The sequence below is a fragment of the Atractosteus spatula genome, chromosome 14 (assembly GCF_055471065.1).
Source record: "Atractosteus spatula isolate fAtrSpa1 chromosome 14, fAtrSpa1.hap1, whole genome shotgun sequence".
NCBI lineage: Eukaryota > Metazoa > Chordata > Actinopteri > Semionotiformes > Lepisosteidae > Atractosteus > Atractosteus spatula.
The window spans coordinates 24862303-24934391 of NC_142719.1; the positions used below are offsets into that span (position 1 = coordinate 24862303).

At 36.9% G+C, this 72089-nt stretch overlaps 1 protein-coding gene across 1 annotated transcript; it reads left to right on the forward strand.

The window, feature by feature from the left end:
- Positions 1-247: 247 nt before the first annotated feature.
- cnot6a (CCR4-NOT transcription complex, subunit 6a) lies at positions 248-32832 on the forward strand. The gene is made up of 12 exons (XM_088932002.1): positions 248-360; positions 14956-15077; positions 16004-16190; positions 21101-21186; positions 21471-21575; positions 21659-21727; positions 22514-22671; positions 23127-23281; positions 24698-24852; positions 25253-25486; positions 27121-27323; positions 27889-32832. Exons 2-12 carry the CDS (start codon positions 14966-14968, stop codon positions 28099-28101), a joined length of 1677 nt encoding a protein of 558 aa, XP_088788128.1. The 5' UTR covers positions 248-360; positions 14956-14965; the 3' UTR covers positions 28102-32832.
- Positions 32833-72089: the final 39257 nt, after the last annotated feature.

Below are 72089 nucleotides of genomic sequence, written 5' to 3' on the forward strand. Positions count from 1 at the left end.
TTAATTATGTTACGACAAAGAGTGCACAATATGGAGTGTGCATTCAACAAATACTGAAATATTGTTTTTGCTTTCGGTTTTTAACGTCCCACAACTCCAGCCTTCCAGATCTCAGAACTTACAGAAGACCGTGTTGTTGTACCCTCGCAAACGACCAACAGCGAGGCGGAGGAGGCGGTTCCAAAATGGTACTGTCCATCTTCTCCTCAGCCAATGGCTGGAAGTACGGTTATCACACACCAAAAATCTCACGGCCGCCATGATGCTTGTTTGCTTTCCGTGAGGCAGCTGCAGATACAGTGAGAGAGAAACAAAGAGAAAACAACACACTGGTCTTTACACATTGGTATGCGTTTTCAGGTAAAAAATATCACTTTTCTCCGATGTATAAATACATATAGTAACATTTAATGTGTTTTTTAGACAGAGGTGCAAGGAAAACGTAACAATGAATAGATTTGTGCTGTCCAGGTGGCTAGTGTTGTTAGCGAGGCTTTATTATCGTGGAATACTCGTGTTCTAGGAGAGCAGGCAAGTGTTCTGATAACAAAATCCGAAACAAAGGCGGTGGATTCGATCAGTATTAGGCTTTCTTGTATACGTTTTTGTTACATGTTACATGTTTACGTCCTCAGTTCGTCGAGGTTGATGGTACCCCTTTTCTTACTAAAGTAGTTTAAACTTTTGTTTACTTTTGCTTCATTTAACCGTCTTGTAAGCATTTTTCACACCTTTAGAAATAGCAAACACCAGGAGTTTCTCTGAAGGCACTGCATTAGCGTTTTGGTTCGGAAATTGGAAGTTGAAGGGCTGTTTTGCTTTTAAAGTTCACATGCAGGCTGTGTGTGGTGTTTGTTGTGGCTTGTAGTTCATCGCGGTGAGTTTGATTTCTTTTCAACTACATTTTTTTCACCTGTTTCTCTACAACACAGCAAGTTCAGATAACAAATTTAACACCGACCGTGTATCGAGAATCGCGAATATAGTGCAGACAACGCACGGTTTAGTCGTTTCCCCTATTGAGGCCTATCTCGGATTGAAGCCATTTAGATCTAAGCCGAGAAAAAGAAAGTCTTGTGATTGACAGCGCAGTGGCCCAATAATACTAAAGAAATTGTGCCTTGCTGGCTATAAACAAACATATGTTATTTAGAGATATAATTCACGAAAGGAGACCGTGAAGCTTTAATTATTTTTTGTAGCTTCAATTATTTTTTGTGTAAAATTGCCTTTTCTAAAACAACATCCACCCCACTTGTTTTGAGTACTATTATTTTTTATTATTCTTATTTATGTAACATAATTGGCAAAGAGTAGCATTGTTAAATCTGTACTAGATCCAGATAAACAGCAAGGATATGGTGATATCTGAGGAGGAAGTGTGTTTGAAAATAGTCAGTTCAAGTACAGATAACGCTCTGCACACGATCCAGTATGATATGGTATTTTAGAGTAAAAGTACATACTTTCCTAGCTTTTCAGTACCAGCACTTAAGCTCTGGTTTGGATTTTAGAAAATATAATAGGCAGTGGTCAGCATTTGATAATTCACTTAAACATTATTGTAAAGTGAGGATAATTGTCCAAATAAGTGGACAGAAGTTACTGACTGTGCTGATTTATTGGTCATGGTTGAGCTATAATCTTCATGTAATGTATAGTCATTGACAGTTTATGTAATTAGGCCCAGGTGGTAATTTAATTTGGTAGGGCAAGTTGTAATGTTTTGTCTGATGCAAGGGATCTCATACTATGCATAGTAATAACAAAAAGGGAATGAGAAGAAATTCAGCAGCAGAGCCCAGGAACAAGTCAAAGTATTTATTCACTGTTTATCCTGAGACTGGGATAATGAGAGAGAATGGAGTAAGCTTTTCACTAAGAATAGTAATTGTGATAGATGAGATTGGATGTGTTCACTAATATGTGTCTGTTCTGTACACATAAATTATTTCAGTGATATTTTTCACAATTTATGGCTCACAATTGTACCTGTTTATACATCTGGGCATTTTACTGAACAGTGAATGAATCAGTGAATCTCATCTGGAATATGAACCCATCACCCTCCCATTGAGCCCAAAACCCTAATCATACCACACACTGCTGCCCAACTAACTGCCTAGCTGTTACATAATTCCTGTCATAGAATAGATTCCTGTCTAGAAAGAGGAGAGGTAGCATGAAATAAATTCTTACTCAGTTGTCTATAGAAATAATTTCTTGCAGTTTTATGTTCTGTTCAAATATGACAAACCAATAATTTCAATCAGTTGAAGAAAATGGAACGTATGTTTGAGATGTTTGATGCAGATTTTTGGAATTTGTATCTTTATCGTTCTTGTATTTATTTTTAGGGTCATAATTTCTGAACCTCTAACTTGTAAGAGTTATGGCAGCCTCCCTTATTATGCAGACATCCTCGTAAGGAGAATGTTTTTTAAAGGTCTTCATCATCAAAAACTGTAAATGTACTCAACAGATCTGTGAAGCCTTATGTTTATTTAAAAAAAGCTTCTTTTCTGATAAAAGGATCAGTTTAGTTTGTCTTCCAGAATTTGGAGTCTGTATTGTATGCTATGAAGGGTCAAGTATGCTAACATGCTTGTTTTTCAAATATTACTGTTGATAGAAGTGCATATAAAATGTAGCTTTAGTTATTTCAGAAAATGTTAGTTGATATTTAACAAATTTGATAGGTGGCACACTGAGGCTATTTTACATTTTATTATTTTTAATGGTTTTAACTGATGGTCTATGAAATCTTCAATAGGTAAAATGTTGTGGCTTAGCCTGTATTTTCTGTATTGATAACCCTTAACAATATAAACTTTTTGACAGATGGTTTTGAGACTCTTCACCACCATGGCATTTTGGTAAGAAACACCAAGTCTGAGAGCAGATTTAGTAAAAGGAAGTGTAGGGAGTGTAATAAACTTGCCTAAAGGTAATGGGTTTATTGATGAGGTCGATTGTGGCCAGATAAAGGTGTGAAATAGCCTGCTGCACTAAATGCAAGCAGTGGAAGTATCCTTTATCACTGGTGGCCACCTAAGTTAATTGAATGCTGACTTTATTTACTATGTTAAAGCATGCATTTGGGGGAAAAAACATGTGGAGTAATTGTTCATTTCAGATTAGAACAGAGAGAAGCATTTTGGCCATTAACCATCTTATGATTATTCCATTTAGATTAAAAAAACTGTTGTGATGTAGCATGTTGTTTCTTTTTTTTCCCAGGCTTAGTCAATGTATTGCTGAATGGTTGAGGCTTGAAAAATTGACAAAGGTGATTTTATTTCTTATACATACAGATCTTGGATTCAGTGACAGCTTTAGTATTATGCTTCACAAGTTTGTCGAGTAGATAACGTTTTCTTAATTTATCATTCACTGCTTTGAATAGGCTTTGTGTTCGTAGTGATCCTTGATTTGTCCACAGATAAAAGCTCCTCTCCCCTTGACATCCCAGTAATGCATTTTTGTCTTATGTTCATCATGAGTAGAAGAAGCAAGGTGCTCTTTTCTCCTGCATGTTAGTTGAAAATAATTAGAGGTGTAAATGAGGGTAAGCTGTTATTAATTTGTTTTCCTTTACATAGAATGAAAAAAGAAAAGGTGAAACTCTCCTGGAGACTGAGCACTATATCAAACACTGTTCACTAGCAGTCTAACTTTGCACTGTTCTTTTCAATTTTTGTCTGATGGTGAGAAGGAGCAGATAAAGACTCTGGATGCCGACTTAAAGAACACACCTGCAATAGTGAAGCTTATTTATACTTTGTAGGGTGCTGTCGTCACTTGGCCTAGCCTAGCATGCCCAAGAGAAATGATGTGGTGCTTGAAAAGAAAATGTAGAGGTAACATATTCCTGTTTAATGGCTTAGAAAAGGGCTTTCGGGCCTAATTTTTTGTTTTGCACGTCGCAGAAATAAGTGATGTGTGCTTGTGCAGAAGTTTGTATTTTCCTGGTAATGCTCTTTAACATGTTATTAGCACCTAGGCTTAATTTTAAATGTAGAGCTACCTGTTCAATTTCTTTAACTGCTAAACTGTTTTTTCTTTTAATGTTTTCAATTATTATTAAGTAATAAGAAGGTTCAAATATCCAGCAGCTGGATATTCAAGTATCATATGAATTTGAATTATTTTATTAAATAGGCCCTTTAGAGTTCATACTTAAGATGTGTTAGAAGTTTGCCAAATCCAGTTATGCCAGAATTTCCTTTAAGGCCCATCTCTGCACACATTAATTTATCTTAAGTGCTCGTTATCACACAGGTTGGCTTTGTTGTGCATCTATCTGCCGACAGCTTTTGATTTCAAATTGTCAGGTTATTATTGGCCAGTTAGAATTTGAATGTTAACTAAATTAATTCAATTTATAACTTTTAAAAACCAATATTGTTGTATACAATGTAATCTTAACTGAACTGGAACTACCGACTGATCTAAAGAAGGAGGTGCAAAATGTACTTTAGAACAAAAAAAAAGACAATACTTATTGTTGAAATTATTCTGGTTACTCGAAATTTAGCACTGCCTAACACTGTAATGTAAGAGCTGACAATGATAATAGTTGTTTCAGAAATTGTCTTCACTGAAACCTTTTAAAAACACTTGGGTCTGTCACACAACTAAAACATCTACATCCTTACGTACTGTACCAAAGGATGTAAGTTGTCTTTAAGTCCTTTCCTCTAACTTTTCTCTTTCTGTCATAAGAGTCATGTCAAAGCTCTCAAGAAAGTAACCATTTTCAGGAAAGCCAATTCTGAGATGTTTTTAACAAAGATTGAGAATTCTGTGGGTGCCCATTTCTAATGTGATTATTTATATTACATTTAGCAAAGAACTGATATAATAAAGAAAAATCTGTATTGTGCTGAACAGAGCAGGTTGTGTTCAGTGCTGAAACAGGAAGTTTATCAGACACATTTCCTGTGCCCTTCTGGTAAACATGTATTAAGAATGAAATGTTTTGCCTCCAGAATATCAGTTTTTCTTCTCATTCCTCAGAGGATTTATAATTTTAAAATTTTGCCCTTTAAACTTCTATAACTGCACTAGTGCATTAGTGCAGATGAGAGCTAAGTAACGAACAAAGGCTTCTGTCTGCAATGTAATCGGCTCTCAAAACCTCTGCAAAAGAAAACATCTCCTGCATGCCAAGAACGAAGAATCACATAGATACTTAGCCAATGTATTTTCTTGACATGGATGTCAAAGGGAATTATTTTAATAATACGGTTATCTCCATTTCTCCCTTTGGAACTTCTCTTCAGTTTTTGTCACAAATGTAGTCTTAAGTGAAATGGTTTTGATTTATCTGAGTAATTGTGTTGAAAGAAAATTATATTTACCTAATTTGGTCAAATTAGAAAACCAGAAATTAGAATTAGTAAAAAAAACCACAATGCACATCAAATTCAGAATTCCGTTCTATATCCTTAAATCTGAAGCTTTGTGTAGTTTACAATACCTAAAATCTGCAGAGGCTTGCTTTCTAAGTGTCTCAATCAGTAAAGGCAGAAGGCTGGCAGAACTGCCTGTTTTGGTACTTGTTCAAGGGGAAAGAGTAACCAGAGGGCTTTATTTTTACTGGAATAGGCAGGTTTCTGTCTGGTTTCCGTCTCATTTTGCAGTACCTGTATAAAAGAGATATAAAATCCCATAGTGTCTCAGGCCATTGGTGAACTTCTCATTGGCAGTCTCCTAGGACTTTCCTGCATCTATTAACTATCTTCATTCCATTTGGCTGCTGCGTTCAAAATTGAATTGCTTATTTTCATAACAGTACATCTTGAAATCTGTTATTCTCAGTCTCTAGTTTAGAAGGGATTGAGTTTTATTCACATTTTGCAGATGCAGTGCTTTTTTGTTCATTTATTGCGGTGAAAGGGTTAAGATTAGCTTATCAAAATGGCTGCTTCATCTCACTGCATTCCTCTGTTCTCTGGACTGAGCCACCTTTCAATAATTCATACATGTCTGCAAGTGCTAACTGACAGCCTGACCTCAAAGGAAACAATGTTATTATAACCATCACTTCAATAGTTACATATATGTTCATCCATTCCAAATACTAACATTTGTCTGTTGCACTAAAGACTAAATTAAACCAAGTTCAAATAGGGCTTTCATGATAGTCTCAAAGGGCTTATCTTTGGAAATAAGTTTTAATTGTTTTAGGCAGTTAATAACAGGGGAAACATGGTTGTCACTTTCTTTTTTGAGATAAAAAGGAATTTACCCCCTTTGTTCTGTATTTTGCTTTAAAGGTTAAGTAGTAACTAATATTCTTTTAGAAAGGGGTGGAAAAACTTCAATTCCAGTGCTTTTAACAAGTACAGAAAACTCCAGAGACTTTGAATGAAACTTCTAAGATTATTTGAACCTTTGAAACTTCAGTGTGCATTTTTCTTTATACTTAAAATTGAACATCCGTTCTTATTTTTGCTCCTCGAATAAGCTTACATTATTATACTCTATGCCCAGGAAAAACAAAACTTATGAAGCACAAGGGTTAGCATTGGTGCCTCGCAGTGCTGGGGACCCAAGTTCAATTCTGTATCTAGGGTGCTGTCGGCGTGGAATTTGGTGTCCCATCCAAGTAATACCCTGCCTTGCACACTTTTCTTGCTGGGATAGCTTCCAGCTCCCTGCCGACCCTGAATTGGAAGAAATGGTTGGACAATGGATGGATGAATTTTGGGTTTGGTACTGTGTAGTTGCTACGCTTAGTTTGTAGATGAAAGCACTTCTTTGCTTCTTCATCTCACTCCTTACTTGAACACTTCCCTTGGCTAACTATTAAATTCAGATATGACATCCAGTGTCATGGCCTGCAAGCTAGAAGTTTCCAGAAGATAACAGCTTAAGAGGGATGTTCTCTGCTACGGTAGGTTCTATAGGAAAACTAGCATTTTCTTTCAAAAGTCTGTTTGTCACTTTTTTGGGTTTCTGTGAATGCTGTGTTGATATGTAGTTGCATTATTTAAATTTAATTTTGTGGAAAACGTTTCTGCAATAAAGGATTTATTTATTTATCTGCTCTGAGAGTATATGTACTTACATTTTAATTTTGAAAACCATACTTGTTTTTCTAACAGTGTAGTGATTTTGTTAGGTGATTTTCTACTGTTACGTTTTATAAGTATTTGTCCCTCTGAAAGCTTGCTCTTTATACCCAAAATGAAAGTACTCCCATTACACCTGCTGATCTAGCATGTGTTGCTTTTTTTTGGATAATTGGAAGGTTTCAGTTCTACTAAATTTGGGTAAAAGATAGGGTTAGGGTATTTGTTTTGCAAAATTAATAATCAGCATGCGATAGATACTCTAGTAACATCCCAAAGCTGTTTTACAAAGATATCAAAACTAGAAAAATGTCATTTTAATTACTTAATCTAAATTAGCACAAAACTAACTATGCTAGCATTTTTAGAGCTTATTTGGGTATTTGTCAGTGGTGATGTTTAAAGCTTTTCCACACAACAGTTCCACAAATAGTTTCCACCTGTGACTTTCTAAAATAATTTTAAAATAATGTTTCAGTCTGAAAGAATATTCTTTCGCTCTTACAAAACATCTCAGCTGTGGTGGTTTCATCTGTTCCTTGAGAGTGCTATTCAAGCATAAAAATGAAACTGGAAGTGGCATTTGTTTCTAAGTGGCAAGTTATAGACTTGGTTTCCCTTTGTTTTTAAAGTTGAGAGAGAGCTCTATGAATTTATGAAGGGAATTTTGTTTCCTTCAGAATGTTTGCAAAGTGCACCAGGTATTGATTTTATAGCTTTGTCTGCTATACTGCCCTTCAGTCATGGTCTGATCAGCGTGATGCACTAAATAACATCTGGGCAGTAAAATGACATGATATTTTCTTTGAAAAAATAGGTCTAGTGTAGATGCACTTATCAGGAAGGAGCGTTCCTTGGTGACTAGAATTGTTTGTCTGTTAAGAAAAGCTGCCTAGGATTAGATAGATGTCTAGTGTTGTGAGTGGAGCATGTGTTATCTCACTGGTGGGGCTTTTATTCCAGCCCTTTGCTGAGTGTGGATTCACAGTTCTCTTGCCTCTCCCGCCATGCAAAATGCTGCTCATTGCACAGTGGGGTGAGTGTGCTCCAGTAAAGAAGCGCAGCAGCTCTGTGCGCATGGCTGCCGTGTTGGAAGATGGTTAGAAAACTTAAGGCCCACCCTAAACAAATGGCTGGCAAGTGCAGACTAACAGCTGTTTTCCCGCTGCTCTGCTTGAGTCGAGTGGCTTTGTCTCGGGAAAGGGATCACTTTTCTCACATAGCCTTGTGTGTTTTCTCTGCTGTGTCATTTTGATTAAGATACATTGCAGTTGGAACATCAATTTATTAAACTTTGAAACTGTCAACTTAACATAGCTTGTATGGATGGTGTATTTTTAATAAAATGTGGACGTGCTGTATATTTAACCATACTTTTTCAGGCCTCCTCTGATGGAGCTTATCATTAAAACTAGTCTATAATGTAGTTAGAGTAAATCAAGGAAGGCAGTAGTTTGTGTTCAATATTATTCTAATAAAGGATTTTATTTTTTATGTCTTTAAAGGAAAAAGATCAGCTCCACTCTTACAGCAATGTTTGATGAGAGTTTTTGGAACCTTTAATTCACTTACATTGCTTTATAATGATGTGTCTGTGTGCTGTGAGGAAAAAGTCTTCATAAATGCTAAATGTCGATAGTAGCGTAGCAGAGCTTTTTTTCTGCTTCTTCATGTGCCCCAACACGATCATTGTGCATGAAGAAAATTCTCAGCACACTTTTAAATGTTAATATGTTGGCAGTTCAGACACAAACAAAGGCACCCTCATGCTACATTTTCTTCCAAGGGAGGCAGTTGTGGTTTGAAGTTTAATTGGCTGCAGAAAAAAAATGAAAACCAGTGGAATCTGTCATGAGAGCCACCAGTAGATACCAGGACTTATTGTATTGCACTTTCCCTCAAAGCCAGTGTAAATGTGGAAGACTGTGTCACCGGGGGCAGAACATTCACGACAAGGTCAAGGTCAAGACTGCCATACTCTGAATGCATTTTTTCCTGAATGTGAAAATAAGCAAGTGATTACAAATAATAGGCTTGTTCCTTTTTGACATTTTTGTTGTTGCACACAAAATGCTTTTTGAGCTTTATAGTTTTATTGAAGCAACCTTTGACTCCTGCCTGTAGTCACCTATGGAGGATTGTACAGGATGGAGAACAAATTGGGTTTGTGGTTTGTTGTAGTCTCGTGCAGCAGAGTAGATTGTTTACTGTTGTTGTTCCTGTCTGTGATACTTTGAAGCAGATGGAATGCTTAGTAGCATTTTAGGGAGCTCATAATGGAAAATATCAGATTTTGCTTTCTGATAAAATAAAAATTCAGTAGTTGTTGCACTTCCTATTTACATGTTGCTCTGATTAAGAGAAAAAGCAACAGCTAGTAGTTCTATACTGACAGTGTATGAGGTCTTTCAATGATGGCCAAATTCTTGTGAGGGATAGATGGAGCACGTGTGTGAGTTTGCAGACAGCTGAATTTAGATGATTGAGATTTCTTCCAGTGGCACCTTAAACGTCAGTAACTCTCAGAGGAGAACAGATTCTCTTTGGAAGACAGCTGAGAAATAACTTGTCTTCTAATCCACTGTTTCCAGCTGTGGAAATGTAGTGTAATAACTGGTGTCTGCCATAGCATTCAGAGGCATGGCAGTCAGATGCAAGGCCTTGGTTGCACACGTTGCTGGAAGAAATGGAAACAATCCTTGATGGCTAACAAAGTTATTCCAAGTGTTTTTATGGCCTTAATTAGACACACCTGAACTACAGTGAAACAAACTGTGGGTTAAAAGATCATATATCTGCCCTTGTGCAGCCTACAATGGAGTGGTGTTTCAGGCAGTTTCCACCCTGTAGAACAGGCTCAAACCAGATTCTTACTGAGTCTAGAACTAAAAATACACGCAGTGCTGTGTACACAGAGGCCTGGGAACGGAAGAGGCTGTTTTATATTTGGTTAGCTAGCCATTCCTTCTCTTTCAGAGAGGTGTTAACTTGTTGGCACACCACAGCTCTGCTGGCATTAAAGACACCACCTGGGACACTGACCAGGAATGAGAGTCATTTATAACCAGCGTGTGTTAAACCAGAGTACCTGTCGTGTATTTTAGCCAGTCTTCTTGCTTCCTGTAAAAAGTTGTGTGTGCTGCACTGGTATATGGGATATGACAGCAGTGACTATCCCTGCTGAGACTTTGAACAGAGTGCAGCCTCAGACAGACCATGGAAATAGGAGAGTGAGTATTGTGATGCTGGCCTGAAGGCTCATTGAGAATGGAAATGTGGAGCTGTCTATTTTTTTTACACAGGCTAGCTTACGTGTCCAAGTTAATCTGTTTTTCCTGGATGATGGTGGTCATTTGGCTTAAGGCTTTCATTCAATAAAAACAAGTACATACACCCCCTTAGAAAAGGATCAGTTAAAATGCTGAAGCCTGAAACTGGTGGAATAATAAACCTATAGCAAAAGCCTTAACATTAGAGAAACAATGTGGCAGATGTAGAATTAAAAAGAACATTGCTTGTAACATTGTTGGGTATGTTTAATAAATGTTTTGTTTTAATATCAAGTAATTTGTAACACTGGTAGGAATCCGAAGCTGATGAGCGTGCCCACCTGGAATGGAAAGTAGAACAATTGGTTGGTGTTACTAGTAGGCTTTATGGGCTGTAATTATTAGTATTCCTTTTACATAAGAGCCCACACTGTAATAAACAGCTGGGGCTGCAAGCACAGCGTTCTCAGCTTATGAAGTTCCTTTATTTTCAGTTTAATAAAATCAGCCTATGTAGATGAAGTGTTGCTGTATAAACAATTACCACATCCTCAGAATACAATGTATACTGTACTCTTAAGGAAGATGGCCTCTTTTGCCTAAAATAAATTTGTTTATTGCCTTGAATGGAATGTATGCTGAAATCTGAATTTGATGCACTCAATTCCATTCATACACCCTCACCTGTATTCACTCTTTTGATTTCAAAATGAGGAAACATGAAAGAGTAAGTTTGTATTCCCAGTAAAATGAAACCCTCCATGGTGTGTGTTCTGTAAATCAAAGATCATGTGCAAAGGTACTAATTTACTATAGGCTGGTTCTCATTATTTAATTACTGCTGCATGATGTTTTATTTCAAGAAATTGAAAGATGTATATTCATGCCTCATTCATACCCTGTTCAATTTGTTAAATTTGTTTGAATGGTTAGTTATGTAGCTTCAGTCATGTCATACATTAAATGAAAACCCTGTTAGTAGGGTTGGGTACTGCGGTATGCCGTGAACTATTTTGCGTGTTTATATATGGAGACTCTCTCATAGTTTCATTTAATGATTAGTAAAGCATATTGAGGTGTATACAAAATAAAGTAACAGAGATGGGTTTTTTTAAATTGGAACCAAAGAACTAAAAATAACACTGAACAGTGTAACAGAACAGTTTAACAACATGCAGATTTTTGTCAATCATTAAATGATTAAATCAGGTGCTTGTAAGTTTAACATTTTTTCCTTACAATAAGTAAAGTTGGCATTCACACCCTTGTGAAACATGTTTAGCATGTTTGATTGCCCTTGGCTATTTCATCTAAAACTTCAAAGAATCCTCAATACTTGCTTAAAACATTGCTGAGACAAGACATTCTATATTGTCTTAAACTTAAGACAATCTTACAATAAATAAAAGCATGTCTAATGGTAGTAATGGAATTAAAAACATGATCAAGACTAGAATTCCTTCCCGACTAGAGTTAGTTAAATCAGAAAAACTAGAAAAAACAGCACGTTCAATGGGTCATTGGAAAATAAGTATGTAACATACTGGTGAACAACCCTCAATAAAACAACAACTGTACTCCATGGATTTGTAAAGGAGTGTTTGATGATCATTTTCTCCGATGATGTGCGGGAAATACCTTTAGTGTTACTTTTTTACTCACCCTTTTAAAGTTAACATTATTTTTATTGCAGTCATTTTGTTCTTTGAATCAACTTTGATTTTATGAATGTAAGCAGTAGAAAATCTTTGTAAAAATCGAAAAAACAAAACTGCTGCCAGAAATTACTGAGCATACCAGTACGGTCTAAAATGTACCACGGTATGTACTGCGTGACTAAAGAACCAGTTTACCAGTATACCGGTTTTACCATGCACCTCTACATGTTAGTGTGCTATTTTAAATATTTTTCCAAATGTTTTTATTTCCAAAACTCCCTGTGAAGTGATCTTAAAAGGTGATGCATTTTTATCATTCAAGCTAGGAACTTATTTTTCACCTGAGAGCCATTTTTTGTTCTTTTTGAAGACTCAAATATTTTCTTATATTTTAGGCCTAACATTTTCGCTATACCTTTTATAATCATTTTTCTATGTAATAATAGCATTTTTCAAAGAAATGCAGAAATCTATTGTCTTGCATCACTGAACAGTAATTATAAGAGCTGGGATGATGTCCAGTGCATGTTTATGCTTCTGGACTGCACCTCTCATGAAAACATTCTATGTAAATATATGCATTATATGCAGTTTTATTCTCATTTGTTGAGTTGGTCACTTTTTAGGATTTTCCCTTGAGGTGTTCTGCACAAATATTTTTATTTGATTTTATTGTGTAAATCTGTTAATTTTATTTTATGTTATTTAAAAATGCTGAAATAAACCACTCTGAGGTGGTTTTCTTTGTAATAGCATTTAATAATAAAAATGCAAATATTGACGTTAACGGAAGTAGACACTTAGAAAGACGATGGGAAAACTTTTGTAAATGGTGTCCTGAAATAGTTATGTATAATTGGGATGCTAATATTTATTTGAATGTAAAGACTCTGTCTTTTATCAGAAATAGCAGGCATTTGTCTATCTACTTGAAGGCTGTGAGAGAAAAAGTAGTATGTTAATGCTTGCTTTAATGCATGTACTCAAGTGCCAGAGAGAACATCAATATATCAAAATAATCAGAAGGACCTGAGTCACTTGTGTCAGGCACTTAACTTTTCTTTCGGCCTTGCATATTTTTGGGTCACTTAATATTTGGAATCCATTTGTTTAAAGTTTTTTTTTTTAAAGGGAGGTGTGGCAGTCAGAAGTGATTGAGAGCCCCAGTGAATGAACGTTTTAGAGTATAAATTTTTTTTTGAAGTGGAAGGTTATTTTTAAAGCTTCTGTTGCGTGGCAATCAGCTTTTGGTAGAATCGAAGAGATTGCAGTAGTTGATTGGCTTATTGCCTTCCTGCACAGTGCATCACAACTGTCTGGAAAGTGTTCTTGAAAGTCATTAGGGTCTCCTTAGTTACAAGAAGTAGAGAGCAGTGGAAATTGCAGCCCTGGTGCTTTCCTGCATTCATTTAATATTTTTCACAGGTTCAGGTTTGTCACTGAAGACCAATATCTGAAAATTGCACAGGTCTGCAGCTGTCTTTTTTTTTTCCATGTGAAGCTTAACTTTGAAACATAATTGCATTAGCAGTTACAATAGTTTCAAAGGTGCTTGCAACACTTAATATAGCCTAACATTAAAGAGTATTTTTAAAATTTAAACCTTATGTCACAATTGACATGATGCTAAGAGCATGTTTTATTATTTTGAATTAAATATAATATTTTGAATTGCTTATAAATAATATTTAGTATTTATCAAATTGCTTTCCCTTCTGATTACTTTCAGGTCTTTCAAATGAAATCTTGGTACATTGTGAATGTTTTAATTGCTTATATTAACTAATGTGTTTTATAATGTGATCTAGAGTGTGTATATTGCTTGTTTAATGTGTATTTCATGATGTGGTTTGTACACTTTTGTACACTTTAGTTTTATTCACAACCCTTTAAGAATTAAGGATTGTTTAAATCGAGCTACCTGTTTTGCTGGCAATGTGGTCACACATCAATCAAGTGAGTAGTTGTAAAGTATATATATAAACAGAGGTTTGAGGTGTGGTCCAGCAGTCTTGGAAGTGCAAATTTCTCTTTACTCATTCTTACTATACAACCTAAATTCTCTGCCTTGAAGTCCCCCCAATCAGTTATAGAGCTAAGACCTTCTTGATATTCATGCTCCAAACATGATTTGTCCGATACTCCTTAGTTGAAACACTGTAAACCTAGCCTTTACTGGTTATACTGTCAATCCTGGTGGGCAAGTAAACCTTTTGAAAACCATCAACATGAAAAGATTTTCTTTAGATGTGGTCGGTCAGTATTTCAAACAACTGGTCAAGAAAGGTGTTTTGCCTCTCTTTTGTTTTTGTGCACCAGTAATTTCACTTTGCCCACTTTGAAATTTAGGTAAACCTTCCATTGTAGTACTCAGCAGCCCAAGCCCTTTTTTAAAATGAACAAAAGGCATCATAGGATAATGTGAAATGAGATGGGAGCCAGGAGTAATAAATTATGAATCAGCATGAATGTTTGAGTTATTAACCATGTTAAGGCAATAAGAGTTGTCATTGACCATTTCTGTTTCTTTTAGCTTTTAAATTTTATAAACACTCATAAGTAACTCTGTGAAACATGAGGTAAATATTTTTTTGCAGTTCCATAGTTGATTTTCCCAAGTTTTGGAGCAGTTCAGTGCAGAAGAATATCCACTATATCCATCTATTTCTAAATCGTCTCATCCAAAACAAGGTCACAGGGGAGCCGGAGTTTATCCTGGCAAGCATTTGGCTCAAGGTGGGGGTACAACCTGGATGGGACACCAGTCCTTTGCCGCATGCAGTTTTCCCAGAAACCAATTAACCTGCCAGTATGTTTTTAAATTGTGGGAGGAAACCACCATACTGCCCTCTACACTATATCATGATGTTAAAACACCTGAATAATTTTCTCTTATAAAAAGGGGCAGTAAGTGTGTGTGGAAGGGCCCTGACTTGCCTTTTTCTGCAGTATTACAGGAATGCCCAAGGAAAAATATGACCCGCCAGATCCCAGGCGGATGTACACAATAATGTCGAGTGAGGACGTAGCCAACGGGAAGAAGTCGTACTGGGCTGAGCTAGAAATCAGCGGTAAGTGACATAACTGTACCAGACACTGAGATCAGTGGGAAAAAAATAAATCATCTTGCATAAATACTGAATCTCTCCAGGTGTTCTCAGTGAAAACTGTAGGATCTTTTTACAATTTTTTCCCAAGACTATTCTCATCTTGATTTCAGATTGTATCAGATTTGGTTCAGGGTCCAAGACTGCATTCATTTTTCCTTAGAAATCTTGCCTTTTTAAAAGGAAAATTTGTATTAAAAAAACAGACTTACAAGATCTCAAAGTTTCACTTGAAAAATGTCCTGTAAATATGTGTATGTTTAAAGTGGCACAAGAAATGATTTTTTAATGGTAAATTTTTATCAATCATGATGCAGTTGTATGCAGTCCATAGCAATAAAGTTGCCCTGGTGTACCTAATTCTGCATCTCAACTCAGACACTTGGAAATCGAAAGGAGGATACATGCCATCTGTTATTTTTGTTTGCTTTACAACAAACCTATTTGTTTGGTTTTATTCAATGTAACATTTTCCACCCCATGAGCCTAAAGTTTAAGCGGTGACTTTTTGGAATTATTAAAGGCTCCAGCTCTCATGCAGACAATTACATGTAATTGGTGTAAAATTTTTTAAAAAATGGAAAGATGTTATAGCTTCTGTGTATTTTTGTTCTATAAATTGAACTCCCTTTCTGAAACAACATTTGCCAAGGTATGCTGAATGACTTGGGTTTTTAATACTGCCTTTGATAATTTTCAGTTCAGGTGACTGATAAAACTGGACTGAAAATGTCACCTACTTAGCAGCAGCTTATGAACTGTTCTGTCGCATTAGATATAAATGTAAAATGTTGGTTAAATATTCATTGCTGGTAGTTCTAAATTGTGGACAGTGCTCGGCATAATAAAGTATTTGAGCACAGTGTTTTTTTTCCCCCCATCCTTTACAGGGAACGTAAGGAGCTTAAGCACTGCATTGTGGTCACTGACGCACTTAACCGCATTGCATCTCAGCGACAATTCCCTCTCACGCATTCCGCCAGACATTGCCAAACTCCATAATCTGGTATACCTGGACCTCTCATCCAACAAGATCAGGAGCTTACCAGCAGAGCTCGGAAACATGGTTTCACTCAGGTAAATGGGCTCTTTCTCAGCAGAGTGTGAATTGCAGTATGTGAAAATATCTCACTAGAAAGGTGGACTTTTGATATGAGTGTAAGGTTCAGGTGCCTCCAGCAGAATTAAGATGCCTTTAAATTGAGAGCTCTTCGAACTGGGAATAACTCTTAAAATAGCTCCAGGTAAGGTCATAATTAAGGCAGTTAAGCCAATAATTAGTTCAGTTGGGTCATGATGTGAACTGGAAAACCTGCAGACGCAGCAGCCTCATATTCAGTGCTACTGGTAGGTTTTTTATTTGCCCTTTTCTATTTCAAGAAATAAACTTTTTCTTTGACCTTCAGCAGTTTCTTAAGTGATTGTTGGAAAACAAAACTGTCAGGTACAAATATTAAGCCTTTAAAGGGGCACTTCAGTTTAAAAAAAACTAAACATCCTGTTGCCATGCTGTCTTGTTGACTTGTTTTTTTAACTATCTTTATTGGTTTTTCCATATTAAATATGAAATGAGAAAATATGAACCAAGTACAAACATCAATAAAAAGGGAGAGTATGATAAAACATCCAGACAGTTTGCATATTTAGAAATAGCTCAATTAAAAAAAAAAACATTTTTTTTGAATATTTGAAATATTCCAAAAAAAGTCACATGGGTGTTCATTTTTTAACATAGATACGTGTTGTATACAAGGCTTAAATGTGTTACCTTTCATAAAGTAGTTCCCCTAATTTAAGCTCCTACTCCCCTTCTCTCTAGATGTTACTCGTATGATTCTCTAGAGAATTTAGAAATGAATCCCATATCTCCCTGAATTCCCCCATTTTTTATTTTAGGAGATAAATTATCTTTTTCACTGCAAGGCATGAAGTCATCCCCTTCAACCATTGTGACACACAAGGACTTTCTTCCTGTCTCCAAACACAGGCTATAACTTGTTTTGCTTCTAAAATGCAGATGGTTACCAATGAACACTCCTTTTTATTCATCCTAATCTCTTCTAGGTATAAATTAAGAATGGTTCAGGTGGGTAGCTGCGTCAGCATGCATAGTCTGCAAAGGAACAAGTAATAGGTTTATTCTGTGCTGAAAAGAGAAGAGAGAACACAATGTTTCGGCTGTGAAGCCTTCTTCCGGTGTCTGACATTTTGACTGACATAAAACTGACATTTTAATTATATTGATTTTCCCTATCATTGATATGGGCATTTTTGTCCACCTATTTATTGACTCTATTACAGATTCTATTAAAGGATTATAATTTGCTGGGATGTTTGTTGACCACTGGGGTAATCTTAATGCCTAAATAAGTAAAACCCTCCTGCTTCTCTCATTCTCATATAAGAACATTAAATCTGATTTATTGTTATTTATCTTATATCCTGAAAAAAGCCCATATGTTTTAATCAAAATATAAGTGAGGGTATTGAATAATCTAATTGGAAAGTAAAATTGTCATCGGCGTGTAATGCTATCCAATGTTCTACATTACCTATATTTCCACCATTAATGCTGATATGTTTACGAATAGCCATGGCCAATGGTTCAATGGCTAGTGTAAACAACAAAGGCGACAAAGTACGTCCTTGTTGTGTTTCTTCTGCTGAGATTAAAAGGGGTAGATATCAAACCATTGGTTAGAATGTCAGCAGATTGGTTAGCATAAATGGCTTTAATCCATTTCCTATTCCCATTCTGGATAGAACCTCAAACAGATACTGATGTTCGATCCGATCAAATGCTTTCTCTGCGTCTATTGATAATATTGCATTGTCAGGCTCCCCTTTCTTTTCATATACAAAGTTGAGTACCCTTCTAATATTGTGGAATGCTTGCCTATCTCTAACAAATCCACTTTGGATCACTATGAACTAATTGAGGCAAAAGAGTCTCTAGTCTTTTTGCCAAAACTTTGCACAAAATCTTTGGCATTATAGATCAGTGAAATGGATCTGTATGACCCTCGTTCTAATGGTGATTTTCTGGGTTTTAGTAACAACATAATTAATGTACGATTTAAAGGAGGCAGAGTTCCATTTTATGTGACTCCTGGTAAATGTCCATAAGAGGCTGAATTAGCTTACTTTTAAATATTTTATAGATTTCGATAGGGATGCTATTGGGTCCTGGTGTCTTTCCTCCATGTTGAGAATGGCTTCAGACACCTCATCAACCTTTAAGTTATCCTCTAAACCTGCAAACCAGTCTCTGAATATTCTGAACTATATAGAGTCTCGTAATAACATCTAAATGCATTATTTATTTCTGTTGGATCAACCGTAAGATTTCCGTCTTCAGACTGAATTGCATTTATTGCTCTCTGATTGTATCTGTTTGATGTGCCAAGCCAATAATTTGCCAGCTCTTTCTCCCTGTTTGTAATAACTTTGTTTCAGTCGCAGTAAACTTTCTGCTGCCTGATTTGTTGATAATTCATTATAGAGGTCTTGTACTTTATTCAATTCAGAAATTAATTCAAAGGAGATAGTTGAAAATATTTTGCCTTCTAGTTCTTTTATTCTGTTCTCTAATCTTTTCATTTTGAGTTGGGAGGCTTTAAATTCAGAACTTGTATAGCTAATCATTTAACCTCTAAGAAATGCTTTAAAATCTTCCCCCCATCTTACACAAGCTGAAGTTTGAGTTGTATTTACCTCCGAAAAGAAATCTATTTGTGCTTTAAGAAATTTTAAAAAGTTCGGCTCTCTCAACCAAGTTGTTTGAAAACGCCACCTAGGAGGTCCTCTGAGAGAGTATGAACATAGATAATTAAATGAAACGCATGCATGGTCTGAAATGATTATGCTGTCATACCAACATTTTGTAATTTTAGGCAAAAATTCTACAAATTTCAAGAAATACTCAAAGTTTGAAAAGTGTCTGAATAAGAGAAAGCCTTGAGTTTAGGGTTTCTAATTCTCCAAATGCCCAATAGGTTAAAATCTTCTATACAATGCTGTAGCCCTTTCCTTGTTTGCTGATGAGAAGGTCTCAATACAAGTCAACCTATCTTTTTCAGGGCAGAGAGTACAGTTAAAATCTCCCCCTGTGATAAAATGACCTTGTAGTGAGGCCAGTATCATGAATACATTTTTGTAAAAATTGGATTATCATCATTTGTTCCATAAACGTTTAGTAGATTAAGTTTAACAGAAAGCAGTTCACTGTGGATAACGACATACCTCCCTGAACGGTCACATATTGTATCTTTTATTTGTAGAGGGATTGATTTGTGTATAAGAGTAATGACTCCTCTTGCCATTGAGAGTTACACGAGGCAAAAAACACCTGTCCCGGCCGTCTCTTGTATACTCTATATCCTCAGACTTTAGATGGGTTTCCTGGAGAAAAACTGTTTTAGATTTTAATTCTTATTCTGTTCATTACTTGCTTTAACTTAAGTTTAAGCCTTTAAAATTCAATGATGTAAACTGTATTTCAAAAGGCACCACCATTGTAGCACCATTAATTTGTTGATTAGAAATGTGCCATCTGTGTTATGCTCACTGCCGATAATAGTAGTTCTACTTTTTAAGATGTATTCACATTCAGAACGAAGAACAAGATAAACCTTGCAAAAACCCTTAAAGAAAAACACAACCAAAAAGAAAAAACATTGGAACATCAGAAAAAAAAAACACTTCAACAATCAAGCTACCCATTGTTTCCACCCTACCCATCCCTTTCCAGCAAGACCAAGCTATGGAGCCTGTTTGGTCCTTGTTCTTAAGGAACAGTTTTAACAGTCCGGGCCGGACCCCTATAAATCACATTTACTAAAAAAACACTAAATGAAACAGATCAATAATTCGGTGCAATATCTTAATGAAAACCAGTTCAACACCAGTCATCTTGAACATTACATAGAAATAAAAAGAATTTTAAAATATACAGCATTATAAACTTAACAAGAAATCAAATACTGTAGTCAGTACGAATGAACTGAGATCAACAACAACAAACCTTTCTTTCAATAGCTAAGCACTGTACAATGCAACACATTGAAAGGCTATAAAAGAAACTACAAAGCCATACTCATCTGTCACTTCCTGATTTTCATTTTTAAACTTCTAACGAATTTCTGTGCATCTGACGGGCTATCAAAGGTGCTGTGTTTTTTCTTGTATGTCACACAAAATATTGCAAGGTAGATAATTCTGTATCTGAGACCAGGGACATCAAGAGCCCATAGTTCCTTCTTCACCGCGTCAAACCTCATCCGTTTTTGGTGAAACTCTGCTGAAATGTCCGGGAAAACCATTATATGTTGATTTTCAACCATTATTGGCCCTTTGTCCCTTGCTGTTTTCATGACCCGAACCTTGTCGCTGCAGTAAAAAAAATTTAAAACAGCCCTTGGGAAGGACCTTGACGGGTCTTCGTTGATTCAGCTAATTCTATGTGCCCTCTCAATGACCAGGTGGGCATAAAAGACAGTCATCCAGCACCCCAGAAAGCCACTTTTGTAGAAAAGCACACATCTTTACCCTCTTTCTTTTTTCAGGTAGATGCATAAAAGTTGCAGGTTCGATTGGCGACAAAATTTTGAAAGCATTTTTACAGCCTGTTTATGTGATTATTGACATTATTATACAGAATTAGTCAATTGAATTTCATTTATTTTTATATAGCACCTTTCACAACAAGGTTGCCCCAAGGCGCTTAACAGTGCAAGTGACCATACATTTTATGAATACAGAAAAGACCCGAAGACAAAGGAGGAGATCCACACACAAACAAAATTATAAAGAAATTGTTTCCATGGTAAATTTCTAAACCTATGGTTTAATTTTACCTTGACATAGTTTTTTAACAAAGCATATTTACATTTCAGGTTTCATTTTTGAGTATAATTAAAACTATTCATAGAAATATACATGGGGGCATATATATGTGTGTATTTCAGATCTTTCTCTTTCTTTTTCAGGGAACTGCTTTTAAACAACAACCTGTTGCGGGTTCTACCTTTTGAGCTGGGAAAACTATTTCAGTTACAAACACTGGGGTTGAAAGGTATGGTGCAACTGACAAGCCTTCTCAGCTCTCTAAAGTGACAAACTTCAATTTATTGCTTCACTGGCCTGAATGACAGTCACCCAACCTGTTTTAGCAATGCTATTTAAGTGTCAATTAGTTACTGTCATTATCAATGTTTTTGATGGTATTAAAAGCTTTCTTTGATTTACACTCTTTTGTCACCACACAACTGAATGTGCTAAAACTTGTTTCATGCTTCCGTTTGTCTTCTGCTAAAAATAGCAGTGTGAACCGTCTGATGTACTTTTATTTTTCCTCAGGAAACCCACTTGCACAAGAAATCTTGAATCTCTACCAGGAACCAGACGGGACACGAAGGCTACTGAATTACTTGCTTGATAACTTGGCTGGCACTGCCAAAAGAAGTAAGTCGGAGTCGTTTGGAGCCAACTGTGTGTGCTCTTCTGAAATAAACCCCACTTTTAACTGCAAAACCTCTTCTCTTTAGTTCCAACAGAGCAGCCCCCTTCAAGGTCATGGATTGTGCTGCAGGAACCAGACCGGACACGACCGTCAGGTGGGAGAGGCACCACTCTGATAGGGCTGACTGTGGGTGGGCTGTATTCCAGCATTCAGTTCTGTTCTTTATGTCCACTCCTGTTCCTTGCTAAACATATTTTCCTAGCCAAGCTGCATCAGCAGGTGGTGTCAATGGTCTATAAGGAGATAACTGCTGTCCAGTAAGTAGAATTAAACATAGCTTTTTTCCCTACATAAACAAGTGAGAAATTAGATCTAGTAAAATAAATCTTAAATGAGCTTTTTTCAGTATTTTTCATGCCCCACACACAAAAACCCTGATCATTTTTATTTTATAGCCAAATATTTTTTCTTTAAATTCAAGCCTTTTCAATTTTTTTTTACTTTACTGCCTTTCATACATAATAAAGCATCAAGCAGGTAGATAGTACGCAGTGTTGAGATACGAATATTTATATTTGTCTCTTCCTAAACCAAAAATTGAAAAGCATGTTCTATTAAAGTTGTGAAACAGGCTAACAGTATTTGGATCAAGCAGGGCATGGATTGAGAGTAAATGCAAATTTTAATCTGGAAATATTTGCAGTACATCCTTGTTTGCTTGTCCTCTGTAATATTCTTTATTGGGATGTATTTACCATCCATGAGTAGAGTGGTTTGTACTAGAAGAATCAAATTAAAAATTGGGGAAATTTAAAACGTTAGAATGAGGATCTTTTAATTAATTTTATATTATTGGTTGGCTTCTGCCACCATGAATGACTGATTGTTCCAGATTTGAATGTGTAAATTTTACTTGGATTTTATTTTTTCGTCCTTGCAGCTCTGTTTTCTGTTATGTGCTACAATGTACTCTGTGATAAGTATGCTACTCGACAGTTATATGGCTACTGTCCATCATGGGCTTTAAACTGGGAGTACAGGAAGAAATCAATCATGCAGGAGATCCTAAGTTGCAATGCAGACATCATTAGTCTTCAGGTAAAAAAAAACTAACATTTTCTAGATAGCTTTATACAGTGGTCATACTAGTATATTGTGAAGTTAGATTTAATGACGCTGTGGGATTTGGTGACTAACTGAAACCTTATATGAGATGGTCCTTCCTAAATCTGTTAAAAAATGAATAGTTCATGCAGTGTTACCAATTACTTATACAACATGTGCAATTACTTAATGGAGTAGGTTTACACCATGCATGCAGAGAAAACAGAAAATATTCATGAACTTTATATAGTCCTGCATGCATAAGAATCAGGTTATATTACTTTTTTGAACAACTTTAAGTTTTATGCAAGGCAGTGTAAGTACCAGTAAGTCTAGTATTTCTAAAACTTGCCTGAGCACAGGTATAAGCAGCTTATGTTCAAATTACACAGTGAAGTAGATAGTATTTGCTTTATTTATCTTTGTAACCTTTGGTCCCCTCTATGTAGGAGGTAGAAACAGAGCAGTACTACAACTTCTTTCTGGTGGAGCTGAAAGAACAGGGCTATGATGGCTTCTTCAGTCCCAAATCCCGAGCCAGGACAATGTCCGAGTCAGACAGGAAGCATGTGGATGGATGTGCAATATTCTTCAAAACAGAAAAGTAGGTGGTGCTTCAATCGCAATCCTAGCAAACATATGCAAAATGAAACCCTGCTTTAACTGAGTGGCTTTTGTCATAGCCGGCAGTCTTCTCTGAAATCTCACTGTTCATAGACCTGAACTGCACAATGAGACTAATTGTGCAGATTGTATGAAGGGCAGTGTAAATTTTCACTTTTATATTTCTGAAGGAGAGCTTCTTAGCTGTATAGTCCTTAAAAAAGTTAGTCACACTCAACAACGAGCCTTAACATAGCTGAAATATACAGTAATCAGCAGTGTCAGTATAAAAATATGCCATCTTACAATTACTTTCCCTTGAATAGCTTGAATAGTTCCATGATTTCTGTAATTTAGGGGACATAAGCTGCTTGCTTCAGAAATTCTAGCACACAGTGTATTTGTCCTGCAGTGCTATTAGAGTTTTCAGCCTGTAACCTTTATCTTTAAACTTATCAGTCCAAACATTAGCCTTATGTTCTTGCAAAGCTTTACAGTGAACTGATGGTACATTCTGTATACTGATCAACATTTAAATGGCATGGTTCAATCGACACCCAATCTACTGTCAAAGTCAAAAGCTAGTTGTAGCTAGTAGGAAGTACATCTGAGATACCTTCTGTACACTAGGTTAAAGATGTGGTCTTGTGGCATGTTGTAGGAGTTTTGTGAATTTACTGGGACAGTTGATTAATTGTTAATCAATTAATCACGAGGTGCTTCTTTATGGCTATTAGACAATCGTCAGAACAACCGGTAACACACACACACTGATTCAATGCACAAGATACATTTATTGAACATAAATTGTGCACCAAACATATATATCAGGCTGCCTGGATACCGGTGGCAAATCTTACTGTGAGGGTTACCAAAATTGCAAAGTATATAATAACGAAGAGATTCAAAGACAAAGAGATGCACAACAGAGACTATACTTTGGTATACTGTTCGGCTATACCATATCGTTAATCAGTCTCATTAACCACTGCTACACTATACTTGAAAGTACATATATTACTCATGAATTAAATTGATAACTTGTGTTGAGGTAACAATTAAATTCTCAAGATGCAATGTAGAATATTGGGTTTACTTATCCACTGTATATGGATTTGGATTTCCCGGCACGGACACCAAAACCAGCTGGCAGGCTCTGTTGCAAACTGTCGCAGCGGTCGAGCAATAGGTGTTGTCCTGTAATCCTCTTGCTACCAGCCAACCAGTCCAGGTGCAGCTCGGAGTAAGGAGAGAGGGAGGAATCTACGGTGTGCAGTGCAGTCAGTTCTCCCAGGGGTCTCTAGCAGTCCGGCTGACTAGTAGAAAGTCTCTATGCACAGAGGGTCACTGCGGGTCTGTGCAAATCACTCTTTAGTTTAAAAGCATTCAGTTTAAAAGCTTACTGTGTGTCTTACAGGTTTAGCTTGGTCCAAAAACACACAGTTGAATTTAACCAGCTAGCCATGGCCAACTCGGAAGGATCGGAAGCCATGCTGAACAGAGTGATGACCAAGGACAACATTGGGGTAGCTGTGCTGTTGGAGCTGCGCAAAGAGATGATTGAAATGTCCTGTAAGTTGTTCACCCTTGGAACCGTTGTATCATCTTCATTCTTTTGTTATGTATTTTTTATTCTTTCCTGTGTAGATCTGTAATTTGAACTGCTCATTCACCATCCTATTTAACCAGTAATCATATTTATCATAAATGAACATGCACAGACTAGTCTTGTTTCTTCATAGGGTAAAATGTCAATGTGTTGGCTGTTCTAGACAAGTCTGTTTATCAGTCATGCATATAAATCCAGTGTGCTAGACTTGATTTCATATCCCATTATGCGGGGACAGATATTATTTTTAATTTTTTAAAATGGATTTAATGTCAGTGCATGATGGAAGGGGGGAACATGAATTCTGCAGGCAATATGTAGTCCCTACTGGGAATAATAAAGAGCGTCTTCTCACCAATTCAGCTGGGAAGCCCCTTCATGGCATGGAGAAGCAGCTCATCCTAGTCGCCAATGCGCACATGCACTGGGACCCCGAATACTCTGACGTCAAGCTGGTACAGACCATGATGTTCCTGTCTGAGGTCAAGAACATCATTGACAAGGCCACCCGAAGTCTCAAGTTATCCTCTGTGTCGGGGGAAACCAATGCCATCCCCCTTGTCCTGTGTGCTGATCTGAACTCCTTGCCAGATTCAGGTGAGTGCTTGTAGTTGTGGTGGCCTAATGCAAAGTATATTCAAGTGCATTTTAAAAATGACAAAAGTTTTTAAAAGAATTTAAATTCTGCCAAGAATTTAATTTGTAAGTGTAATTGATGTGCATGTGAATTTCAGTTTGTGAAGCTTGACAAAGGGTTGTTCAAGATGGAAATGGGTTAACCTGTTGCATTAATTACCCCCCTTAAACTGAACAAGGTAGAGGTTTGAAAAGCACTCACCTTAAGCTTTTTGATTAAGTTTTCTAAGCCTTTGGCTCTGGTCTATTTTTAACATGAAAGACCTTTATTTCTGGAGCCTGCTTTTGATTTAAAGCAGCCAGGTTAGTGGTTGTGGGTCTGCTATTACTTAATGTTTACAGTATTAGGTTATGGATTTGTCATGCCTAAAAATAAGGTCTATTCTTACACTGTTGCAAAACAGAGACTTCTATGTTTTGGTCTCAGGAAATGGTTAATAGCTCTGTGATGTAAGTATAGAATTACTGCATTTTTAGTTAGAATGTGACAGTGAGATGTATTGAGAGTTTGCTGAATGCAAATTTTAAAACCTTCTTTTTGTTCCTTAGCTCTTAGAAATCAAATATGTTTTTAATATTTAACTCCAGGCTTACACAAATTATTCAAACCACTACTAAATTTAAAATGCAGTAATTAAAAGACCTGCTGTTCCCTTTAGTTTATTCATACATGTTATTGTGATTATGATAGTGTCAATTAGACTGAAACAAATTCATGATTTGTCCATTTAGAGGGAGATGTTTATTTTGCACAGTGTGTATGGCCGGTGCCACAATGTATGGTAAACTTGATGAGCAATTTCATATAAGGTACTTAAATACAGACTGTTCCTTTAGCAACCAGCATACAGTAAAGCTTCTAAAATCCTTTTGATACTTGGGACTTGTTGCATAGTAGTTCTATGTAGATAGTGGGAAGCATGAATGTATTTAAGCTATCATGTAATTTGTAATTCATTATGCTGTGGAAATGTGAAATTTGCAGATATGTGATTTAATTGAGATTAGGTAGCACAGTTTGTTCTAAAGCTTTATTGAAAAAGCATTAAATTTCATGCTACAGTTACAATGTGTTATCTATTAAAAGGTTAACAGCTTTATAGGAGTTAAAATCTAGAATTTGATATTTTGGGAGGACTGAGTCTATACAGAAGCTGAACAGTTCCTTAAAGCTCAACATCCTGTTGTGCACTGTGTGGAGCTGGTTACACAGCCATGACCTCTATCCTATTCAGCTCCCTCTTTATTATCCACATATATTATTTCCTAAAATGCTAGGTTATCATTTGTGCAAACAGTTTCTTGATATACAAGATTTATGCATCTTATTTACAATTCAAAGTATAGTTATTAATTGGTTTGTATGTGTGAAAGTTTACAGGTTCACAGCCTGCTCTTGAAAGTCCTGCCTTCAGGTGACTTAAATAATTATTCATACCTTTGGCATAAACAGTGTCCATGACATTGAGAATATGGAGATTTACTGGCACTAGTTTGCGTTTTCCTTCGTTTGGTATTCTGCAGTGTGGTTAAAGCGCTGCCCTTTAAGAAATCCTGTTTGTAGCTCTGTGCTGACCCCAGCTGTGTGTTCCCAGGTGTGGTGGAGTACCTGAGTACAGGAGGGGTTGACTGCACACACAAGGACTTCAAAGAGCTGCGCTACAGTGACAGCCTCACCAACTTCAACTGCAACGGCAAGAATGGCACGTCCAACGGGCGGATAACTCATGGCTTCAAGCTCAAGAGTGCCTATGAGAATGGCCTGATGCCTTACACGAACTACACGTTTGACTTCAAGGTGCGATCACACTTCGAAATATTGGATATGCTTTCTCTTGTCTTATGGCATTTAAAGCCCTTGAGCTATGAGATAAGTTTGGTTATGAAACTGCTGTTAAATCATTAAGTAGTTTAATGCATAAACCTCTATGGTTATGAGTAAATTTGCAAGCCACCTTCCTTTGTTACTTAGCCTTTTTTAACCTTGCTTATTCCAATAATATGCTGCTGTGTGCCTTCATGTGCATATTCATGCCTATTGACCCAGAAGCAGTTTCCACAATGTTTTAGACAGAAATGAAAAAGTAGCTCAAAAGACAGAAGTAAAAGGTTCATTCCATGCTGAAAAGAGAAGAAAGGAAACAACGTTTTGGCTGTAGAGCCTTCTTCCTACTTGAACTACTGCTCAAAAGACATTCTTACTTTTACAGGAAGAAATGAAAGAAAGATGCAGGGAGGCATTGTTACAAAGAAAACTGCTTTGTTTCAGACATTTCAGCAGGGGGAGAGCTGGGATCTTGGGTGTAAGCAGCAGTACTGGTTTGATCACACAGGTGTCCTGTAACTTTTTTTTTTTTTTACAGGGGGTGATCGATTACATCTTCTACTCCAAGCCTCAGCTCAACGTACTCGGCATCCTAGGCCCTCTTGATCCTCACTGGCTCATTGAGAACAATATCAGCGGATGCCCACACCCGCACATCCCTTCAGACCACTTCTCTCTTTTTGCACAACTGGAGCTCGTGTTGCCCTACCCACCCCCTGTCAATGGGATCCACCTGCCTGGCAGGAGGTAGTTGCTAAGCCAGCTGAGGGCACGCCTTCCCTCGAACTATCTTGTAAACATAAAATGTAAAATCAAACGTATAGAGGAGTGAGGTATGGCCAACAGGGATTTTTTTCTCCTAATTGTTTTCACGAATTTTAAGTCAATCTTATTACTAAGTTCTTTTCAGGCAAAATTATGAACCCCTTTATGCTTTGTATACTGTCAGAATGGACCTTTTTTTGTAAACACCTTCCTTTGGTATTTGGATTTTTTAACCTTGATTATTATATGCCTTTAAATGTGCGCATTCATGCCTATAGAAGTACACAGGGTTTGCACAATGTACTGCCTCTGTTTTAGAGAAAACATTAATTGGTGAAATCCTGCATTGTATAGGATTAATACAGCGATAGATTGATATCCACTGTGAGTAAAGTAACATCAAGTTATACATTGTCTCACATATTGAAGCCATTATTAATTTTGTCAGGCTACACTGGGCAAAGTAAGTGCCATTGATTGTGGATTATTTTGTCTTTATTATACTTGGGGTTATAATTTCACACCGTTTCATTATTTCCCCTTAACAATATCCTCTGCAGTGCATGCTCAGTAACTGGTGACCAAAGTTAAGACCAAGACTTCTGATATCTACAGACATGTTTTCACAGATTCAGCAATGCCAGAGTCTGCTCTCTAGGTGCTAGAAAAATTGCCTTTCTACAGAAATGGTGCAGTTTTTAATCAAAGAAAATTACATTAGTGAATTCTGGAAGTATTTATTGGCTCTTGAAGCACTGTTTAAACTTTTGCTGTTTTTATGTCAAAATTGAGCAATCAGAACAGTAAAAAGTCTGGTGTGTTATATTCTGCCTGTTAAAATAGTGCTTGAATACGGGGATGTAAACAGCTACACTTCGCCCAGCAGCAAACATGTTATTACTGTTAAATTAAAGCAGCTTTAAAACTATTGCACTTTGATCACAAGAATGAATTTAGTGATTGATGACTAAAGAAGAATTTCAGAACTGTGTAGTCATTTTAAGAGCAGATGTACATTTCTGGCATCTAGCAGGTGGTTATAAAGTTGGTCATTTTTAATTTCTCAAAGTACTGCACAGCTCGTTGCTTGCAGTTAAATTGTTTAAAGGATATTTATACAAATGGACTTAAGTTTGTGGGTGATTACAGCTATATTTGTGTTGAACCCTATTAAATTGACAGTGACTAATGATTTTACAGTAATATTATCCTTGTGTTGTAATTTAAGTCAAGAAAGTGACCTACTTCGTTGTCACCTGCTTTTGTATGTGTGTGATTGTACTTTTATAGGCATCTGCGCACACAGGGATCTGTAGCACTGTCTTTGAGGCCAGTCGTAACCTTCTAAGGCCATTCTTTCCATACTTCACTCCAAGGTTTTTTTCAGAGAAGTGTTTGTATAAAATAGAATTTGGATTTAGCCTTTAATGATTGTATATGAACCACAAAAGACCTGATTTATGGCATTTTTGTACTTTAAAAATCAATTTGGAAAACAATGATTGTATTGTAAACTAAGGCTAAATTTTTATCTGTTTTGCGTGTTATTAAAAGAAGAAAAAACCAGCTTGTAAAAAAAGATGTTATAACAGGTTTTCTCTGCTAATATTTGCACTGTTCTGGGTTTCTGTATGTACCATGTTTTTTTATTTTTATTTTGAGAACATTGCTTATTTTAAACTTCAAGACTCCACTTATAAAGCAGTTTGAGCCTTATTTCTAGTACTAGAATGCTTTTTTCAGTTTCAGTTAGATGGAACTCATCTCTTTTCAGTTCATTTACAGATCATTCATTACAGAATTAAAAGACAGGAAAGAAGACAGTCTTAAATGTCCTATGCTGTATTATAGTCATCTGTACTCTTGGAGCAATATTCTAAGACTCTCGGGAAGATCCTCGTCATAATGTGACGGATCCCCTAAACCGAAGGAAAAACCTAAAACATCACATTCATTTCTCTGTCATGGATGTACATCATGCTATGGGAGGGAAGTAGTCTTGAGACCCCATTCCCACATTAAAAAAAAATCATTGTGCCTCATCAGTTGTGTTCTCAAACAGCACTGCCTGTGCAAGCAGGGAAAACCTGAACAGCATCTTTTAATTTTTTAAAATACTGTTAACAGTTGTGAAGATTTTATGAAGTTTTTTTTGTATTAGCTGTGGCATTTTTTTTCTTCTTGTCCTCTCTTCTCATGGAGTAATGAATTCCATAGTAATCAGGTTAAGTACGGCAAATGGAGATTTTGTAACTGCCGAAACCTTAGAACTGCTTCTGTCTCTTTGCACAGTGCTTGGATCTTCTGTTTTTTGTTTTTGTATTTATACACCAAGGAAATTTCATGCTATACCTTTGGAAACTTGCAGCCTGGTCTTTAAAAGCATCCTTACTTGGTTGTATTTTAAACTTCAATTTGAAACGGTATGAAGAGCAACATTTCAAACTTGGAAAACCTATTAAATGATCTATTTAATGAAACAGGGACCGAACCATGCTTTTCTGTAGAGCTAGACCAGTGCTATAATTTAATCTATTCATTGATAGTGCCATCTATTGCGTATTACCATAAAGCCAAGTGTAGAGATCTTATAAATTTAGTTACTGTACCCTTTTTTGATCTTTTTTTAAAAGTAAGACACTTTCATGTCTAGCTTGATCTAGTATGTCATATGAGCCACACGTATAGCCTGGTCTAGCTTGAGTTTCATCTGCTGGCAGGGAACCATGCAGGGTATGGTGGTACTGTTGAGATCTGGATAGTCCTAAATTGACAACATAGTTTAATTAGCAGATGTGACATGCTGCACTGAAGAAATGTTTTTCTTTTTTTTAAAAAGCAAGCAATTGACAAGCACTTAATGTAGATCGATAGTGCAGCTACTCCTTAAAATTGAATCTTATCACCCTTTTTTAAAAGAAAAATGTGCAAGTGTAAATTTTAACATTTTTTACAAAGAACGTTTGATCTGTAGTCCTTGTCTGGGACCTGCTCTTTTTTTGCTTTTATTTGAGCAAATAGCAAACATGTCCAGTTTATAATTAGTACCTTGAAATACTGGTAGTATTGTAGTAGATTTAAAAAAGTAGTTTTTTGTAAAGTGTGAATAAAAGGTGTTATCTCATGTTTCCTTTCTTAAAAACAAATTGTGTTGTTAATGTGTATCATGACAAATATTCAATAGTATTATGATTGGTTGATTTTTTCTTTTACCCATTGTCATCTTTTTTTAATTATCCAAAACTCAAACCAATTTTTTTCTGTCAAAGTGTTAGCAAGCTGAATTCTAAGTGTTTTTGGCTTCTAACTTGGATCAGAATCACTTCTTACCTTGAGGGCATGATTTTGCATTGTGCCCCCTTTTTTTAAAACAAGAAGAAAAGAAGTTTTCAGCGTCACCAAATGGGAATCTCAGACTCATATCTTTAGCTTATTTTAGACGTCACATAGAGCAGGCTAGCACAGTTGTGAAAATAAGTGGGCCAGGTAGACCCACTGATCAGTGGTTGATGCTTCAGTAGAAAGAGCCCTTTGCAAAGTGGTGTTAACGTGTACGTTTAAACACATGCCAGCAGTGTCCTTAGGACAGAGGTGATATTGTAATGTGAGTCTACTATTGCACCCTCTCGTTATATATGTTATTGTGCTTCTAGTGGTGAGTTAAGTTTAAATCGTGTTCTCTGCTATTTAATTAACTGAATATGCCTAGAGGCACCTTTCTCTTGTGCAATGGTGCATTTGGAATAAGCCCTTAGGACAGGGAGGGGGTGGGGGAATAGGGTGAGGGGTTAAGGGTAACCCTGAACTTAAGCCCTAAACTTGAGTAATGATCAGCAGATGGTGCACATGCACTTCTACTTTAACTTGTGTTCATTGTATTGACCCTTTTTTTAAAAAAAAACTTTTTTGCACTCGAATCAGTTACTGAAAGCACCATCTCAATATTTTGTTGTAGAACAATCTCCCATTTGATTAATTTGCATCCATCCTGTGATATGTTTTGGGGATCGTAGTTATGATCACACTTAGGACAGTAGAATGGTAGGGAGAACAAGTACTTTCCCTTTGTTAAAATTTTGAAAACACTTCCTTGTTTGGTAAACAGCTTGCAATATTTAGAACAATCATCTTTCATTTTTAGATGATAGGAAATTCCTGAAATTTGGCAATAATGGTTGCTCATTTGACTTTGATTTGTTGTCTTGTTTTTTTTTGTTGCTAGCCTTGGATGTTCCGGACCCATTTGACAGAAATGCTCAATTCCACCTGCTTTGCTGATTCATTTTACCACCCCTACTTCCCTGTTCTCTCCACAAGTTTGTGATTCCTGCTGTTTCCACCTCCTTTTTGCCAGTAGTGTTAGTCGTTCAATGATCAGGATTGCTTATCTTTAGCCGACTGATAAGTACATATATATAATGTTCCACTATGTAATGCACTGGACCAACTCTTGTTTACCATTCGTGGAATACCAGCAAAACACTTGCACAAAGTTTAAAAAGAATGTTACGTTAAAAAAAACAAAGGCAGCTGTTTTTAAATAAATATTAGGAACTGTAAGGGGCCTAATGGTAAACAAGGGATTTTCAATTTACTGTTATCCTTAACAGTTTTCTTGGTTATCTGAACTAGTTTTATGTTTATAACAGGGTCAGCTTGTTTCCTTTACACCTATGTATTTTCCTACTTATGGTTGAAAATAAATTCTATATCTGTTTCAGCTTTTGTGTAGTGTACAAATTTTTGCTATGAGATCTGGGAATCTGTGACTTTCAGCATGGTTAAGGAAAAACCTGTTCAAAATGGAAACTGCTTCCCAAATTTTCATAGACACGGGTGGATGCTATATTACATTATATAAATACATTTTCTTTTTGAAGGCTTCAAGTTCTTCTAACTTGACATTTAAAACAGCTTATCTGTAGATTTTGAAAACGTCTGGAAACAAAGGGGGATTCATGTCACTGTAGCACTCGGTAAGTACAATATTGTCTTTAATGGGCAGAAATCTTTATATCTGAACTGAAGTGTTAATGTGGTTCAGAACTGCCAGAACAGCTCTATATTGGAATGGTCAATGAAATTCAGCACAAAGGACATTTTGTTTTTGGACTGAGGTTGCTGCTGGAAGGTGTTAGGGGGGCCAGCAGGGCATGCTCACCCTGCGGTGTATGTGGGTCCTTATACCCCACTATAGTGATGGGGATGCTATACTGTAAAAGGGCACCGTCCTTTGGATAAGATGTAAAACTGAGCTCCTGTCTCTCTTTGGTCATTAAAAATCCCAGGGCGTTTCTTGAAAAGAGTAGGGGTGTAACCCTGGTGTATTGGCCAAATTTCCCATTGGCCCTTACCAGTCATGGCCTCCTAATAATCCCCATCTATGAATTGGCTTAATTTCTCTGTTCTCCTCCCCACTAATAGCTGATGTGTGGTGAGCATTCTGGCGCACTATGGCTGGAGTGAGTGGAGTGTCCAGAAAAGCGCTACATAAGTGTAATTATTATTATTATTATTGTTATTATTATTATTATTATTATATTTGGTCAGACAATCTACAATAAAGCTTGTGTTACCGCTAATCAATTTCCGATTGATAAAAGATGTACTGATTTATGAAAATCGCTCAATGGGAAATTGAGAGAAGTTGGCATTTGTATATATATTTTAAATGGTCTTCAAAAGTTATCGTAATGTGAAATACTTTTTTAGCCATGGCAAAATATTTACTAGAGCTCACTGATATAACTTTGCAGGGCTGTGCAAACATTTTTTGTACAATTATTTTATTCAATGCAAAACAATATTTAATAGAACAATATCAATAAAGATGATAATTGCATTAGGATCACAAGGGTTTAGTATTTAGGGCCATTTAAAAAGCGCATGTTAATGTAATAGCCACTTACAGTCTTTAGAGGGCAGCAGTAGACCAAGGATAGAAATGTCAAAGTATGTTTATTCTTGGGTATGTGCAAGTTACCTTGTTCCTTTTACCAGGAATAAAGGAGATGAGGCTGAAGAAATAAGACACACGACCCTTAAATGAAGATTCTTTAATAAAGTGTTATCCAACAAAAGGTTACTTGCATATCATCTAGCAAAGACCTGAGAATGTGTGGTGGAACCCTGCTATTAAAACATACAAACCAATAAAGTGCTCTGTTGTTAAATTGGTAATTATCAAAGAAACAAAATAAGATATGAAGGATTTTAATACACATCAGAATATGTAGCATTTCTGGTGAAAACCAGCTAAAAACTTGCCAGTGTATGTTAGCCTCACCTTGTACATCATGCAGACAATTGAATCAAAGATTGACACAGAGTTTTCAAAGTGCTTCAGCTGATGTGTTGTTTCAGACTGTATGCTTATTTCCTAAACATAGAAACACATCGCCATAGGATTAAGGTAAGTTTACATTTCTAAATTTGAGCTCTTGAACATTCAAAAATAGAAAATAGAACGTCCAAGAAAACAGCATCTGGAATGAAAGAAATATAAATATAAATATAAAATTCTGAGGGTTGGCTATGTTTAGCTTCTATGGTTCCTCCTTCAGTGGATCCTTCCTTAGGCCTATTGAACCCATAAGACAATCCAATTGAAATGAGACCACAGGTTCATGCCTTTTGTAGTTCTAAATAAGGCCACTAGATGGAAACATACAAATGCTAGAAAGCGCTACAGTTGCAAAATAACAGAAACTTTAGGGATGCTTGTAAAAGCTCCACAGTGTCCACAAAATTATCTGAAAATAGGGAGCAGGTAAGACCCCAATGTAATCACTTTCATAATTCCATTTTTGTCCAACATGTCACAGCTATGGTCTTATGAATACATATGAATTGTATTTAGTTAGAACAAATTCCAAAGTACTGGACAGACAATTCAGTGACAAAGCCTCCACTCAGAGCTCAGGGACAGTCTACATTCTGGACGACATATAGTACAGTATGTGGTGTCCAGGCTATTCCTTTAGCTTGTTCGATGCTTCTTGGGACGGAGTGGATTGGAGGATCTTGAGTTCACAGCTGTGGGGAGCTATGAGAAGAAACATTACCATTGAGAATGCAGTAGTGTGAATGACAGGCACTTAAGCTTCTGTTTCGAGCACTATATATATTATTGACTTTGCGAGTTGTGCTTACATCTCCTAACAGATGGGTGTTTCATCAAATAGACCAGCCCATCTAATTTAAAGTTAGAGGCAAGTGGAATTTCTGCCTAAACTCAGGACTAGCACGCTCGGCTTGCTTGTAAATTAATTTATTTGCTGTTGTCAGCAACAAGAATTAACACTTTTTTTGAATCACTGAATTTCTGCCAGTGCATTATATCCAAAAGGCTGAACATAATTGAATAACAGGATCCATGAAAACAAATTGTTTCATACAAATAAAGATGTGATAGTTGGATGGACAGCCACAAAATTACTACAGACTTTCTGCTATATCTCAAAAAGGTTTCCAAATTAGCAAGTGGAAGGCACATAAAGCAATAACCATAGGATTAAACCAGTAGTTCATTTTTGCAGCAGTTGTGATGAAATCTAAAATCAAACACATCATTATTTTGTTTAAAGGTTTCATTCAAATGATACATAATGAATAGAAAGCAAAAGTCTGTATTCTCACCATCATAAATCAGAAACAGGACTGACATCCATTTTCAGCAATAACATATAATTATTAAATCTGTTGAGGTTAGTAAAGCCATATACAGGACAAATACCACATTTGTTAATGTATTATATTCCAAGATTTTACATTATTATATTTTGTTAAATATAATCCCATTAAACTCTACAAGTCTCAATTGGGAATGTTACCTGTTATTTTAATCTCAGAATTTGCATGAGTAAATAAGGCATATGGGAAAAATCAACCAAAAATCTATGGAAATGTCTGTAGCACTGCACACACAAATATTGGTAGCTCATGTCTGATCCATCTAGTGCTCCTGGAATCTTTAAGACAACATGACAGTACCTTATTAGTTGAATTGTCCTTAATGAAGTGTTCTGACTGCTTCAACCCATAATCGGTTATAAGAAAGTTATGATGAAAATCTGGGAGGAAGGTAAATTCCTAAACTCACACTTCTGCTCATCTATGCATAGACTGTAAGTCTCGCATCCAGGATTTCTTTTCACTTCTCTCTTGCACAATCTGTCCCCTGCCTTGTCATCTACACCCTTGCTGAAAACTCCCTAGCTTAGTCCTCGCAATAGGCAGGAGTAAGCTGAGGGGGCCTTTGGGAAGATAACTCAGCCTCAATTAGGCTGCCATTCCCTTTAAAATACTTTATATATATTTTTCTTTCTTTTGCATTCATTAAGATCTGATGAATCTACTGAACAGGTATTTATTTGGAGTACTTTTGGAACATTGCCTGTTTGTATATTGGCATTAATGGACTGTGACTAAGACTGCACAAGCAGAAGAGCACAAATGCAATACAAACTATTGCCACATAGAGTTGCATCACCCCTCTAATCAATACTAATTCTGTTGTACTGTAGATACTGTGAGGTTCAATGTGTGTAGAGGAGTCAGAGTCATACAGAGTCCTCAAGACTCCTGAAAAGCTACCAGTGAACTGGGTTCATTCCCAATCAGTGGATCCAAATTGGAAGAGTATAAAAAAACTCAGCAACAAATTATTATAATAGTCAACAAATATTTTTAGAATGCTTAATATGTTCTGCTCTAACATTCTTTTAGAAATTATTTTATCAAGACTTTAAATACACTATACATTTTTTGTATGGTTCATAATTGTTTTACAGCTCAGGTAGTTTCTGCTGGTAACTCATCCATAAAGAAATGGATTTACATAATAGTGGCTGTTTGACTTTGCCTTCTAGGTCAGAAGCCACTGCCTGATGAGCCTCACAGAGTTAGCAGAGGGTGATGGGAAGGAGAAACGTCTGCCAGCCTTCCCTTCCCTGCACATCACTTGGGAAAGAAATGCTGAAACTGTGAATTCTCCATGGAGGCCTGACACTTCTTCTAAACAATTAACCACCCAGGCCGATTTTTGCATCAAATGCCCTTGATTTTCAAATGCACAGAGCCACCTGTCTCAATACTCATGCCAGTATTTAGTTTATTTACCTAAAACAGACCAGAATTCACTTGATTTTGTTTAATAAAAAACGTGATGTTTCTCCTCATACTGTATCAAAAATATTTACTTCGTTTACATACACATTCATCAGGCATTTAAACGTATATGCACACCAAACATTTCAAGTTTTCTTAGTATCAAATCTGTTTTTTTTTTTAATAAGCAGGCATCTCCATTCACTTTTACCTGATGAAGGCTCACTTCCCAAGCTGGGTAAAACCACATTTTATAATGTTACAATATAGGGTCTACCACTAAAAACAGACCTTCACCACTTTTTTACAATATTGTGTTTTCTGTTTTTTTTGCAAATGGCACTTCTTAAAAGTAGCCCTGGTATTTTTAAGTCACTTGGATGAGTAAATACCCTTTGAGGTTTCGCTCGAGTATATTTAACGAGGTCACATTTCAGTTCATTCCACTCTGTTGTGTGCACATGACCAGCTCAGATGCTCTCACTACTGCAGAGTGCGTTCAGACAGCACTCAGTACTTTGTGTTTACGTGGCAGTGAGAGGCAGTCCATAAAGCACAAGCAGATGTACGATATTCACTTCTCGCCAGGTCACAGACACCCGCCCCCCCCAGAATGCTTTGTGAACCACAACACTGCAATCACACTTGGAGGTGGAGGTAATCTCTGGCAGTCATTTGCATCTGTGTTTAGGATAATTAACTGTCTGGTTTGTTTAGCTCACTGGATACTAGTTAAAATGAAAAACCTATTTGGAATTAAACAAAATTCTCTGAAACAGTCATTTCACTTAAACAGTATTACACTGGAATACTTTTTTTACAGGTTTGCAAAAGCCAAGAAAATAGATGTCAGTCAAACATGTTTCACTCTCAGTCCTCAACTCCTTTAAAACCTTGTGAAGTTGTAGGCTCTCAACTTTGACTTAGTGACAGTCTTTGATGGCTCAACAGGACATTAAAGCACACATACAAAAAATACTTCTTGGGATGTTTCTTGGCTTTGATAGGCAGTTTTGAGTTCAGATTTTTTGCTCTGTGTCCCTCTGTGTGTGTTTCAGGAGATGACAAGAGGGCTGTATTAAAACACCCCAAATTCAGTCACAAGATTATACAACACAATAATGCAATCTTTGATGAAAAAGTTGTTGTGTCTGAAATAAAAAAACTCCCTTTAGAGTACAGACTAGTAGTCGTTCAGGTGGGTAGCTGCGTCAGGATGCGTAGGCTGCAAAGGAACAAGTAATAGGTTTATTCCATGCTGAAAAAAGAAGAAAGAAAACACAAAGTTTCTGCCGTGGAGCCTTCTTCAGGTGTGAGAAAGACAAGGCAGTAAGCAAAGGTAATGTAGGTGGAGAACAAAGGCTGGGAGAGAGGAGGAGCGAGAAGTGGGAGCAGGGGACAGAAAGAGAGGCCAATCAAGAGGTGTAGAGAGGTGTGAAATGAAACCTCCAATGAATGGAGAAAATTAGAAGAAAAGTAGTCTGTCGTTAAGAGAAGGGGGAAGGTGTGATCCTAGCTGCAGGATAATTTTGGTTTCTGTAGTCTTTCTGATGTATGAGTTCGGAAAACCGTCTTTGAGAACACAGACGGAGAGATTAGAGTGGTCATGGCCGTCAGAGGTGAAATGAGAAACAATGGGCTTGGAGAGATCTTTAATCTTCACAGCCCTAACACGTTCTCTGAAGTGGTCTTCGAGTCTTCTTCCTGTTTCTCCAATGTAGATGGCTGTGTCACGAACAGTTCTTTCTGGGCCCTATGCAGACGACACGATCCGGAATAGTGAGGAAACACTGGGGGAAAAGTCATGCAGGAGAGGGTATGCTGACAGGGGGCGTGTCCAAGGGGTGCAGGTGTCCAGGGAAAGTGAATCTGGGGCGAACAATCCATGAGAAAATCCAAACGGGTAATCCAAGACAGAAGGTAGAATCCAAGGCCAGGGGATCCATCCAGGAAATAAAACCATGAACCGGGTCGGGACCGGCGGGGTGGGGAATCAGGAACAGAAGGTTAAAACCATAACGGAGCCAGATGCCGCAGGACCCCGGGCTCTCACGAAGCGGAATTCAATGAGGAACGAGGAGTGATGTCTGCGTCTGGCTTTTAAGGTGGAACGGAAATAAGAAATAGGTGTAGGTAATGGGGCAAAACAAGGAAGGGCTGGAGTGCCCTTAAGAGGAGGAGTAGCGATCGTGACAGGCTGGGCATTTACTGCAAGAGATACAGTAAATAAAGTTGCTGGAGGTACAAGATGCCATCTGGGTGATCTGGAATTGTCCTGAGGGGCCTTGAATGAGTGTGGTGTTAGATGTGTACTTGCAGGTGATACAGCGAGCTCTGTTGCAAGGGATTTGCAACAGTTTGCTACTACTAGTTTAGTTTGCAAACTACCACAAAAATATTGTTTTCCACTTTGACAGGGCAATAGCTCTAAACAGCTTCCCATTTAACCCAACAGAACACATAAGACAGTACTGAAAATTAAGTTTTGCTGTTGCTAAGAAATAAGTAGGGCAGCACAGTTGTGCAGTGGTAAGCATTGCTGCCTCACAGTGCAAGGGCCCTCGGTTCAGTTCCTGGGGTGCTATCTGCATGGAGTTTGTATGTTCTCATGTTTGTGTGGGTTTCCTCCTGGTGCTCCAGTTTCATCCCACAGTCCAAAGGCATAGTCTTAGGTTAATTGGCTCATTGGAAAATAATTGGTTCTGGTGTGATTTGTGATTGTGTCCGTGTCTGTGTGTGCCCTGTGATGGGCTGGCAGCCCATCATGGGAGTACTCCACTTTGGGGGCGGTGTGGTGGCTCTGGAGCTAAGGATCTGTGCTTCTGGCTGGAAGGTTGCTGGTTTGTATCCCGCAGCAGGCAGAGGAATTCTACTCCGTTGGGCCCCTGAGCAAGCCCCAACTGCTCCAGGAGCACCATATACAGTAAATGGCTGACCCTGAGCTCTGACCCCAAGCTTCTCTCCCTGTCTGTGTGTCTCATGGAGAGCAAGTTGGAGTATACAAAAAGACAAATTCTGAATACAAGAAATTGTATATGGCCAATAAAGTGATCTTATCTATCTTATCTTTTTGCCTGTTGCAGGCTGAGATAGGCTCCAGCTCCTCTGTGACCCTAAACTGGATAAAGTGGTTAGAAATGGATGGATGGAAGAAGTACTTATATTAGATACATGAAAATAGAAGTGCTGAGCAGTATTTAGTCTTTAGTTAGTGACAGTCTACACCATACAGATAAAATGTAATAACAGACCCATTGCCATGCAATAGAAGGCATAGTATTGTAAAACACAATTGAATAATGATAAAATCATAATGAAATAAAGAGATGTGTGGTAAAGCATTGTAAAAACTGCAGATAAATGCTCATAAATAGCTGTTCCATTTCTTTTTATATATAAGTATATTACAATATGGCAGCAGTCAATTTTTTTGTGTAGAAATTATCATTGTCAAATATCAAGGAAAATATTTTCCTTCCATTTTTATTTGTACTGAAAAATTCTTAATGTGTTTAATTTTTTAAAAAAGATCTAGTGGAATATTAGCTGTCATTGCTGCCTTCATCACAGCTCCGAAGTAAACTCTAGACATTTTCAGCAGTTTATTCTGATTGAGTAAGTACTTATTTGGCAGAGAAATCTTGAAGTTTTAAATTTATTTAAATTTAAGTTAGCTGAAAATTGTACTCTATTTTTATAATGTTTTTTTCCTTATAGGGTTATTTTGTTATGCTTAATAAATACCTACAGTATTCTGAAACCTGAATGAGAGTATTCAGTGCTGTTGTGTTCATTCTTTGGACAATCGGAATGTATTTCTGACTGGGTTGCAAGCCTTTGTGAAAGAGCCCCTTGTTTTGTCTCATTTAACAAACAGTATCCTTCAAATCCAGACTGAGTGGATTCCAGGCTTTTCGCAATTTATCCTCTTTAGAGGGCTTCGTTTGTACTCCTTCCTACTCTAGGCCTGGTATCAAATCATACACTTTAGTGATTTATGACATCTCTCAACAGAGAATCGATGCCACCGAGACTGAGCATCCAAAAAGTGTTCTTCACTTAAAACTTCACCCTCTGAGGGAACATTATAGATTTTTAAGAGGGTGTATCGTTTCATATCTGATTTGAGGGGGGGGGGGGGGAATGGATCATCTTAAAGAATAAGTAATAACAAGACTGAATGCTAAGACTGAATGTTTGTTTAAGGTTACATAATACAAGATCCGTAAGGACTTTCATATTTATGCAGGATGTAGAGGGAAATACATTAGGGGTGAAATTGTGAAATGTAATAATGTGAAATTATTACAGCAACTGCTATTAAGATTAAATGGTGTTTCACTTGAAATCTGTCTGATTTGCATTCCATCTCATCAAGCAGCAGGTACAAGGGCAGTTACAACAGGACACCAGTCCATCACAGGACAGACAGACACAGATACAAACTCACAACTAACCAATTTTCTTAGAAACCAGTTAACATGCCAATATGTTTTTGGACTTTGGGAGGAAACCAGAGCACCCAGTGGAAACCCATGTGAGCAAGGGATACCACACAAACTTCACACAGAGAGCACCCCAGGTCAGGAATTGAACCGAGGGCTCCAGCACTGCAAGGCAACAATGCTAACTACTCCACAACTTTGCCTCCTGCTTGTATGTCTTGCTTAGGAGAAGAGTGCTTAGTGCTACTCTTCTCTTAGGTTCTTTGCCACAAATAATACACACATTCTTACCAAAAGGTACTGTATACACACTTTCCACTATTCTCATTGCAACCTGAGTGCAGATGCCTAATTTTCAACCCGCTATATGAAATGTATCATATACAGTATATGTTAAGGCTGGTACCATTATATACTGCAGGGTTGTTTCTTCCATGCATTTTTAAATTTTTGGTTTAGAAAATTGGAAGGAAAAAAGCTTTTCAGTTTAATGTCCATGGAATACAATCCTTAAAGTCCTTTTGTTTCACCGAACAAAAAGTGTTATATTTTATCTCAATGTTTGTGTAAATAGTATGTACGTTTACTTAGAAGAATACTACACTCAATTTTTCATGAGAAAAGTTAAAATTGTCTCAATTGAAAATTTAGCCTTTTTCAGATGGTAATGTAATGTATATTTTCTCTATACTTCTGCAAGCAAATTATTTCAATAAGAAACAGATGCATGTACCTTGGAAGCCATTAATAACATAACTGTAACAGAAGAACCACTCTGCACTTTTCCTCTTTCTTAACTTTCATGGATATCTATTTTTTATTTTCCCCAAGGAAATAAAATAGTACACTTTGTAGAGTGGTGTTCAATGCTAGACGAAGTGAACACATACTCCATACAGAACAGGTCTATACACAGTGACAGCTTACGTGACAAGCACAGAAATCTGACTGCTAGGAATGGCGACTGAAATGAAGCTGGCTTTCTGGTTCCCTAGCTGGGTGCCTCATTCTCTTTGCTGCTTCTTGAATCAGGTACTGTAAGAAACATTTTGGAATATATTGAGTTATTTTAAATATGCTTTGATATAGTTAATAAAACACAGATATTTTTAAAATCCCCAACCTGCAGGAGGTTCGATGAACTGAAAAGAAGTTTAAGAAAAATCATCAGAAAGGCCCATAAAGCTAATTATTGTCTTGGTTGGTTAGATTGTTTTGTACATGGTGTGAAACTGAACTTAATAGTTACCTTCTGAAAGCCAGAGCTCTTTCTGCAATATAAATACGACGGAAGCCTCCATTCCTTTCATTAATTGCTAATTACAGCTTTTCTCAACACAGGACCTCTGTAGTAGCTGAACACCAATCAGGGATCAAGCATGTGTCAACTGACAGAAAATAACAACAATTCTCATTTCCAGAACTAAGACACTTGAGAGTTTTCATCTGGATGTTTTCATATAAGCCCTACTGGAAAAGGTAAAGACAAGATGAAAATAAAGACAAAAAATTGCCTTCCATTGTTAATTGGAGACCTCAGATGCTCCCATTTCATAATATTAAACTCATGATTATCTTTTCAAATTCCAGCAGTGCTGTTGAAAGTAGTTCATTCTTTCGAAGCATCTACTAAGTTAGGTGTATTTTATTTATAAAGCTATAAGCTCACACCTGAAGAAGGCTCCACGGCCGAAACGTTGTGTTTTTTCTCTCTTCTTTTTTTCAGCATGGAATAAACCTATTACTTGTTCCTTTGCAGCCTACGCATGCTGACGCAGCTACCCACCTGAACTATATTTTACTTTATACATGCAATATGAGTGAAATTGTATGGCACAACAGCTCTTTCAGAAAGTGAAAGTAAAAGTTGTACAAGATATATTTGAATATCTTTTTCATTATTTTTAATACCTTTTATTAACCTTGTCAAGGAGAATTTTGTAAATGAATAAATCTACTGCTCTTAACAGACTGATGAAAACTATAAAAAATTAAAGCATTCTAAATCTGAATATCTTCAGTTAAAAGCTGAAAGTCACAAGAAATTAGTTTAGAAATGATTTGGACTGGGATCCTGTCATACGAAATATACCTTCAGTATGCTGCTTCACTATCTGATGGTAGTCAGATTGTAAGGATCACTTTGTGAATGAAATTGATTTACTTTTTTCTTACACTGCAACATTTCTTTTCCACTTTTACACCCACTAATTTTGAATAGTACATTCTGATTCAGTGAAATGCACCATAGCCAACCTTAACAGCACAAGCATGCACATCCTCTGCGATGTACTGTATGTATCATCAAACCATCTGTTTCTTTTCACACTGTGAACCTAGAGTTTAACAGCAGTTTTGTGTCAACAGCAAGAGAGCCATAGACCTTACTGACTATGCTTTAGGCATGTAACAAGCAAAGTGAGAATCCCCTTAGCTGCTTCCAGATTTTCCCAAGACCAGAAGAGTCGCTTGGCTTATTGTAAGTCATGCTTCTAGAAGGTTTGTAGTTTGGTCAACAAGTTTTCTGAAACACTGTCCCTAAACTTTTCATACTTTTGTTCCTGTGTAATTGGGCCAGAATGCATTTATTTCATATCAGTAATGAATGTGTCTGTAAAGTGTGGCAATAATAATCTCCTAAAAGACTTCTAGTAATGCCTAAGAAATCACACATTCGTTTTATTTTTCCTTAACCTCTTCTGTTGTCAGCTGCATTAGTTCCGTGAGCTCTGCCCAGAGTGTTACATGTGGCACAGGGTAAATGTGATGATGGGCTGCAATCTGTCTATGGGAGTAGCCTTCCTTAGCTAAAACTATGATCTTTATCCTCTTGACATGTGAGACTTCCTTCTTCCAGTAACCAGTGTGTTTACCACATATTTATGTTATGTAGAGTTTTAAATATGTGAAGCATGTGGCACTTTTGGATGAGTAGATTATGGAAATCTTCATTATTACAAAATGATTCTTCTATTGCATGAGAAGACATGTTCCTCCAAGCCTGTCATTAATCAGATAGATTTATCTTTTTGCATGCTGAAAGCTCCATACTGCCATGGAGGAGAAGTAGCTCTGAGTGGAGAACTGGAGTGTCTGTTATTGATATCACTGATACCAGTAAGTCACAATGATACAGTTTCAGGCGACAATCCCGGAGACTGGATTTTGTCCAGGAAATCTAGAACTTGGCTAACTACTCTTGACTTTACCCCTGCTTGCGGAATCATAGGTATATGAAGTTGTTTCAATTCTTAGAATCATTTTTCATATTGACAGTAATGTTTCCTAAATCTCTGTGTTCTAACGATCTTATTAGGTTGAGGTACTTGATAAAATCAAGAGGCTTTCATATAAAGAGATGGATTACAGTATAAGAAAGAAAGTCTACAACTTCTTAACAAGAAAGACCAGTGATTGGTTATCTGTACATTATTTTAAGTTAATTTGAATTTCTATTAGTATATAATGGCATTGAAACTTTAAAATTAACACAGGTTAGCTTAAGCTAAAATTAAGATCTAGATGCACTCATTTGTGAAAGAACATTTTTGGGGCTTAAGGACATTTGCCAGATTGATGTTTGTTGAATTTGTAAAATGATTACAAAAACATTCTAATAGTTTTAACAGGGATTAATGTCCTCTCTCTAACCATTCAGATTGCAAGAAATCTTTCCATTGAAGTATAAATAATATAACAAGCAAAAAGGACATGTGGCAGAGTCTGCATAATTGTTGGAGACAACATAGATACACAGTGTATATGGAAGACGTACTATTATACCTTAAAGAGCTAATGAATGTCAGACTGCCATACAACTCTGTTTTTAATAATAGGCAATTATCTGTACCGTAGCACAGACATATTGAGGAATCCTTGGAATCAATTGTGGCTCTGCTGGCAGTATGTCTACTTTGAATTAGAGTATGGCTTGTTGTCAAGGAAAAAAAAAGTTTTCTCAATAGAAATGAAAAAGTATATGCATTTATACAATAATGAGAATGCTAGCCAACATAACAATGTATTTTTACTAAATGACAAGTGAGAAAACATTTCATTTATTTGTCTATTTACAGAGAGTGAAATAAAGGTACAGTATAGTGTCATGGATGTTTATGAGGGTCTATTCGAAGAATGAACATTAGGCCAATGGTGTGAACTTTGTGAGTATCAATGTTCATTCTGGTTCTGACATCATGCTTTAAAAAGCAAATCAGAGAATATGTCAGACATGTCTGGGTTCAAATGAGCTGCTTGTTTATTTATATTTACAATTTCCTTTTTTTTAAATTGTTGTTTATTTTGTCTCAATTAAAAACAATGGTCTTTTTTAAACTTATTTTTAGACATCATTTCTGTTTGTGGATTGGATGTTCCTTTGCAATTAAATATTTGAAACAATTATGAGGTGAGGTTATTCTGTTTTTCAATAGCAAAAGATCTCTTTGGCAAAGATGTTGTAATGTACAATTTACAATTGTACAATGTACAAATTTGTAATTTCCTATCAAGAAAAAAAACTTTTTTAGGTATGTCTCAAAAACTACCTCTCTGTAATTTATTTTATTGGTATGAACTGTGATGCTAGCTCAGTAGCTATAACTTGGGCAGTCAAAATAAGCCTGTGAACTGGTTCACACTGGTTTGAGGTTCTTGGACTTGAAGTTAGGCAATTATGCATTGGCCTTACTTTGATTCCAGCTGTTGCTGGACAAGCAACACATTTATTTTAAGGTATTGGATGACTGCCTTGTGCTTTTTTTATAGAAAAAGTACAACTAGGCCTTTTTAAAATTTCCAAACAGCTGCAAGAAAACCGGTCCTTATGGATATTTATTAAAGTTATAAGCTGGACATTGTCATTCTTACTAAGCAGTTCTGACTTGTTTCCATGACAACAGTCAGTTTGTGTGTAGTTGGGCACCGATGTAACAGGTGAATTTCTCCTGCTGTGTACATTTTGATGAAGTGACATCTCAGAAGACATTTAGCTATGAAGGAATTTAATTTTAAGGTCCTATTGCTCTGATTACTATAGAGAAATTTTAAATGCATGTAACAAACTTTAGTAAATCAAGGCAGAAAAATATAGGTTTAATTTATTGTCAGGTACTTTTGGGAAAGTTGTTCATTTAATAGACCTTCCTAATAGACATAGACATACATCTTAAATTTATTTCAGAAATTACAAACATTTTTTTAGATCTTGCCCAGTTCAGAATCTCCAGTTGCCAGAAGAAATTAGACAATTGAGAAATTTACACTCTGGAACATACATCATCATTGTCTGCATTGTAAGCAGAAGACAAATTTGGGTGTCTCCAATCCACCCCAGCAGTTGTGTGCTGCTACTTGATAAATTCCAGCCAATACCAGCTGAATAAAGACAGAAATCAAACTGGTGATATCTGGACTATAGAGCAGGGTGGCTCCTGTGATACAATTAGGAGTGGTTGAACCACACAGAAGAGACTGTAATATCTAATAGATTGCAGTCCTATCTTGTGGTAGACTGATTCATTGTTTTTGAACTTTAAACAAAATGGTTTCAGTGTGTAATTCCAAGGCAGTGATTACATGGTAAAGTTATAGATTGCAGGAGGTTATGGTTTATTTTGTGCAGTTATGCCTTCCTTAAATGTGGGTACTTATTATCCCAGTCACTAATTATGTTATAAAAGTAGTAATAATTACTTTAGAGATGTTTTGCCAGCAATGAAAATATTCTATTATGTCTGTTTTACTCTCATTCACAGGTGCAACTCTCTTCTTGCTATTCTTGCTTAGAATGGTATACTTTAATGCCTACGCCACCATAGTATAGGAATATATATAACATTTTTGTAATATAACGTGGCTAAAATGAAGAAGGCTCCATAGCTGAAATTGTATTTTTTTTCTTTTCAGTTTTCAGTGTATAAATAACCCCTACTTGTTTCTTTGTAACTCAGACAATGACAAAGCTCCCCACAGAATTCTTTAGTCTTAAAATACTAAACATTAATAGATACTTATGCAGAATATCTATAGATTGTTTATGAGCTCTTAAAATAGGTTCTTTGAAAAATATAGAAAGATACAAGTAATAGGTTTATTCCATGCTGAAAAAAAGAAGAAAGAGAACACAACGTTTCGGCCGTGGAGCCTTCTTCAGGTGTGAGCTCTTCGTCATACCTTCTCTTCCTCCCTGGGCCACTTGCCCGCTTCTCTCACTAAACCAGCATTCCGTCTCTTCACAGCTATCTGTTCCAAGACCAGGCTTTCTAACCACCTTCTATTCCTTTACAGATGTCGTCGACATAATATCATCCCTAAAGGATTTCGCCTTAAATTTAATACCTTTTGTTTTGACTCTGATACCACCCAGAGTAACACTCAGAGACTCCTAAAACTATTTTCTAGAAAACTAATGCTCTCTACCATTTTCTCCCTCAAAAAACAGATTATCCTTTCCGACAACAACATCAAAGAGGCTAAGGAATTTCTACGGCTGACAGCTCCACATCATCTTCCCTTCATAACTAACCTCATTAGATCTCTCAACTCTAAACTCTACCAGTTTCTCACTAGAGAAGGACAAAAAACTCAGTCACCTTCTACAGAAGAAAACCATCAACACCCCAAACACCCTCACCAACCCTTACCTTGTTGTCACCATAACCTTCTGACCTTTCCGCTCACACCTGAAGAAGGCTCCACGGCCGAAACGTTGTGCTCTCTTTCTTCTTTTTTTCAGCATGGAATAAACCTATTACTTGTTCCTTTGCAGACTACGCATGCTGACGCAGCTACCCACCTGAACTAATATAGAAAGATTTCAGACAAAGTTAAAACGATAAAAATACTGTTTACCTTTTACTTCACTTAGATTAATGTACTGCTTAAGACTTTAGTAGTTCAGGTGGGTAGCTGCGTCAGCATGCGTATGCTGCAACGGAACAAGTAATAGGTTTATTCCATGCTGAAAAAAAGAAGAGAGAAAACACAACGTTTCGGCCGTGGAGCCTTCTTCAGGTGACACCTGAAGAAGGCTCCACGGCCGAAACGTTGTGTTTTCTCTCTTCTTTTTTTCAGCATGGAATAAACCTATTACTTGCTACTTGAGACTTGGCTGTTCCAGTATGAATGTTACAATCTGTTATTTGTGTTACTGTGTCACAAATTAAACATTTACTACAGTACAGTACAACTACAGTATAACATATTTTTACATTTGAAAGAAAATTGCAAAAATTGAGCAATTTAGCTCTCATGGATCTAAAATCTAAAAGCATATTTGATGATTCCAATATTAAACTTATACAGTACTATTCTCACATTTAAGTAGATGCACATAGCATATTAACTCATAATTGAAAATATTTTCCTTCTTTTCTTTCTGTTGTTTTACCCTCTGTCAACATTTAAATCAAGCGTGAATTTTACTTTCCATGGTTTTAAAATAATTGAGTTCAGAAGGCAGTTTACTTCATCTCACTTTCACTCTGTGGGCCTCCTCCTCTGTTACGGTCTGTGGTGTCTAAATGATTAGATTAATTTACTCAATTTTCAAATTATCACTGATGCTGGATACTGCTGGTTCTTCATTGAGAGTCTTAAAAAATGGACAAGAGTCCAATGGAGTACCTTGTGAGATAATTCCTTCTGAAAGAATGAACTCTTAGCCTACATCGCTATCTGTGGATCTCATGGCAGTCTTAACAGCATGTAAAAGACATCTGAATATTGACAGTTATCGACTGCCTTTGGTATAGAGCACGTTGTGTTGACAGAGATTGTGATGTAGGTATAGCCTATTTTCCCACAATTAACGAGATGCTTTGCTCCAGTAAGCTGGTGCATTTGTCAGTGTTTCAGACAGGGTTAGTGGAGGGCAGCACAGCAGATGGTGTTTGTTCCCATGACAGCACAGTATGACTTGGTATATATTCAAACCTGACAGTTTTAATTTGACACATAGTACAAGCTTGCCTGAAACTTGCAACAGGTGAGCAACCATTAGATTCCACAAGAGTCTATTTATATTTTCCTAGTCTTCCTGTGTAATACACTGGGTACCCAACGTTTCAATCTGATTGTGTACATCATGCAGCAGCCTGTAAAGAGGAAAGACCAGTTTGATATGCAGTAGGTGAAAAATGGTTTGAACATACTGTCTCTAAAGCTTTTAGGTTTAGGTTTAACAGGAGATAGAAGATCTGGTTAAGTAATACATTAGAATAGTTACTGTACAAACAAGGGGGACCATCCCATTTTAGAGGCTAGCAGCTAATTAACTCCAGGACTTAATCTAAATTTTTCTTGAAACAAACCAGGATATAGGCCACCTCCTGTTGTCAGTTTTAAAAGCACTTTAATGTGCATTCCTCTGGTTTCATCTGGTTTGTGTTTCACTGCTGATCCTGAAAACATCCATTGAATTAGATTCCTTCATAGACTTCTCTGTTCAAATGATAAAAGTTTACCTTTTTCAGTATGTTAGTATAGGGCATTCTTTTCAGCCTCTTTTCTGATCTGATTCCAATGCAGAAATATTTTTATAATGTAGAAATCAAAATTGTACAGCTTTGTCTTAATGAGGTCTTGCTAGTACATGGTATAGTATTAAGATATTGTTACGAGCATAGCCAGCACCAATTAACTCGAAATTATTCAATCTTCATTCCACACCTTTTCCCTGCAACTATTTAAACCCTCTGCTCACTACTACTGGCGCTCGGTATTAGGATTTCATTCACCTCCTGAGCTCGCCTCGCCTCGCCACGCCTCGCCACGCCTTGCCCCGCCCCGCCCTCCTTGAAACCCTCTTTACCTCTTCTGGATCTCTTCACCTACAACTCTTTGGCTTTGGATTTTCTCGCTACCTTTCTCTTGTCTCCCCCCTCTCGGATTTGTTTGCCTGACTACGTTATCATTACCCGGATTTGACCTCGCTTGGTAATACTGACCACTCTTCTTCATCACCCGTCTTGGATACTTTAGCTTTTCGGACCCCATCTCGAGACCTGCACAGGGTTTTGTTTTGTCATCGCTAACAGATACCTTCAGATTGAATTGCTATGGTTTTAACTATACAACTGTGAGATGGCAGTAGGTTCAGACAATATGAAGGGCCTTGTCTGTACCACATTTCCCAGAATGCTGTGGGGAATGAGCTGCTGCATTCAGTCATCTTACCAGTTGGCACAAGAAAACTGGATGTTACAAACCAATGTTAGAATATTCAGGCATGCATCAGACTTTTCTCAAGAAACGAAACTCAACAAGGCTTTAAAGCAATTGCTTTCTATTCTCACATATACTATGTAGATGATTATCAAGAAGCTGATCATAGGGTAGCTTAACAGATCATCATTTAAAACATACTGAATGTTACCATGGCATAATAAAGTTTCATCTTTATTTCTTTAGGTGCCAAAAAATACGAATGAAATTAGTACTGTTGCTTAAAATAACTAATAGGAAACAGATTGCAGCCATTGGGAACAGATGTAAAGTGTACATTCTGACACGTGGTGGGAGGATCAAATTACAAAATCGAATGCTGTATATCTTCAGCAGTTTAGCAACAATGAAATGACATCATAATAATAATAATAATAAAAAACTTTATTTTATATAGCGCCTTTAAAGGTGGCTTCTCAAAGCGCTTTACAGGATGACAATAACAATAGAAGACTACAACAATAAATAAGAAGATTTCACAAGATAGGACACAATTATAATTACAACAATACAACAATAACAATAGAGGAGACCGTGGAAGGTGGTATTAAGAAGAGCAGAGGGGTGAAGAATGGAACCAGTTAAGTAAAGGCTTTTCTGAAGAAGAAGGTTTTGAGTCTGGATTTGAATATGTAAGAACATCAGGTTCAAAACCCTCACCGAAAACAATGCAGTACCTTCTCTCTCTTACATATTCAAAGATCCTAAGTTATTTTTATTGCTGAAATACAACCCTTAGTAAACGCCAGTTTGTAGATTAAGAGCTTTGAGTTTTGGCAAGACTACAAGTGCACAGAATCTGGCTTGGTAAAATGTTCCTTACTTATACTGGCGAAGTCATTTCCTCTCCTCTGGATTTCATAAAGAGAAACCTCACATTCTAGGCATTTTCTGATGTCTTTTATCCCACTTTTTATCTTTTCAGTTGTCTAGGATGCTATGCAATTACAAATAATACAAAAATGAATCTTTATCAGTATAGCAAATACTGTATAAAATCACAGAGATTCCAAATCTCCTAATTTACAGTTCTCTTACTTTTTCTTTCTTTTGAGCATTTTCTCTTGAATATTAAAAGAAAACTTTTCTGATTTTTAAAATAAAGTTTGCCACAATTATGAGAGGAAATTTTCCATAGTGAAGGACTGGAAAGACCTTGGGCAAAACATACAGTACATTTTATTAACAAATATGACATGGAATAAGTGTGCCAATTTTTTTCTTTTCTGGTACATTGGAAGAGCAATTTCCCTCATGCACAACTCTCCAGGTTGGACTCTGTGAAAGCATCTCAGTGTCTTTATATTTATGTCACTTGTACCCTGAGTCTGGGCCCCATATTCGAATACTGGAACTTCTGCCCAGTAGTTTAAGGTTCCTCAAGAAGGAGTATTACATGTCTTTACTTATCCAAAAGAAAGTAACATTTCTATGGAAAATGATCAAGTAATAGGTTTATTCCATGCTGAAAAAAAGAAGAAAGAGAACACAACGTTTCGGCCGTGGAGCCTTCTTCAGGTGTGAGCAACCTGAAGAAGGCTCCACGGCCGAAACGTTGTGTTCTCTTTCTTCTTTTTTTCAGCATGGAATAAACCTATTACTTGTTCCTTTGCAGCCTACGCATGCTGACGCAGCTACCCACCTGAACTATGGAAAATGATTGCTGTTGTATTTTTGCTCTCAGATTTTATATATTGCAGATGTCATTGTTTCTCAGTCCTAGCATGCTTTTAGAAAACGCAAGCAATACATGTCACATTTTGATCACTAATATTATATAAAGAAAGAAACTGTTCATTTTTTAAGACAGCTAAAAGGGTGATGAAACTGGAAGTAAATGGCCATATTCTTGTTTTCAAAGTTCTGTTTAATCTCCATTCGTATGTTTTAATTTTTTAAAATGTCCCCTTTACCAGAAAAATGTATAGTACTAAATATTTTTCATCAATGTGATCAACCAAAAAACTCTATTTAGTAACATGAAATTTATTAAATGCTACATATTTTCACAACTATTGATCTAAAAAATGGATCTGATACATATTTAATATAATAAAAGATCATGTCTTTCTGTATTTTTTCAAATGTGTAAAAATGTTTGGGATTACAAAATGGCATTTGTTTAGATTTAGAGTGTTTGTGTATATTGTGCTCTTTTATTACTGGAGAAAACAGAGCATATTCCCACCCCACTATTTCACAAAAAGGTATAAGATATAAGATAAGTTGAGGAAAGAACCATACATTAATAACTAACGTATTTGTCTAAATTTGTTTATTGTCAGTCATGTGAATTCTCCACAGTTTTTTTTAAACAGGAAATTTAGTTTCAAACATTTGGAAACTCATAACTCTATAAACAAACCACAAATCCTTTTTTTACAGCTTTTGGGTTCTTCAAATAGCTGAGTGTAATGAAGATGGATTAGGCTTTGTATGGTATCTGTAGAAATCCTATTTGGAAATTGTTTGCCTTGGAGTTGGGCAGAGATATCTAAATCAAAACTCCACATTCCGTTATAAACTCTAATTTCAGCTCATAATTCCTCAGACAAGTTAACAGCATTTGATAATTCCCTCAGGCCTTGGCTCTTCATATCTTAGCTCAACCAGCCATAAACAGGAATTAGTAACCTGCATTCAATCCTCTTCTAGTGCTTAATTATATGTAGATAATTCATATGTAGCAGCCACTGGATTGTATACAGTATTACATGTGCAAACAGGTTCCTCACAGTGAGTCAACAGCTAGAAATGACAAACTCTTTTCATACTATTTGCCACATCAAAATCTTCCATGCTGCTTGTGTTCCATTTGACTATTAATTACATTAAATGTATAGTGTACAGAACTGAAAACCCTTAAAATCATCCATTGGTTGTTACACTGCAGTTACCTGGAGTGCAGTACTGTGGGCAGTCTGACAGGCTGAAATCTGAGTGCAGGGCTTTGGGCTTCTCCATGCAATTCTGAGAAGATCTAAAAGAGATGGTATGCAGGTAGACTGGCTAGTTATGAAGGGCTGCCCAAGAAGCAGGCAGATGCTGACAGGTCCAGGGCTTGTAAGAGTCGTTGAACCAGGGAGCAAGTTTTCAAGAGCACAGGCAGAGACATTGGAGCCATGTGGAGAGTCACACCCACTGTCCTAGTCTTAAAGGAGGGGTGATTCTCAGACAATGGTTGGCGGTCCTTTCCTGTCATTGCACTGCCAAACCCTGTTCAGGTCTCAGGTGGCTCTGTTGGTGATGGGGAGGTTTGCAGACTTGGCTGCCCAAGGCGGGGGAGTTGGAACCCTTACTGGCACTTAAAGGACAACATTCCCATGAACGTGTTCCTCAGGATGTTCTAGGAAAGCTCAGTCCTGGGTAGTGAAAACTTTTGGAAAGCGGACATGCTGCATGAAGTAGATAAGAATGTCCCTGTTTCCTACAGTAAGCACAAAGGCCCTTACTTTGGCCCGGGCTGCGCTCTGACCAGTTTGGTCCTGCCCATCTAAATGGCTCTTCCTCCATCTTCCTGGTTGAGGCAGACATTCATGGAGTGGGTGTGGCAAGCACCAGAAGCATAGGATGGAAATGGGTCACTGGGTGGTCTGCTGATGTCCCCCTGTATCTTTCCTGGTGGTGCTCCCACAAGCAGGTATCAGGTTGGATGGTTAGGTCATTCAGAGTGTCAGGGAGATCCCTGCCTGTGAGCTTATCCTTGAGGCTGTCAGACAAACTGGCCTGGAACAGGGCACAGAGCACTTCATCCATCCTGCTGCTCTCAGTAACCAGTGTCCTGAAGTAGATGGCATTGTGTGGACTAGTCCAGATTCCTGCTTAAGCTGGAGGAGCTGGTGTGTCGATCCGGCGATGCTGCCTGGCATGTAAAAGACCAGATAAAAGGCTTCAATGAACCAGGTGTAGTCATCGCAAAGGGGGTCTGATTTGTCCCAAAGCACCGAGCCCCATGCCAGGGCTTACCTCATTAGCAGGGAAAAATGTACACCACCTGGGTCAGTTAGAGGGTAAGGAGGATATTATTAAGCACTGGGTCAGCTGGAAGGAGAGCACTCATGGGAATGCTGTGGTTACCCATGGGGAGCCTCTCCCAGGCCAGGTGTGACAATGGTATGATTCATCCAATTTCTAACCACTTCGTCATATTTAGGGTTGTGGGCAAGCCTGAGCCTATCCTAGCAAGCAACTGGTGCAAAGCAGAATACACTCTTGATGGTATACCAGTCCATCACAGGGCAGACACACAGAAACAAACATGCACACATTCATACCAGGTCCAATTTTCCCTGAAGCCAATTAACCTACCAGTATGTCTTTGGACTGTGGGAGGAAACTGTATCACCTGGAGGAAACTCACACAAAACACTGGAAGAACATACAAGCTTCACATAGATAGTACCTGAGGTCTGGACTGGAACCCAGTGCCCTAAGCACTGCGAGGCAGCACTGGTATCCACTGCATCACCATGCTGGACATACCACCATGCCACCCTCCATTGGTACCATAAGAACCAAAATCAACATCCACTTTGTAACCCTATATCCTTCTCCCAAGAAGATTATTTGTATTCTCTACACGTGGATCAATAGAGGAAAATCTTAACTTACTGTTAGTGAGACTAAACCTTCCTAATTAATTTCTTTACCATACAGAGCTTCTTTTTTTCCCACGGGTGGTGATAAAGGCTTTATTTTTGTAACACTCTGTTCCTTAATTTAGTCTTGGTGGGTTGACAGCTTACATTACATCTATAAGAGCAAAAAAAGCAATATAAACTAAAAGCATAAAGAACGTGTTTTTAATTACAAAGCCAATGCCGTTATGCAACTATTTCTATTGTGCACAGAATATTATTTGTTTCAAGGTCATAACGTTGGATTTCACAGAGATAAAAACAAAGCTCTGCATGCAATGCGATTTTTAAAAATTGTCTCTTCTGTAGTCAGTGGATGTGGAGGGGGGGCATCTCCACACAGTGGTTTTTAGATGGGAGTTATCCACGTAGATTTCAAACAAAGCTGTGTTTTGTCAGTCTCCTCCATCTGCTATTGAAAGTGTCAGTGTACAGTCATCACTCACAAAGGCTTTTGATCAATTTGAAAACATTCTGCTGTTTAAATCTATGAAGGTTAAAGATGGCTCAAAACACAATCAAAGTTAGATCATTAAACATCCAGATGTCCGTTTATGGAAAAGGGGATTAAATTTATGACCCTGGAAACTAAACCCATAATCTGTTTATGAAGACAAAATTACAGTTGTTTTCCTCAATACACCACTATAAGAAAGGTGACAATACAGCATTCAAGTGAAGACAGACTAAAATAGAAAACATCACATCATTAAGAAATACAATGGTACCTTAAAATAAAAGGTATCTGAATGCTGAATCCATTTAGAGTGAATAAGAAAAGGCAGACACCTTCACCAAATTGAATATGCCCTTTCCCATTTTATCTCTTTAAAATATATTTTGTTTGTTTTCCAAAGTATCCACTCTCTGATTTTGGGGGTATCTCTGTGAAGGTACTAAAAATTAAGTTCAATTATAAGCTGTAGATTTTTTACTTCAATTTGAACAATTTTCAGAGCTTTTTAAAGTAATTTCTTATTACCAACATCAATAGTGGTATTCAATCTGTTCTTACCCTTTTGTTACAGAAATCACCCCAGTTCTTCTCCAGCATGTCTCTTAATATGCCCCTCTGGACTACTATCTGGATATGTGCAGTCTTCCGTACCAGTTTGTTTTAGTTTTTTTTTCTGCCCTGAAAAATTAAATTGATTAAATCAGGATAGAAACTAGTGTCATAGTGATTGCATGTGCCATTAGTAACCACATGGGTATCTATTTTCTGTGACTATGGAATAAATAAAAACCATGTGCTTTGCTCATTAACACCCTTCCAGGGTGCAGTTCTTCATTGTATGTCTGAACTCTGGTTTGACAACCCAGGCAAGTCAATTTATTCCTTTCCTGCCTTTTCATTTACTGTAATTGGCTTCATTTTATTGATCAAAACAGCAGTGGATGTACAGTAAGTAGAACAACCTTCAATCTAAGATTTTGGAAGCTTTGCCAAATCTTTTCAACAGTATATATGTGACATTTATTACGTGAAATAGCAGTGAGATTTTCATTCCTTGAAAAAATTAATATGCACATTAAGGTAATTAAAGTGTTGTGATGCCACTGACAACAAGAAACTGGTCCTTGCTCCTTACTTTACAAATGACAACTGTGATTATTTTCTGCATAAATCTTGAGTTTATTTATAAATTATAGTGTCCTGCAAACCAATTAGATAACACTTCTTAACACATCATTCCAATGGCAACACTACAAGGGCATAAACTCCTCTGGGTGCTCACAGATGTCTGGAGATATGACATTATTCAACCAAAAGCAGTTGACAAAACTCAAAACTGTGCAACAATAACCATACCTATCGAGAGGCCACTTGCACCTCTCCTCTATCTCATTGCACAGAACAGTCAGAGAAAAGCCTGATATTATTTTATAGTGCTACAGAATCATAGGACATGCCACAAGCTGGCCTATTCCTGTGACTTTAGACAGGACAGAGTCACTGTTATGGGATATGCCATTTTCTAAACATTCAGCAGTGCAGTATAGTTACAGGGCTATGCAGTCTTTTGTATCATCTTCTCCTAATCGGTGGTAAAATGTTCGACATACAAAACTAATGTTTAATGAGGATAGTGTTGCCCCTGCTGGTATTTCTGTCAGTATAATATAGGTTTCTACAGTGAGTCTGACACACAAATTGTAATGTTCACCGGTATCTGTTACACATAGAGGGTGATGTGTTTAAATACAAAACAATCAAACTGAATTTGGTCCTACAGGATGTATACAACTGTGTAGAGTTTGTATGTTCTCCCCATGTTCATGCAGGTTTCCTCCAGGTTTGCTCCATAGTTCCCTGTCATACATACTAGTATACATACCACATACAAAACATACTAGTACTGTAGGTTAATTGTACCTGGTGTGTCTGTTTGTGTGTGCGCTGCAATGCACTGACATCCCGTTCAGGGTGTGCACTGCCTTGTTCCTGTTGCTTGCTGGGATAGGCTCCCCCTGCCCGCAGTCCAAAGATGTAACCTACCTGAATGTCTTCGACTGTGGGTGGAAACTGAAGCACCCAGATCCCAGCACTGTGCCACTGTCCCACCCCTGCTTTTATTTTTATATCTGATACATTTTTCTATTTTTATTCACTTCAGTTTTGAATCCATTGGAACGCTGATTAAAATATTAAAGATATTTATGGCAACACAAAAATACAAGGGAGCTATAAATTGCTCTGTAACATTTTTATTACAGTTTTTCTCTATTACTCAACATAATCATAACGGTAAAGACAACCCCCAAAACTGAGACGTGTTGGCCAAATTACACCTTGGTGCAAAATGCACAAAACTGGTTCAAAACATAAACTAAATCATACAAAAGCAATTAATACAATCAACAGTATAGCTCAGCATTTGATAAATACCATTCTTTTCTTTGCACAGTCACTTCAAAATGGCACAGTAAACAAAGTATTATCTGACATGCAGCCAAAGGTACATGCAATCTTACAGTGCTCTGCTTGGTGATCATGTAAAAATGGGAATATTTAAGTAACATAAATTGAAATCAATGTATTCACCTTGTAATAATTTAGACTTAAGAGGAAGAACTGGAGGTGGAACAATTTGATTTACCAATGAAAAAAAAAGTTTTAACTCTCTGTCTGTAACTCTACAGAGTTAATGTACTGTATTTCCCAAGTAATAACATAAATCAAATTTATCACAACGCATATAGTAAGAAAACAAATGACATGGAATAAAAAGGAAAAAAAAACATTTCTAGTCCATTCTATGCTGTACATTTTCATCAACATCACACAGGATGGTTTCCCTAGCAATACAGAAAGGGAAATACCTCCCGGCATGCCTGAGCTAACCCCGACAAGCTGCATTCATAGCATCTGGGAGTGGCATAGAGACATTTATTGTAGACCTTTCATCACCAGGACAAATAGAACTCCTCCATGGAGTTAAAGAAAGTAGTGTGGGGAGGAATTGCACAGAAATGCGTGAGTGGGCTTCAAAACACTCTCTCACTTCACGTGAGTTGGGGAGCGGAACATTGTTCCATATCACCACATAGCTTAGACTCAGCCCCAACCTCCTGCCCCTCTTTAGGTACAAAAAGTTGTATTTATAGAACGTCAAGAAACATGTTTAGGCATGATGTTGTAAAGACCAAATGTAGGGTGTGGGAAGGAAGATCTTCTTTCTTGTCTTGAGATAGCCACACACAGTTATTCACATATCTTTGGCCATGCCATTAACCATTGCCCTGTGACCAATAATGCTCCTCCTACACATTGGTCATATTGAACCCAGCTTCATTCACATAAAAAAAATACATATGGCTCCACATTTGCTTCTATCTCCATTATCCCCTAAGTGGGCCATAAACAAGTTACTGTATGGTTAACCATTCACCAAAAAGTTTCTACAATGAAATGCAGTGATACTACAGTGATGAGTACCAACTATGATGGCACCTTACCTATAGACACCAGTACCTGACCTCCTTCACTCTCTTTGAAAGAGTACCTCCAGTAGAGCTGCTTCATTCTGAGGTTGTGTGATTTCAACACCCAGTCAATTGTTACAGTACTGACACTATTAACATTTGAAAAGACAGTAATGTCTGCAACAATAACTACCTGGAGTTCCTGCAAACATATGGCATTGTTTGCTTGCCAGCACCATTTCATCAATTGCAGCCTCCTATTCTGCATTGAAAACCTTGCCTCAGCCACTAGAGCGGGGTTTTCTGTCAGTTCTATTAAGGGAAACAATACATTTCTACTGGACAAAAATGATAACACCATAAATATTAGAAGAGAAGAAAATGCTATACATGCATTTCCATACAGTAACATCTTACTGTACATTGAAGTATCTTACCCATTCTCAAGTCTGAATATTCTAACAATTGATGTCACAGCTGAATGAGTCAAATTGGGCTGCATCCTTTGGCCAGTCTCATGCAGAGAAAGACTATGATTTATCATATGGTCTACAATGATTTGTCCATACCTTATTTCTTTTGGCACCTCAACTCTACTGTCTTCCTCTCTGGGCTTATGGTACCCCCTCTTTTTCCTCTTTGACCATCCATCCCCAATCAAAACCAAGTCAAGAGTGACCTCTTGCATACTGTACGTGACTATGAACTGAGTGATAGCTTAACAATTAGGGAAAGATTATGTGGATGTTTAATAGGGTGCGACCCAGGTGGGAGTAATTGTTATTAACTGGGAGAAAATGAATTGATTTTTGTGTCATCTGTAGAGCATTGTTTTTACTGTTTTGCGCAAGAAGTGCTTTGCGTTTAGATTTTGTGTGAAAGCAGTGATAGATTGTGTACTGTATTGCTGACAACATTTCTGTTTTGCTCATTTGGAATTAAATTGTCTTTGCCATCAAGAAAAAAAAAACAACAAAACCTAAGTAGGTCTATTGAATAAAACAACTCATTTAACCATGTAGACACTGAATCAAACACTTTGACACTTTGAATCTGTCAAAATTGTCCTTGATTGAAACATTTAGACAAGACAAACAAGAATTTTGTATTGGTGATCAAACTACCTAATATCAAAATTGCTAGTTTGTAGCTTTACTCCAACTTTTAATTATCAACCGGCCTTAGTTAGCTACACACACTATTTTACGTAATGTTATGTTGTGTTGAGTTGTGTTACACACAACACCTTCTTCTTAGCTTATTGTTTCAATAGAACTCTCTCTACTCCCCTTAAATGCTAAATAATAGTTAATTACATGTTTTAGTGTAAATTCAAATACTGTGAGTGTTCAGCCTTGTGAAGACATGTGAAGTTTGCAGGTTTCCAGGATGGCTTTGCTGTGATAGTTGTACTGGAGCTTCTTTTCATGACTATTTGTATGTTGTATGTCCATGTTAATGCACCACAGATGTCATTAGCATTATAGATTATCATTGAAGATGTATACAGTATGTAAAGTTTGAAGAGTCTAGCTTGATGGGAAAATCTGAAAGCTGCACCTACCTCAGCATAAAATGTGTTTTTACAATCATTTTATAGTGTATGGTACAGTAGTTCCAAGAAGCAGCATTTCCCACAAATGTAATGCCAACAAATTAAGAAAAACAGAAGAATTGAGGAGTGAGACAGAATTCCCAGTTTCTGAATTTAAAAAAACCACATGCGTTATTGAATGAATGTTTCTTCCTCCCTCCCAACTCACACACTCTGAGCTTTAATTACTGTTTCAAAACCTGAAATGGCCAGTTATTTAAAACTTGACTTTGCAGTCACAACTGCGGATAGAAGCAGGACTTGTTGACATGCTCCTCTGACATGTCTGCTCAACAGAGCCATACTGTATTTACAGAACGTCCCATCTGAAGTAGGACTGGAGAGAGGTGACTTCTCTGTTGATGTGAAGTGCTTCTTTTGTCCAAATTGCAATGAATGTTGGTCCAGCACAGTCCAGAACATGTTACTAAAAGCATGCAATGTTACTTCAAAGCTTTAATGTGCAATGTACATATAGTATGCAAGGTATACAATGAAGAATGAATATTTATTTTTTCTGTCGAATAGGCTGTGTGTATGAAATGTGTCCCATACACAATGGTAGTGCACATATTCCAAAGAATGTTCAGAATATATATTTTGGTGTCATCCTTTGCTTTTGCAATATAATTTTTATATGCTGTCTAGAGAGATGGCTGGTTAAATTCTGAGGAACTGCCATTGCCTTCTGATATGAGTGTTCTTATAAGGGGGCCTTGATGTTTGTGTGCTGGTCTGAAAACACTGACATTCCTTGGTTACTTTTTAAAATGCTGTCTTAGAAAGGTTGAACAAAAGCTAGCTACAAATCCAGTGAAAATCCCATATGCACACATTAATTTGACTTCCAATAGGAGATGTATTGGTTAGTTCTAGTTTTCCATTACTATGCAGGCTCATCCTCATACTAACCACACCCTATATTTCAGTTGCAAGATACTGGGCTGTTTCATGCTAAATTGAAAATTCTCTTTCAACATTGGATTTGTAGGCATTTTACAGATCATTAAAATAGCACTGCAAGGAGAAAGGAAAACAGTACTATATGCAAATGCATTTTTATGAGCCAAACAACACAAACTGGGCCAAGATTCTCTGCAAAGAGATGAACAGATTTTCTATGTAATGTACTATAGATTCCATGTGTTACCATGACTGTCAGCTAATGCAAACTTGCAAATTTGAAAACACCCCTGTATTGTACTAATCACATGCCTTATTTACTTAAGAAACTAACCATCCTTGCTGATAGTGATGTGTGTCAAACCTTCTGTGTTTACCATGGAACTGGGAGATTTACCAATTTAGCTTTATATGCTTATGTTTTAAAAATGAAAGGAGAAAATTACTTGCTACTTATAATATTTAGCTCATGAAACCAAAACGTTCTGCCATAGAGTCTTGTTTTCTATATACAGAGAAAGAAAAAACAAAAAAACTTTATATATATATATAATTGCACCAACTACATCAGAAGTTTTATTTCTTTGAGGCACTGGTTTTAAATTATTTTTCCATTATGTTACACAAGAGACTTAATTTCACGACATGGTAGGTGGATAAGTTTTTTTATTTGTAACCACAATTTTTTTCCCCTTCTGGCTAACATATGGACAAACACTGAGGCATTGCTATAGAAATAATCCCATGTGAAAGTGGAAAATAGTTTGTCTCCAGTGAGCTGAAGAATAAAGTAAGTTCTTCAACAAAAGTTTATACTTCCATTTTCATAGATAATATAGTTTCTTTATGCAAAGGGTTGCTCTGCTCTGCACAGCTATAGTATGTTGCAAAAGCTGATATTTTGCCTTCTGTTGAATCTATAGTTGCTAATGAAAAAAAAACAAGTTGATGGGCTGAATAGCCTCTTCTCATTTTTTACCACTCTTATGTACTTATCTTGTGGAAGAGTTTTTCTGTCATCTGAAGTAAAACCTTATTATATCTGCACAAAATATATATATATAGTGCTTTTAATTGACACAAAATTTTAAAAATCCTTAAATACCCCATATCTGTGACATGAGCTGATAGTGAATATAGCACTGTACAACTAACAATATAATATTAAACATCTTGAATTGTTTGCTAGTATCTCCTGATGATATACAGTATAATTCAATCATTTTCCTGAAAATTGCAGTAGTGAGGCATTTTTAAACTTATAGGACCAAACCACATCCCAAAACTTAACCTACAGTAGTAACCTTTAGTATAGGAGCAACCAATGTAATTATATACCCATTTAGAAAAATATGCATTCTTCATAAAGAAAACAAGTGGTAATAACACAGAACTAGATTAACTGTAATAAATCACTTTTTGCCTTCTTTCTCTAATGCTAGCTTGGCTGCTAAATGTGTTCTCACATCAAGGTCATATTCAGTTTTATAGTTTGGTCCTTTCAGGTGTTTTCAAAGTGTTGCAGGAATGGATTAAATATTTTAATACATATTACCAATTAAAATATCCTTAAAAAGATTAGCCATTACATTTCTGAGTTAAACAAAATACAGAGAACTCCAATCGTTATGTGCTTTGTCTTATAAAATGTTAATACTGTGATTATTGGGATATAATACAAATATTAAAAAAGTGATTAATTCATTTGAACATAATAATAATTTTAAACACTTAAAGTCATAAAGTATTCAGGGTGTTTGACAACAATTAACTAAATCAAACCTCTTGGTCTCCGGAGTATCCTGGTAATTTTTTTTTTCAGTTCTCCTCTCATTGTCAATTCCACAGCAGATACCTTAACTAGTTCTGTAGGAAATAAAACAAGTCATAATTAATCACTGAAATGAATATTGGAAATGTAAACCACAGTTAATTAGCCTGTTCTCTCACCCAAGTGTCTTTAAATCTTATATTTTTCTATTTCATTTTGTCATTTTTCAGAACTGAAATTGTGTGTTAGAGATGAGGCTAATCCCTTTATCTGTACAGTATATAAAGTGTGACAGTGGAGCACACCTCCCCCTGCACTCCCTACTCCGTGACACGTGGGAATGCGCAGCTACAGCACCTGAGGCTCATCAGGTTTACTACAGCATTTAAGATCCCCACGAGAGTGGGTACGGGGTTCAAGCTCTTAACCAGCGTGGTAGTGAAATCGCCACGGAATTATTTATTTCCCCTTTCATGAAAAACCTGACGTCGTATATAGCGAAGAAGAATCGCCTTATGACACGGCTACGCACCGGCACACCGCTCACTCCCTGGCTAAGGAAAAGAAGCGTTTTGCCGGTGCTTAGGCAGTACACATAACCCGACACTATTACAAAAGACGTTTTTGGAAGTTTGGATGTTCACCCTGTATTAGCGTGAACTTCATCTTGGTGCTCTGGTTTCCTCCTACAGCCCAAAGATATGCTGTAAGGTTACTCAGCTTCTGTAAAATTGTCCCCAGTGTGCGTGTGAGCATGTCTGTCTGTCTTTTTCCATGGGTGTCCTGTGATGGACGGGTGTCTCATTCTGAGTGTACCCCACCTTGCGCCCAATGCTTGCCAGGATGGGCTCTGTTTCCCTTGGAGCCCTGTATTGGATAAGTGGTTATTGAAATTGATGTGATGTATGAAATAATAAAATGACAAAAATATAAAACATAAATAAATTATATAAAAATAATTATATAAATGCATGTTTAAAGGCCGTTGAAGTAATACATTTGCATACATGCCATTTGTTCATTACTATTTATTAATAATTATGAAGTATATCATTTTATTTCTCTGGTTCTATTCTCTGATACAAGGCAAGGATAGATTTTGTAATTTTGCCAACTTTATTCAAGAAATGCAAAACTCAATTTTGTAGAACTGATTTTAAATTAAAATGTCAGTGTGTAGATTTTTGTACACTATGGACTAAAACCAGTATTTTTGATTTTTGGGAATAGAGTGTTGTTATTTAATGGAAACAGCACTGTATTTATTGAAATTGTAGGAAAAACATCACAGAATTTTCAGATTCTCCTTAACTTACAGGTCCCTCTCCATAGAGTGATTTATTGTTTTTTGGGGAGAGAGGTATTTTTTATCATAGTTAATTAAAGCAGACAGTATGCGCATTACCAATTATTCCAGTGAATAAAAGAAAATCAAGCCATGTCTAAATGAGTCAGCTCATTTAGGACAATCATTTCATTTGAAGAAATAGCAGCCCTGCACTATAAAGTAAATATAATGAAACATTTTGACAGCTATACTGTATGTACCTATGTGACCTATCAAGTACTTTTTGTGAAAGATCTAATTTTTTACACTCTCGTCCCTCATTTGCCCAAGATTAAATGAAAAGGGACAATGCCTTCATCCAGGCGTTCACCTCCATCCTGGTTCCCATGGAAATTATCCAAGTGGAAACTCAGAGAACAGAAGGAGCAGAAAAAAACCTCAAGGACAGGTACATTTGTCAACCGGCAGAGCTGATGCGGTTGTCATACATGAGAAGTTTAGACTAGGTTATGCAATTTACTTCCATAGCAATTTATAAAGAGAACCTTAACGAGACAAGATGTTCTCCAGCACACTGACAGGGAAGATCCTGAGTATGAAAAAGAAATACAGCTCCGCCTTTCTCATCAGCAGTGTACTGTAGCTTTAGGGCAGGCATGGTATGGCATCGCAGATGAGGTTCTAGCATCTGAATGCTGGATGGTTTTATTAAACTGTGTACAATTACTGGAAACACATAGAAATTAATGTGTATGAGGAAGACTGAATTTAATAAAAAATAAAAAAAAAACACACTTTGAGCTAGAAGAGGTATGTTTTAGTTAAGTTGAGCAATGTTTTAACGGGAATTTATTGATGGTGAGATTGAAAATACATATATACTATATTGATGTATTTAAATAGAAGTATTACAAACAACACAAGGATAATGTGGTGCTGATTTTAAGGAAAGATGCCATAGAAACAAATCATGAAATGACAGAGTATGTATTATAATTTTGATGTTTGCTGCATACATATTCAAACAAACACAAAAACAACCATCATTAAAAATGAGACCTGTGAAATGATTGGTAAATGAGAGGTAATAATAGTCGGGTGAGTACTCACTGAGTAGTATATTCAGTTCCTATTTTGCTCATAAATCATTGGAATTTAGTTGTCTAGCTATAAGGTCGGTTTATGAGCATGGTCCTCTCTACTGCAGCAGGTCCCTATGGACAGAGCAGCTGAGTGATTCTGTGAAAGACTGCTTCTAACATCAATGCCTTTGCTTCCATTTTCTAATCAAAATAAACCCAGATTGTAAATTAAAAAAATCAATACATGCTATTGGTTCCAATAATGAAAAATTAAAAACACAGCATTAATAAGTACATATATTTCCCAGTAACTGCTAGTAAAGTTCAAGAACCTGGATGGATACTTGTTACTTACTGTGTAAAAGATGTAGAAGGATTTTTCTTTCACATACAGAAACTATTACAGCCACATATTATAACTGATCCAGGGACTGCAATTCAATAATGTGCTTATCGTGGCAAAATACTGAAATCACAAGTGCTGAAAGAGTAGCCTTTTGCACGAAGCACAGAGAAAAAGAAAGGACATAAGTAGGCTTGCCTTCAGGCTGATGCGAAGCTGAGCTCATTATAGAGATTCTGAGACAATCTTATTTAATCATCAGGTAAGCTGGGCAGAGCAGCTTTGGCTGAAAAAACTCTGCTGTGAACAAAATCATCTGAACTGACATCAGTACAAATTGCAGTGCCTCTTCCTAGATTAAAACAGAAAGGAGAGCTCCTTATCGCTTCCTTTCAAGCGATTAAAAAAATTATTTCATTTCTATATTATTTTTGTTCAATAGAGACAGGTTTGCTATACATTGGAGTATCTATCTGTAATTATTCTTGCACAGTTACACCCAGATAAGTCACAAAAGCAGTATTATAATCACTCTTTGTTTGGTAAATTGAAGGTCTGCACCATTACAATGTGGGAATATAAAACATCAATATTTTTTAATAAACAATCCTACTTTTATGGCATTAATAAGCTAGAGGCCCTTCCAAAAAACATGCAAGTACATCAAAAGGCAGAAAAATAAAAGCATTCACCTTATCTTGTCTGATGTTCCTTGGATGGTAATGGTGCATACCAGGCCTTTTTTTAAGTCATAGGCTCATAGTGGCTAACAGTCATGTCAACAGCATTCATTATTTAAGGACTTTAATCTTTTTCCTTTTAACAATCTGCAGTTGATTAAACATTAAACTAAAACCAAGGAATACTCTCCAGGTCCTGAATTAAATTAAAAATTCAACCCTCCTGCCACCTACAAATTACCAATTTTGTATAGCCTCTTTAATGGCTCCTTGTCTCCACCCAGTGAAATTTCGCTATTGAGAGCTAGGTTTGTAGTTTGCAACTGACAAGATGGTCTGTAGTTTGGATTTAATCCAGAGCTAATATTACCCAACATTGCCATTTCAAGTATTACTGAATGGCACCTTTTGCTTTTTTTATTGCCATGATATTGGTAATAATGTTTCTTTTTTAAAGCAAAAAAGTAAAGTAAGTGGCATTAGCAAGACATTGGTATGCAGTGTTTTGAAGATAAATTCACTGAATTTTCACTGATAGATTCACAGTTTTTTAGTTGTAGTGTTTTTGAATGTTTTAAAATGGAACCAAATTCTGAAAAACCTGGATTTGCACTGCTGTTTTGAATACAAAAGAAGCAAGCAAACTACTTTCTTGCTGCACAACATATCAAACACAGACTGCTTTCTCTCTTACTGTTTCTTTTCACAGTTTTCCAATGATAAAACCCAAGAGGCTACCTACCACACATCTGTTCTACTTCATCAAACAGCTGGATCGTTCATCTCCACATCTACCTTTCCCCTCCAACTCTTCAGTCCTTTAATACGGTGCCAGAAATTTCCCACAAAACCCAAGATTCTTGACAGCCAAAAGCAATAGGCAGCTCTGTGCTTTTCACTACAGCTTTATATACAGTATTTTTACAATATGACAAGGCAGAGAATACAATTACATTTTCACTCCAAAATTAAACCAACAGTTTGTCTGTAATGTATTATGAAGATGATTTTTCAGACCATTCCCATCTGCCTCTTTCATTCTTTTTGCCATTCCTTAGTTTGATCAGTTTTAATAAGTTGTCAAATGTACTGTATAATAATGTAGACAAGCAGACTTGTCACCTAGCCCCTTAGCTCTGGAGCACTCTCACATAATAAAGTCATGGACCCATTGTATGAGACTGCCATATTCATTTACACAGTCACACTACCACAACAAAGACACAATTATAATTATAGGAACAATTATAAGTCAGGCAATGATACTATTAGTTCAACAGGCACAACAGTTCAACAGTTCATTATCTTTAACTGTATATCTGCTAACACAGTGGTGACATCTTATTTTAACTTTCTAATATTCCAAGTACTGTAATATTAACATTACAGATGTATTGACTTCTTAGACTTCAAACTCTTTTTTCTAAGTGAAAATGCTTGTAAATCTGGCCCTATAAACTATTTGCATATCCATGGGAAGGTATACCACCAGATTAAAGAAAACAGACCTGATATTTATTCTACCCTTTATAAAGAGAATTTGTGGAATGAGGAGTTGTTATCCAGCCCCACTTACTTCTGCTTGTGTGTATGAACGACTCTGTGTCTGGCAAGTTGAGATTTCCAATATGTGAAATCTGAACTTTCAGATGCTGAAAAAATGAAAGGTATTTCCTTTGCTTTAAACATTCTATACCATTTTGGAAAGAGACCCCAGTCCAGGACCATAAAAGTGTAAAAATATAGCCTGCTCAATGAAAAATTGTTAGACTACACCATTACGGAGTATTATGGAGTATAGTTCAGATGGGTGGCTGTGTCAGTATGCATAGGCTGCAAAGGAACAAGTAATAGGTTTTTTCCATACTGAAAATTGAAGAAAACACAAAGTTTAGGCTGTGGAGCCTTCTTCGGGTGTGACACTCGAAGAAGGCTCCACAGCCAAAATGTTGTTTTTTCTTTCTTAACTTTTCAGCATGGAATAAACCTATTACTTGTTCATTATAGAGTATAGTGTGGTTAGAAAACAGAATAAAAAGCAGAACAGGGCAAAATGTCTAAGGCCGTTGCACAACAGTGTATATACATCTTTGTAAAATTGGACTTTAAGAAAAACAGATAATTACTACACAAAAACATGTTTTGTATTTTGTATTTTTTGTAATGTTTTGAAAATATTGGGGTTTCATTAGCTACATGGTACATATTTCAAAATAATGGCAACAAAAACTGCTCACTGTCTCTAATAGCGTTTGTTTTATGTAATATTTTTAAAAGAAGATTAGACCCTAGTCAATAGGTGCTCTCTGCAGTGGCCCTTAAAGGTTTAGGACCATTCTGATGTTTTTAACTGTTGACCTACACAGTGGCATTTGTAGGATTGTCTTTCTGCACATATAAATTGAGAGATTACAGTCTGCTTCCAAACAGATAGGTCTCACCTCTCTTCATTCCTCATTCTTTTGTCAAGAAGAAGAAGAATACTCCATTTGGATAATGCAATGGCAGCCAAAGAACACCAGTATGCTCAACACACATCAGCTATCAGTGGGGAGGAGAATATAGTAATGAAGTCAAGTCATAGATGGTAATTATTTGGGCCAATATTGTTCTTAATATTCTGATAACAAACCTGGATCTTTGTGCAAAGAATTGTCCTATTGCAGGAAGCAATTATTAATCAATACAGGAAATGAAACTGAACAAATGTTTTAATATTCATGGATCATTCCTCAATTTCACACCCTTTTTCTAACCTCTTCTTCCAAATCAGTGTGAGTGGGAAAAAGAGCCTATTACAGCAAGCAATGAGTCCAAGGCAAGGTACACCCTGGATAGGACACGAGTCCATTACAGGACAGACAGTAGTAGTAAACAGCAGTTTGTACTTCTAATTTCTAGTTCTAGTTTAACTTCAAACTTCTAGTGTCCTTGAGTTAGTAATTAGGTTGATCAAGATCCTAATAGGATTCATTCTGTATTTGTTTTTATCTGCAGCTAAGACAGATACCCTGGATTCTTTCAAGAAATGGCTGGATCAGATCCTTGGATTAATTAGCTACTAACTACCAAACAGGATAGATGGGCCAAATGGCTTTCTCTTGTTTTTAACCTTGTGATCTTATGTTCCTTTTTATTTTCTTCAGTTAGTAAATCCAAAAGCAAACCTCTTGCAAATTCTGAATGTACTGCCAAACTGTCAAAACCCTCTGTAATAGGTTTGGAATGCCTGTTATAAACACACTCCTAATTGCTGCCTTTAAGCAACTGTGCTGACATAGATAAATGTCAATCAGTCACCAGCAGACTGTGTATCAGGAACTATCAAAACTTTCATTACCAGGAGCCAAAACTAGACCTGTATCTGTCATCTTTAACAGTGACCTGTTAAAGTGTCTCTCTAGAGTTGTTTCCCTATGAAAGGATAGAATACAGAGTTTAATGTTTCCAGTTTCAGTCCTAGACTTCAATGTTCTGATTTCAGTGCCTTCTGTTTAACTAGTTCCACCTATTACGAACTGTAAAAAAGTTACAAATAAGAGGACATTTGATCATTTTTGGGTACTTACTAGAAATTTGGTTTCTAGTAAGGAATTGTTTTGAGCATCTCTACCATCAATTTCCTGAACAAAGTCAGTGTACTGGCTTCAACAACATGACTGAGTATCTTATTCCACACTCCCACAACACTTTATGTAAAGAAAATACCTCCTGCTCTCAGAATTTAATGAATTTCACCATAGTTTACAGTTCTGTCATATGATAGTCTTCTCTATTCAAAATTTTAAAACATCATCCAGTTCTTTCGACCTGTTGGTGTAAGATATTCCTTTTATCCCTGGATGTACTTGGTCAATAGCCTGACACAGTGAATGGGTGGGATAGGTTCATGCAACAGAGTATCTGCAAAAATTATAATCATTGAAAACTACGTGTCCTTCAACTGACATGTAAACTGCTTTGGTTTAGGATTAAAACAATAAATGCATCTATCATACTGAATGAATTCAGCCTGATAAAGAGTGTAAGAGCAAGAGTAAGTAATGTGTAATTCTGTACTAGGGTTTTCACATGCCAAAAATGTCTACATGTTGCATTCCATCAGACAAAATTTGATTGTCATGTTCCCTGAGAAATTAAGACAACACCCTTATTCTTCATGATGGGACACATTGTCATTAATTAGTGTTGCTGTTGAAATCTGGCAGATAAATAATAATAATAATAATAATTGCTTACACTTATATAATGCTTTTCTGGACACTCCACTCCACTCAAAGTGCTTTACAGGTAATAGGGACTCCCCTCCACCACCAATGTGCATCAGCTATCAGTGGGGAGGAGAACAATGAAGCCAATTCATAGCGGGGGATTATTAGGAGGCCATGACTGGTAAGGGCCAATGGGAAATTTGGTCAAGAAACCAGGGTTACACCACTACTCTTTTTGAGGAATTACCCTGGGATTTTTAATGATCACAGAGAGTCAGGACCTTTGTTTTACATCGCATCCGAAGGATGTCGCCTTTTTACAGTATAGTGTCCCTGTCATTATAGGGGGGCATTAGGACCAAATAGACTGCAGGGTGAGCGCCCCCTGCTGGCCCCACTGACACCTCTTCCAGCAGCAACCTTAGTTTTTCCCAGGAAGTCTCCATTCAGGTACTGACCAGGCTCACACCTGCTTAGCTTCACTGGGTTGCCAGTTGTGAGTTGCAGGGTGATATGGCTGCTGGCAGCTGGCAAAATATACATTGCTACTCCTGAGAACAAGAGATGAACCTTGAAATAATGAGGGCATGGCTGACTATCCTTTGCAACTTTGCAATAGGGCCTTTTCATGTCCTTATGAAGTGATGCCATTTGTCCATGGATATCTACTGTAGTGAATAGACTTTGATAGAAAGGCTGACCTTCAGAAACTGAACAGTGTTTGATCTACGTGATGTGCTTTGCAGTTGTGAAGAGCGTG

Bases quoted from the DNA above. Each gene is read 5' to 3' on its own strand.
- cnot6a (XM_088932002.1), top strand. From the start codon at position 14,966: ATGCCCAAGGAAAAATATGACCCGCCAGATCCCAGGCGGATGTACACA. The intron at 21,576-21,658 runs GTAAGTCGGAGT...TCTTCTCTTTAG, and splicing joins GGCTGGCACTGCCAAAAGAA to TTCCAACAGAGCAGCCCCCT. The intron at 21,728-22,513 runs GTGGGAGAGGCA...TCGTCCTTGCAG, and splicing joins AGACCGGACACGACCGTCAG to CTCTGTTTTCTGTTATGTGC.